Here is a 72089-nt window from a genome sequence, read left to right on the forward strand (position 1 = left end):
CAATTACCAGACAGCATCATAACAGGTGGGACCGATGTAGGTCCGCTAAAAGACAGAATCAGGAGATAGTTTCGGAACTGAGCACCCAGCTAAAAGGGATGCGCAAATTCGTAAAAGACAATCAGGAACAAAAAGACACACAAAGGGAGCTTGAAATATTCCCTGATGTCCCAGCAGCGGGGAGTCGCGTCCTAATAAAAACACTACCTGTTAAGCCAGGATTTGCCCCAAAATGGAATGGGCCATATGAAGTCATAATTAGTGGGGACACCTGTGCCTGTATTGACATAAGAGGGAAGGGAACCTGGAAACACTGGACCCAGCTCAAATCGTATAAACCTGAACATGAAGGAACTAATCCGATTGCTTTCCCCCAAACACAGGAGGAGACCGCGAGCGAACGACCAGTGTACTCGGAAAGTGCAGAACAGTTCTGCAACCAAGCATACAGACAGATTATAAACTATAGTGTTAGAATTGATACTTGCTCGTTGTAAAAATGTGTGTAACCACGGGTGTGATTATGATACTTTGCGTTGTCGCGACTGTAAATTTGACTGGGCTGGAGGATAATCTATTTTACAAAGCCCACATAAACTTACACGGGAATCGAACTGTATGCTACCCATTAGCACAGTCGGTAGAAGCCCTATTTGTAGCCACCCCTGGGTGGATCCCGAGCAATTTATATGTAGTTGATTCATCAGGTGCACCCTGTAAGGGAGAAATCGGAAAGTATAAAAAGGGGATACAGGGGAGATGTGTGAAACTTGTAAATCCCACCAACTCTGGGGGCGGGGAGCTCCAAAAGGAGGAAGGGAAAGCTGGTCAAGATACAGCAAGCTATCCGCTTTGTTTCACAGGGCAGGGATGGGGATGTGCCTATGCCCTGGTCCCCACAAATAATTCCTGCATACAGACGCAGTGCATCCGCCAGCATTGTCGGGTTAATAAAGGACAGTTTACTTGCACCTGCAATGAACTAAAATGCCTGAACATAACCGCAGGAAGACAGCTCATGTGTGGGCAGTGCAATGGGACTCACGTAAGCTCAGCCACATGGACATACCCGTTTGATACTCACCAGGTGGTGGAATCCAACGGGGAGTCAGGGGAACCGAAAAATTGGGAATACAGGCAGACTCATAATCAGGACACTACATGCTACCGGGCAAAGGAGGGATATGTCTTCCTCTTCAATGGAACGTACGCGACAGAAACACTACATCTCCCAGGCCTTTTTGCAGTGGGAACCATAGGACCACTCACCGTACCATGCCCTCAGAAGGGACATATTCGGAGAAGAATAGTGACCCGGGCTATCAGCAAGGAATTCTGCGCTGATTGGGAAACCCCGGGCACATTAGGATCATCCCTGGGGTATGGGTTCCTCGGGACTCTATCTCTGGGGGGAGCAGCAGGAGTGATTAGTGCTAAGAACAGAAATGTAATTGTTTGTGGATTAACAATCTTGGGAAACAGTACCTCAAAAGCGCTAGAGGCTGTCAACCAAGAAATGGCTGAACTCAGATTATATGCACAACAGACAGACACGGTATGCAGTAGACTACCAGTTAGCCCAACAAGGGGGAGTGTGCACAATCATAGGAGATAAATGTATAACCCATGTCATAGACGAATCCTATAATATTACAGAGGCCATTCACAATATCAGGGAACAGCTGGATAACTTCAGACAGGGACCCACAAAAGGAAGTAGCTGACTAGAGTGGCTAGTGGGAAATATCTGGGGACCCTATTTAATACACGGACTGGTCATGTTCATATCGGTCACACTGGTGTGCTGCCTTAGCTTTGGGTGTCTAAAAATCTGCTGTAGTACCGTAACAAAGGTTGTGTCAGGAGCCAGCGTCACCCTTAACGAAACCACGATATTCCCCGAAGACTCCAGGAGATGCGGAGAAAGACGGGAAGTTGTGGACCTGTACCTATGAGAGGTACCGTGGTGTTGGTCTACGGGGCTGTTGGGGCGACAACTGCCTGGACCAAAAGGAGGGATTGGAGTGGGAAATGGTTCAGAAGGGCACTTGGCACAGAAGCTGGCTGCCTGACACACAAGATGGAGACACAGAGAATAAAGCAGACATAGCTGATGCCTGGAGCCCAGCGGGGTGCCAGTAGCACAGGTAGGAACAGATCCAGGACAAAGGGAGCCAGACAGGAAGATTAAGAAATACATAAATGCAGGACACCACTTGAATAAAGCTGACTTCAGCCAAGGTGTACACAATGATATGCTAATACGAATGTCTTGGGCCATTTCCTAAAACAAAGGGACAATCGATACTACTTTCCTGCTGCTGCCTGTAACCTGTAAAACCTCTTTGACTGTGGCCATGTGTAAATGGCAAAACGCTTACAAATAGCGATGTACAATCTATAAAATGTTTAAAGATAACAAGGTGATAATTGTTTTGTATCTGGGCCCATTGTGAACTCAAAGTATAAAATGAATGACTGCCATTCAAACCGGGAGAAAGGCTGGCTACTGTACCGCGGGGTACGTACGCTTTCTCCCACAGCTTCGTGTAACAATAAAACTGCACTTATTTGAACAGAGCAAGTCTGACTCTTGAAGTGGTTGATTTTTCCCACAACAGCACCATAGTTAAATCTATGATTCTATGAATAGATAGGATATATAATGTTTATAAAAAAGAATGATAACTTTATTGAAAGGGGAAGCACTTTGCATATACCTGACAGAAGACAGAAGAGTTTTGTTTAAACACAAACAATAACCCCAATTTGATCTGTTCCACAACAGATCCTCCAAAATTGGTACACATTAATTTTTTAAAAATTCATTTATGGGATGTGGGAGTCGCTGGCTAGACCAGCATTTATTGTCCATCCCTAGTTGCCCCTCAGAAGGTTGCGGTGAGGATCTGGAGGCAGTTTAGGCAGGATTTTAGTTTGGGTAAATACGATGTTGTCAGACAAGAATTGAAGTGCATAAGTTGGGAACATAGGCTGGCAGGGAAGGACACAAGTGAAATGTGGAACTTGTTCAAGGAACAGGTGCTACGTGTCCTTGATATGTATGTCCCTGTCAGGCAGGGAAGAGATGGTCGAGTGAGGGAACCATGGTTGACAAGAGAGGTTGAATGTCTTGTTAAGAGGAAAAAGGTGACTTATGTAAGGCTGAGGAAACAAGGTTCAGACAGGGCATTGGAGGGATACAAGATAGCCAGGAGGGAACTGAAGAAAGGGATTAGGAGAGCTAAGAGAGGGCATGAACAATCTTTGGCGGGTAGGATCAAGGAAAACCCCAAGGCCTTTTACGCATATGTGAGAAATATGAGAATGACTAGAGCGAGGGTAGGTCCAATCAAGGACAGTAGCGGGAGATTGTGTATTGAGTCTGAAGAGATAGGAGAGGTCTTGAATGAGTACTTTTCTTCTGTATTTACAAATGAGAGGGGCGATATTGTTGGAGAGGACAGTGTGAAACAGATTGGTAAGCTCGAGGAAATACTTGTTAGGAAGGAAGATGTGTTGGGCATTTTGAAAAACTTGAGGATAGACAAGTCCCCCGGGCCTGACGGGATATATCCAAGGATTCTATGGGAAGCAAGAGATGAAATTGCAGAGCCGTTGGCAATTATCTTTTCATCCTCACTGTCAACAGGGGTGGTACCAGGGGATTGGAGAGTGGCGAATGTCGTGCCCCTGTTCAAAAAAGGAACTAGGGATAACCCTGGGAATTACAGGCCAGTTAGTCTTACTTCGGTGGTAGGCAAAGTAATGGAAAGGGTACTGAAGGATAGGATTTCTGAGCATCTGGAAAGACACTGCTTGATTAGGGATAGTCAGCATGGATTTGTGAGGGGTAGGTCTTGCCTAACAAATCTTATTGAATTCTTTGAGGAAGTGACCAAGCATGTGGATGAAGGTAAAGCAGTGGATGTAGTGTACATGGATTTTAGTAAGGCATTTGATAAAGTTCCCCATGGTAGGCTTATGCAGAAAGTAAGGAGGCATGGGATAGTGGGAAATTTGGCCAGTTGGATAACAAACTGGCTAACCGATAGAAGTCAGAGAGTGGTGGTGGATGGCAAATATTCAGCCTGGATCCCAGTTACCAGTGGCGTACCGCAGGGATCAGTTCTGGGTCCTCTGCTGTTTGTGATTTTCATTAATGACTTGGATGAGGGAGTTGAAGGGTGGGTCAGTAAATTTGCAGACGATACAAAGATTGGTGGAGTTGTGGATAGTAAGGAGGGCTGTTGTCGGCTGCAAAGAGACATAGATAGGATGCAGAGCTGGGCTGAGAAGTGGCAGATGGAGTTTAACCCTGAAAAGTGTGAGGTTGTCCATTTTGGAAGGACAAATATGAATGCGGAATACAGGGTTAACGGTAGAGTTCTTGGCAATGTGGAGGAGCAGAGAGATCTTGGGGTCTATGTTCATACATCTTTGAAAGTTGCCACTCAAGTGGATGGAGCTGTGAAGAAGGCCTATGGTGTGCTCGCGTTCATTAACAGAGGGATTGAATTTAAGAGCCGTGAGGTGATGATGCAGCTGTACAAAACTTTGGTAAGGCCACATTTGGAGTACTGTGTACAGTTCTGGTCGCCTCATTTTAGGAAGGATGTGGAAGCTCTGGAAAAGGTGCAAAGAAGATTTACCAGGATGTTGCCTGGAATGGAGAGTAGGTCTTACGAGGAAAGGTTGAGGGTGCTAGGCCTTTTCTCATTAGAGCGGAGAAGGATGAGGGGCGACTTGATAGAGGTTTATAAGATGATCAGGGGAATAGATAGAGTAGACAGTCAGAGACTTTTTCCCCGGGTGGAACACACCATTACAAGGGGACGTAAATTTAAGGTGAAAGGTGGAAGATATAGGAGGGATATCAGAGGTAGGTTCTTTACCCAGAGAGTAGTGGGGGCATGGAATGCACTGCCTGTGGAAGTAGTTGAGTCGGAAACATTAGGGACCTTCAAGCAGCTATTGGATAGGTACATGGATTACGGTAAAATGATATAGTGTAGATTTATTTGTTCTTAAGGGCAGCACGGTAGCATTGTGCATAGCACAATTGCTTCACAGCTCCATGGTCCCAGGTTCGATTCCGGATTGGGTCATTGTCTGTGCGGAGTCTGCACGTCCTCCCCGTGTCTGCGTGGGTTTCCTCCGGGTGCTCCGGTTTCCTCCCACAGTCCAAAGATGTGCGGTTTAGGTGAATTGGCCAATGATAAATTGCCCTTAATGTCCAAATTGCCCTTGGTGTTGGGTGGAGGTGTTGAGTTTGGGTAGGGTGCTCTTTCCAAGAGCCGGTGCAGACTCAAAGGGCCGAATGGCCTCCTTCTGCACTGTAAATTCAATGATAATCTATGATTAATCTAGGACAAAGGTTCGGCACAACATCGTGGGCCGAAGGGCCTGTTCTGTGCTGTATTTTCTATGTTCTATGTTTTCTATGTTCTATGGAGCGAGGTTGGGGTGACATGTGAGAGTACCTTTAAGAAATAGGTGTTTATAAATGGGTGTGTATATAAGTATCTGTAGTGAGAGTACCTTTAAGAAATGGGTGTTTATTACTGCAGTGATGTCAGAGAGTGGGTGGAGCTGGGCTGTCTGTCAGCTTTTTACTTTTGTTTTAGGCTGTTTGCTCCAGGGTGTGTTTTAGTTTTGTTTTCAGAGCTGGATAGCTGCAGTCACAGCCAGAAGGTGTATTGGAGTCTCTCTCTGTAATCTGAAGACTGTATATCGATCCTGGTGATTTAAACTAATAACAGTAGTGACTTTAACCTGATATGCTTTCGGAGATGGGAAGAGAGGGGGGATAATGAAGGATCCATTTCTGGGAGGGCGATTTGCAAGTCTGGGGGAGCAGGGCGAGATGTTTGGGTTGGCGCGGGGCCAATGTTTCAGGTATATGCAGGTGCGGGACTTCGTGAGGAAGGTCTTCCCAACCTTACCGATAGTGCTGTGTCCTCGTGGCTGGAGGCGGTGCAGTCAGCATGAGGATTGGCGAGGGGGTTATCTTGGCGATTTACGGGAGTATTTTGGAGGAGGACGGGGTGTCCATGGAGAATTTGGATTGGATTTGTTTATTGTCACGTGTACTGAGGTACAGTGAAAAGTATTGTTCTGCGTGCAGCTCAGACAGATCATTCCGTACATGAAAAGAAAATACATAATAGGGCAAACATAAAATACACAATGTAAATACATAGACACAGGCATCGGGTGAAGCATCCAGGAGTGCCGTACTACTCAGTAGACAAGATGTGTGAAGAGTGATCAGTCCATAAGAGGGTCTGTCGAAGTATTGCAAGGGTGACACAGGAGCTCTTTGATCGAGTTTTATTGACATGTGCACATGGAGGGCAAAACCAATGGGATTCACTGGTATTGTTCTGAATTATCTTAGTAAGCAGAAACATTTATAGCTTGATTTAACCAATAGAATTAACAGATACATTTTAAGCCTTTAATTGATTGTCGCATACGCCAATAATATCACAGCTAAACTATCATTTTTGACCAATGAAAGGACAGTAATTCTAGCCAATAGAAAGCGATAGAAAACAGGGCAGTTGGACCAACAGAAACACAAGCTCCTTCTATCCTCCTCTTGCATACATATCTTCCCTTTGACCTGAAAATGATGGTACATAACTTCCAACATTCTGTCTCTACAGACTTGTGCCATTACTAAGAACCAGTTTATTGCTGGATTTCATTCTAGCTCATGACCTCTGTACAGGAGCTGTATAATCATGACCCTTGTACAGTCTCAGTTATATTAATGGATTCCACAGGTCATTTAGGAGTCTGGTAACAGTGGGGAAGAAGCTGTTTTTGAATCTGTTAGTGCGTGTTCTCAGAATGTTGTATTCCTGCCCGAGGGAAGAAGTTGGAAGAGTGAGTAAGCCGGGTGGGAGGGGCCTTTTTTTTAATAAATGGTTTTTATTGGGTTTTTGAACATAGTATATTTAGTTATGTACAGAGATTGAAATATATATAACAAAAAACAAAACTGGTAGGATATTGTACACCAGCTCAAAAACAGCAACTCTGTACAGTTAGCAATATTACGTTTCACAAATATGTAGTCACATGTTTGTTGGGTGGCGGGGGAAACTGGGGAGGTATATATACATTTAGGTGCCGGAGAAACAATTACTGTAGTTATGTCCATTACAGAGAGGGCAATACAAGAATGGATCTGGGGTTGGTGTTGTCGCTTGCTTCTCCCGGACAGTTTTCGTTGCCGTTGTCGTCTCGCGTTCACCTCTGCTTCGGCCGTTCGTCCCGTCTTTCGCCCGTATTTTCTTGCTCTCTGTTACTGTATTTGCCGAGTTTGTTGTCGTTTCCCGTGCCCTCCTTCCGGCTTTCATTCCCTCGCCTCCCCACCCCCCTCTCTGGTTCCTCTCTATTGCTCCCTGTCTTCTCCTTCTTCCCTCTTCCCCACCTCCTTCTGCCCCCCCCCCCCCCCTGTTCCCCTCCCCCTTCTCCTGTGGTTCACCTTTCTTTTCTCTTAGGTTTAGCTGTCGTCCCCCCTCCCCCCACCGGATGTTTCCCTCCAGCTCACGCCTTGGCCACTTTCCCCTGATTCTTGGCTACCTGGCTATTCTTCTGCTTGTTCGTTGGCCACAAACAGGTCCTGGAACAGTTGGGTGAATGGCTCCCACGTTCTGTGGAAGCCGTTGTCCAACCCTCGGATGGCGAATTTAATTTTCTCCATTTGGAGAAATTCTGATAGGTTGGACAGCCAGTCTGCCGCTTTGGGTGGTGCTGCTGACCGCCAGCCGAACAGGATTCTACAGCGGGCGATCAGGGAGGCAAAGGCAAGAGCGTCCGCCCTCCTCCCCATAAATAGGTCTGGCTGGTCTGATACCCCGAAGACCGCCACTTTCGGGCACGGCTCCACCCTCACCCCCACCACTTTGGACGTTGCCTCAAAGAAGGCTGTGGTGGGAGGGGTCATTGATTATGCTGCCTGCTTTCCTCTGGCAGCGGGAGGTGTAGGTAGGGTCAATGGATGGGAGGCGGGTTTATGTTACGGACTGGGCTGTGTTCACGACTCTCTGTAGTTTCTTACTGTCTTGGGTCGAGCAGTTGCCATACCAGGCTGTGATGCAGCCCGATAGGATGCTTTCTATGGTGCATCTGTAAAAGTTGGTAAGGGTCGATGTGGACATGCAAATTTTCTTTCTTCCCTGAGGAAGTATAGGTGCTGTTGTGCTTTCTTGGTCATAGCGTCAATGTCCATGGGTAGACCAGGACAGATCTTTGGTGATTTGCAAATCGACGAATTTGAAGCTGTCAACCATCTCCACCTGGGTTGCGTTGAGGGGGTTAAGGCGGAGTGGGAGGAAGAGTTGGGGGCGGAGTTGGAGGAGGGATTGTGGTGTGGGGGGCTGTGGAGAGTAAATGCTTCGACTTTGTGCGCGAGGCTTGGACTGATAATAATAATAAACTTTATTGTCACAAGTAGGCTTACATTAACACTGCAATTAAGTTACTGTAAAATTCCCCTCGTCGCCACATTCCGGCGCCTGTTCGGGTACACTGAGGGAGAATTCAGAATGTCCAAATTACCTAACAGCACGTCTTTCAGGACTTGTGGGAGGAAACCGGAGCACCTGGAGGAGATCCACACAGACACGGGGAGAACATGCAGACTCCACACAGACAGTGACCCAAGCCGGGAATCGAACCTGGGACCCTGGCACTGTGAGGCAGCAGTGCTAACTATACAGCTGATTGTAGTGTACAGGGAGCACCTTACAAAGTTTAGGATGATCCAGCTGTTCGAGGGGGTGGAGGATGTCTGTGAGCGATGTGGGAGGGGCCCTGTGAACCATGAGCATATGTTTTGGGCTTGCCCAAAGCTAGAAAGGTTTTGGAGGACATGGTTCAGCACCATTTCGGGGGCTCTACATGTGGATGTAGCCATATTTGATGTGTCGGACCAGCTGGAGCTGAAGGCGGGTGCGGGGGGGCAGATGTTTTGGCGTTCGCTTCATTGATTGCTCGCAGGTGGGACTTGTTGGGGTGGAAATCAGCTTCTCCACCCTGTGCCTTGGTGTGGCGGGGGGACCTGCTGGAGGTTTTGGCCCTGGATAAAGTGAAATTTGTTCGAAGGCGGTGGGGGGGGGGGGGGGGGGGGGGGTGGGGGGGGGGGGTGGGGGTGGGGTGGGGGGGGGGGGGGAGTGATGGGTTCTGAAATAATTGGGGTTTGTTTATTTTGCCTTTTGTGGAGTTGTTTACCGTTGGCTGTTGAGGGAGGAACTGGGGGAGGGGGTTGATGTGTTGGGTGCTCTGGATCCATGGAACACATACAGACTACCAACACTTAAAATAGTACAACACTATTTTATTAAGCTAGAAACTGTTGAACATACTTTCACTGTGGGTTAACACGATGTTAGATTAAACTAAAGACCTATGCCTGTCCTAACCAGTCAATGTACTCAGCACATGGTGAAGATCTGTGCTGTAAGCTGTAAGCTCTGTCCTTCTGAGAGGCTGCATCCCGAATGAGCGGGAAAACTGATGCCCTCTGTCTTTATAGTGAGTTTGCTCTAACTGGTGATTGGCTGCGGTGTTGTGTGTGTTGATTGGTCTTGCTGTGTGTCCATCAGTGTGTGTGTCTGAACCATGATATACTGGTGTATATTATGACATCCCCCTTTTATAAAAAAATGTATGTTTGTAGCAATAAATAATGTGTGGTGAGAATGTTCCTAACTACGTGTGGGGTGCGAAGACATATTTACAGGACTATGTACATGAGAACTAAACTATTTACATGGGAAGGTGCCTGGTGCAGAGAAGCAGTATGCAACAAGAGTAACGAGATCAACACTATATATAAACCAGGGAAACGATCAAACAAAGCAACAAAACAATTCAGAGAGTCCATAAATTCGAAAAGTTCATAAATGTAGTCTCTGAAGTGGGCGACGAATTCTGGTTGACCGCCTCAAGGGTGGGTCGAGAGCCGCCGGTTCAGGAACAGGCAGGACTGCGTCAAAGTCAGGGGGAGGCAGAGTGACAGGGAGCTCTGCATAGTCCATGGCAGGGTCAGCAGGAGGGCGAGGCGACACTGGAGGATCACGTGGCGGGCGTGGAACAAGACAAAGGGCACGTCGATTGCGGCGCAGAATACAGCCATCCGGTAGACGAATGCGGTTGCAGACCAGCCACCATCCGGAAGATGGACGCGGATGTTGTCATCTGAAGCCAGAGCAGGGAGATCAGCTGCACGGGAGTCATGAGCCGCCTTGTGCTGTGCACGAGACAGCTGCATCCGGCGAAGGACCGGAAGGTGGTCGAGGCCTGGGACATGGATGGACGGCACCGTCATCCTCAGGGTGCGATTCATGAGTAATTGGGCTGGCGACAGGCCAGTGGACAGTGTGACGGAGCGATAGGCCAGCAAGGCAAGGTAGAAATCAGACCCAACATCGGCAGCCTTGCATAGGAGCCATTTGACGATATAGAACATAGAACATTACAGCACAGTACAGGCCCTTCGGCCCTCGATGTTGTGCCAACCTGTGAAACCACTCTAAAGCCCATCTACACTATTCCCTTATCGTCCATATGTCTATCCAATGACCATTTGAATGCCCTTAGTGTTGGCGAGTCCACTACTGTTGCAGGCAGGGCATTCCACGCCCTTACTACTATATGAGTAAAGAACCTACCTCTGACATCTATCCTATATCTATCTCCCCTCAATTTAAAGGTATGTCCCCTCGTGCTAGACATCACCATCCGAGGAAAAAGGCTCTCACTGTCCACCCCATCAAATCCTCTGATCATCTTGTATGCCTCAATTAAGTCACCTCTTAACCTTCTTCTCTCTAACGAAAACAGCCTCAAGTCCCTCAGCCTTTCCTCATAAGATCTTCCCTCCATACCAGGCAACATTCTGGTAAATCTCCTCTGCACCCTTTCCAATGCTTCCACATCCTTCCTATAATGCGGCGACCAGAATTGCACACAATACTCCAAATGCGGCCGCACCAGAGTTTTGTACAGCTGCAACATGACCCCATGGCTCCGAAACTCAATCCCTCTACCAGTAAAAGCTAACACACCGTACGCCTTCTTAACAACCCTCTCAACCTGGGTGGCAACTTTCCGGGATCTATGTACATGGACACCGAGATCTCTCTGCTCATCCACACTGCCAAGAATCTTACCATTAGCCCAGTACTCTGTCTTCCTGTTATTCCTTCCAAAATGAATCACCTCACACTTTTCTACATTAAACTCCATTTGCCACCTCTTAGCCCAGCTCTGCAGTTTATCTATGTCCCTCTGTAACTTGCAACATCCTTCCGCACTGTTCACAACTCCACCGACTTTAGTGTCATCTGCAAATATACTCACCCATCCTTCTACGCCCTCCTCCAGGTCATTTATAAAAATGACAAACAGCAGTGGCCCCAAAACAGATCCTTGTGGTACACCACTAGTAACTGGACTCCAGTCTGAACATTTCCCATCAACCACCACCCTTTGTGTTCTTCCAGCTAGCCAATTTCTGATCCAAACTGCTAAATGATCCTGAATCCCATGCCTCCGTATTTTCTGCAGTAGCCTACCATGGGGAACCTTATCAAACGCTTTACTGAAATCCATATACACCACAACAACTGCTTTACCCTCATCCACCTGTTTGGTCACCTTCTCAAAGAGCTCAATAAGGTTTGTGAGGCACGACCTACCCTTCACAAAACCGTGTTGACTATCTCTAATCAAATTATTCCTTTCCAGATGATTATACATCCTATCTCTTATAAACCTTTCCAAGATTTTGCCCACAACAGAAGTAAGGCTCACTGGCCTATAGTTACCGGGGTTGTCTCTACTCCCCTTCTTGAACAAGGGGACAACATTTGCTATCCTCCAGTCTTCTGGCATTATTCCTGTGGACAAAGATGAATTAAAGATCAAAGCCAAAGGCTCAGCAATTTCCTCCCTAGCTTCCCAGAGAATCCTAGGATAAATCCCATCCGGCCCAGGGGACTTATCTATTTTCACACTTTCCAGAATTGCTAACACCTCCTCCTTATGAACCTCAAGCCCTTCTAGTCTAGTAGCCTGAATCTCAGTATTCTCCTCGACAACATTGTCTTTTTCCTGTGTGAAAACTGACGAAAAATATTCATTTAGCACCTCTCCTATCTCCTCGGACTCGACACACAACTTCCCACTACTGTCCTTGACTGGCCCTACTCTTACCCTAGTCATTCATTTATTCCTGACATATCTATAGAAAGCTTTAGGGTTATCCTTGATCCTACCTGCCAAAGACTTCTCATGTCCCCTCCTGGCTCTTCTTAGCTCTCTCTTTAGGTCCTTCCTAGCTAACTTGTAACTCTCGAGCGCCCTAACTGAACCTTCATGTCTCATCTTTACATAAGCCTCCTTCTTCCTCTTGACAAGTATTTCGACTGCTTTAGTAAACCACGGTTCCCTTGCTCGACCACTTCCTCCCTGCCAGACAGGTACATACTGATCAAGGATACGCAGTAGCTGTTCCTTGAACAAGCTCCACATTTCCATTGTGCCCAACCCCTGCAGTTTTCCTCTCCATCCGATGCATCCTAAGTCTTGCCTCATCGCATCATAATTGCCTTTCCCCCAGATATAACTCTTGCCCTCCGGTATATACCTATCCCTTTCCATCACTAAAGTAAACGCAATGGAATTGTGGTCACTATCACCAAAGTGCTCACCTACCTCCAAATCTAACACCTGTCCTGGTTCATTACCCAGTACCAAATCCAATACGGCCTCGCCTCTCGTTGGCCTATCTACATACTGTGTCAGGAAACCCTCCTGTACACATTGGACAAAAACAGACCCATCTAAAGTACTCGAACAATAGTGTTTCCAGTCAATATTCGGAAAGCTAAAGTCCCCCATAACAACTACCCTGTTGCTTTCTCTCCTATCCAGAATCATCTTCATCTTCATATGTACTCCCTTCTCTGCTTTGCCATTGAATTGAGGGTACAGGGGACTGGACATCACATGGGCAAAATTGTACTGCCTGGCAAAGTTGGATCATTCTTGGCTGGCGAAGGAGGGGCCATTGTCCGACATAACCGTGAGCGGGATGCCGTGTCGAACAAAGGTTTCTTTACATGCACGAATGACTGCAGACGAGGTGAGGTCGTGCAACCGTATAACCTCCGGGTAATTCGAAAAGTAGTCCACGATCAGGACATAGTCTCTACCCAGCACGTGGAACAGGTCGATGCCCACCTTGGTCCATGGTGACGTGACCAACTCATGGGGCTGCAGGGTCTCACGTGGTTGGGCCGGCTGGAAGCGCTGACAAGTGGGGCAGTTGAGCACTGTGTTGGCTATGTCCTCATTAATGCCGGGCCAGTACACTGCCTCTCGGGCCCGTCAGCGGCACTTTTACACGCCAAGGTGGCCCTCGTGTAGTTGTTCCAGGAATAGCTGGCGCATGCTATGCGGGATGACAATGCGGTCCAGTTTTAGAAGAACCCCGTCTACTACCGCCAGATCATCTCTGACATTATAGAATTGAGGGCATTGGCCCTTGAGCCACCCGTCCGTTAGATGGCGCATGACACGCTGTAGCAAAGGGTCAGCCACCATCTCGCGGCGAATTTGGATGAGGCGTTCATCCGAGGCAGGTAGATTAGAGGCCGCAAATGCCACATGGGCATCAACCTGGCAGACAAATCCTGCCGGGTCACATGGGAGTGTTGACTGACCTGGATGGAGCGTCAGTAATGATGAAGTCCTTGCCTGGGGTGTATACCAGCTGAAAGTCGTATCGCCGGAGCTTGAGAAGAATACGTTGGAGGCGAGGCATCATGTCGTTCATGTTTTTCTGTATTATATTGACCAGCGGGCGATGGTCGGTCTCTGCGGTGAATTGAGGAAGTCCGTAGACATAATCGTGAAATTTAACACCGGTCAGAAGGCCCAGGCACTCCTTTTCCATCTGCGCGTAGCACTGCTCCGTGGGGGTCATCGCACGTGATGCATATGCAAAGGGGGTATTGAACGTGCAGAGTTTCCTGCTGGAATCATCGAGCTGGATTTGCCAGAATCCTTTTGCAGCGTCGAGTTTGGTAAAGAGCTTGGCGTGAGCCATCTCACATGTGAGCTCTTCGCGCTTGGGAATTGGATAATGCTCTCTCATAATATTGCGATTTAGATCCTTGGGATCCACGCAAAGTCTCAATTCGCCGGAAGGCTTTTTTACACGTACCATGGAACTGACCCAGTCGGTCGGTTCCGTGACTTTGGAAATCACTCCTTGGTCCTGGAGGTCTTGGAGCTGCTGCTTGAGGCGGTCCTAAAGGGGTGCTGGGACCCTGCGAGGTGCGTGCACCACAGGCGTGGCATTCGGTTTTAATAAACTCCTGTAGGTGTACGGGAGCGTGTCCATGCCCTCGAAGACGTCGTGGTACTGGTTGATAATGGCGTCGAGCTGCGCCCTGAAGTCTGTGTCCGAAAGGCAGACGTGTCATCAGGAGAGAGAGAGTGAACTCTCTGAACTAGGTTCAACAGCTTGCACGCCTGCACGACAAGCAGGGAGGCTTTCGAGGAGCCCACGATTTCAAAGGGAAGGATGGCTTTTCGTGACCTGTGCGTCACTTCAAGTTGGCATGAGCCGCTGGCAGCAATGGCATTGTCAGTATAATCTAATAGCTGGCAGGCTGATGGCAGGATGGCTGGTTTGACACGAAGGCTTTGGAGGTCAATGAGATTGGCGGAGGCACCGGTGTCCAGGCGGAATCGTATGTGGGACCGGTTGACCGTAAGGGTGGCACACTACTCATCGTCTGGATCGATGCTGTATACCGGTAGAGGCTGGATTCTTTGCTTCGGGACACACTGTTTTTTGTAATGATGCCGACTCAAAAAGGCGCCTTCGGGTCCTCAGTGTCAATATTGGGTAGCAGGTCCGAATCGGGCTCGGTGACTGTGTTGAATCCCAAATTTCTTTATCCGTCAGTCTGGCCTCAATAAAAGTCGAGATGGATTTGCAAGTATAACATTAGTTATTTTATTCAGCTTGCAAGCTAAACTTAGTCCACAGTGATACAGATAACATGTTGCTCTCTGCAGCTCCGGGACTAAGTGAATGTCCCAGACAAAGAGATCAGTACTGATACATTCAAATGGCATCAAGTTTCACATACTCGACACCCATAGGTCATCCTATGTCCCTCCTGACTTGTTTGATCTATTCTGATTGGCTCACTTCCAATCCCTTTCTCCGGCCCCTATCAATTCAGCATCACTCTCATAGACACACCTCTTCCTGCTTTTTTCCATGCGGTCTAAGATCCTTTGTCTCTACTTGCCAGAATCAAAGTGGCTTATTTATACATTACATTAACTAATATCTCTAAAGTAACTATTTTATATCACATTCGTCATTCCCTCCTTTTATCATTCCATGATAACCGGACTATCCAATCCATAGCTACGGTTCCCCATCTAAAAAGATCCGTCGCTGCATTTCCAATTCCTGTCTTAGCCCCCCTTCATCTGCTTCACCCTCATGGATTTTAACAGTTAAATTTTTTGGGGCGGTGATCTGATCCAGTGCACCCCGCATTCTACCCATCACACATTTAAGGATGGCCAGGCCCACAAAGATGCAGCCGATAGCTACCACTAGATACATGGCCATATTTATCAATCAGTCCTTCCAACCTCCAAATCCCCAGTTACCCCAAGAGCCAGGATCCTGCATCCCGTCCAAGTGATCCCGTATGCGATCCATAAATTTAGTGATGTTAGCGGTCAAGTCTTGAACTCCCATGATACACTTGCCCTGCACTATGGCGCATACCCCACCCTCACGGGCCAGAAGATAGTCAAGAGCATACCGGTTCTGCATTGCAAACAACCGTAGCTGAGACAACTCCTTGGTTATTGCCCCGAGGGCTCCCAAGGTTTACTACCCGGGTTTTCCTCAGTTTGGCCTTTAATTAACTTAAGTGTATCTCCCGGTAACCTACGTTCTAGCTGTACTTCCCTTCTCATACGCCCCATCCTCTCTCTAGTCCCTTTCACTTTCTCATAGCCTCTTCCTACGCTCTTCTGACAGCCTGATTTTACCTTTATTGCACCACTCTTAACACATCCAAAATCGAATTTACATGTATTCCAAAAACAAGGCAATGTCCATATAATGTTCCCTTCCCATCGCCGGGACCGGTGCAACTACTTCATGACTCCTGCATTCTCCTTAACTTTGATGACCTTCCATGAGTCGATACCATGTCCTCGTATATGGGGGCAGCGAAGAACATCACCTTTGCAGAGGTGATGTATCCTTGTAGATTGGTTGGGGCTACACAGATACATAATATTCCCCTTTTCCATGCCCATCGCCAATAACACGCCAAGCGGAGTGAGGCCAAATATCATACAGACGATGCGTAGCCACTCCATCATGCTCCACACCTGTAAAATAGCACTGGAGAAGGGAGGCAGGTTAGTATCCGACCTTTTACAGTAGTGGAGATGGACTCAATTTACAGTGATGTAGGTGGACCCAAGCACTTCGCCCCTCCACTTTAACTGCTGTGGGGGTGGTAAGGAGAACTTGGAAGGGCCCGTCCCATCGCGGCTCTGATCCCTTCCTAGTCCAATTTTTGACCATGACATAACTACTGGGCTGGACTGAAAGTGAGCTAGGTACTGGGGCGATGGCCGGTGAGCCGCGCAGACCTGGCCATGGAACTCCTTGAGCACTTGCGTGAGGGCTAGAACATAGGTGGTCATCTCTTCAGTCATCTGATGAAACTGAACCAGTCTGGGAACCTGCAGGCTCCAGGGAGTTCTAAGAGGCCTGCCATAAAGAATCTCGGCGGGAGAGAGCCGGGCCGGTCCCGCAGGTGTAACCCGCAGCTGGAAGAGGGCAACGGGGAGCAACTTAAGCCATGTCAGTCCCGTGTCTGCTCTTAATTTAGCCAATTTAGTTTTGAGGGTCTGATTGTGTCTCTCAACCAACCCGGCCGCCTGCGATCTGTAAGCACAGTGTAACTGCTGGCGTATGCCCAACTGGGAGCAAAACTCCTTGTTAATTTGTCCAATAAAATGAGGCCCATTATCAGAACTTAACTGAGCTGGTATACCGTACCGGGGAATGATTTCCCTCATCAAGACTTTAACCACAGTAGCAGCTTTATTATCGATAGTCGGATACGCCTCGACCCATCTGCTGAACACATCCACAATGACCAAAACATATTTATAACATTGACACCTTTCCAACTCAATTTAATCCATTTGGAGCGTCTCAAAGGGACCACTGGGCAACGGGGTTTGCCCCTTCCCACAAGGGATACCTTTTCCGGTGTTATATTGCTGACAAATCAAACACCGATTACTGATACTTTGGGCCAACCCCTGCATTTTAGGGTGTCACCAAGTGTCCAGCAACAAATCACTAGTCCCTCGAGCCCCACAATGAGTTGCAAAGTGTACACATTCAATGACCCATAAAGCCAGCACATCAGACATACAAGTCTGATGTGCAGGCGTGTTCCATAAAGAGGAAACAGAATCATATGTACAACCTAACCGTTTCCACATTTGTTTATCACTCTCAGGAGCGTCCTCCTGTAACCTTATGACGTCTTGGATGGTTGGCATTGACTTGTCAGAAGCAGACATATTTATAGTAGATCGTTTAGTCTGACTTAACATCTTAGGCACCATCACTTGCTGAATTTGCGCGGCTGTTCGCGCTGCACAATCTGCTCGTTCATTACCAACGTCAACTGGGGTTGCACCATTCGTGTGGGCAGTGCATTTAATAACGGAAATCTGCGCTGGCAGAAGGAGGGCCTGCAGTAAGTCATTAACTAAACCCCGGTGGGATATTTCTGTGCCTGCCGAGGTAAGGAATCCCCTATTCTTCCAGAGTTGTCCGAAGTCATGAACTACCCCGAAAGCATATCGGGAGTCAGTGTAGATATTTACCCGGCGATCTCCCCCAAGTATACAGGCACTGGTGAGGGCAAAAAGTTTGGCTTGTTGTGCTGAGTAAGGGGTCTGGAAAGCTGCCGCTTCTAGAATCAGACCATCCTGATCTACGATTGCATAACCGGACAGTCTCCGGCCAGTGGGGCTTACTAATGCACTGCCATCAACATACATAATCATGTCAGGTTGTTCTAACGGAATATCACTCAGATCGTCCCTTATTGTTGTAGTTTCCTGAATCAAGGCTAAACAGTCGTGACCAGGCGCGTCCTCATTGACAGGGGGACCGCTAAGAAAACAGGCTGGATTGATAGTGGTACAGTATTTAAATGTCAGACGTGGATTGTTCAAAAGGTATATTTCATACCTATTCTGACGAGCTGCGGTAAGATGCTGAGTCTGCAGTTGCCCCAATAGTGCGATTACCGAGTGGGAGCTATACACCGTAATATCCTGTTGGAGAGTGATGTTGGCAGCAGCCTGCAAACTATTGTATATCGCTGCCAAGATCTGGGTGCAAACAGGGTGGCCCAACGCCACTGGGTCGAGTTTCGAAGAGTAATATGCTACGGGCCGGTGCTTGTCCCCATGTTGCTGGGTGAGTACCGCTGTTGAACATCCTTCCAGAACAGTACAGTATATCTGGAATGGTCGGTCGTATAGGGGCCTACCGAGGGCCGGTGCTTGTAGCAAGGCCTGCTTCAGGCAACGGAAGGCCTCGAGTGCCTCGGTGGTGAGAATAAAGTTTCCCTCTTTACTAGTGTAAGGCGTCAGCAGCTTTGTATAGACAGCGATGTTTGGTATCCACTGCCGACAATAATTCATCATACCCAGCCAATGACGAACCTCCTTGGCTATTGTAGGGGCGGGGAATTGGCATATTGGTTCAATCCTACTGGGTTCGAGACTTCTTTCTGTGGCTGTAAGTAAAACTCCTAAGAACTTAACTTTTCTCTGAGCCACCAAGACCTTTGCTTGTGAAACAACATAACCCAACGAGGATAGGTGGTTCAATAATTGGATCACATCATCCCTATTACTGGGCTCGTCAGGACTTGCCACCAATATGTCATCTACATACTGCACCAGAGTGGAACCATGCTCCAATGTCAAGGCCTGGAGTTGGGTCTGCAGACATCAGGAGAAGAGTGTAGGTGAATTGACGAACCCCTGTGGCAGTCGGGTCCAGGTATACTGCTGTCCATTGTAAGTGAAGGCAAACAAATATTGACTTTCAGTCGCAAGTGGGAGGGCAAAGAAGGCGTGCTGAAGGTCAATTACGGCGAAGGCCCGGGCTTGAGCTGGAATTTGAGCCAGTATGTGGGCAGGGTTAGGGACGAGAGCATGCAACGGCTGTGCGATGGCATTAATTGAACGTAAATCCTGTACTAATCGGTACTGGTCTGGTTTGGCTGGTTTAGGCACAGCAAGTATGGGGGTGTTACATTCTGATTGGCAAGGGACCAAAATACCCTGTTTCAACAGTTCTTGAATTAATTTATCTATTGATGGAGCAGCTTGAGATTCCAGGGGGTATTGTCGAATGGAAGGTAGCTTTACATGATCCTTAATCATCACCTTAATAGGTGTAACATTTGTCCTTCCCACTTGTGATGGGTATTCCGCCCAGACCTGTGGATTGACATATTCCAACACATCATGTCCCCTGTGATGCTGCAGTCGAGTGTTAATTGTTTCAGGTACCTCAAAATTTTTTATGGTAGTGCCGTCCGGCATGACTTGAAGTGCGTACTCTGTTGGATCCGAATGATCCACTGCCCTCCTGACCATTCGCCCCATATCCCTGGCATGGTACTGGTCATGGACCTGACGTGTAATATGAGGGCTTACCGAAGCTGACTGTGGCCATAAATGTGGTGATATTGTAACAAAATCGGCTGTACCTTCTTTTCCCGTGACGGTGGCTGTAACCTCGACTGGCCATTCGGTCTCAAGTAATGGCCGGTATTTGTCCTCCAACTCCCTGTTTCGCCCAGTTCTGTCATAGGCTAGGGTAACGTGATGCAGTGACTGTTCAACGTCTAACGTCCACCACTGGGGGGTGATAGAAATATAGCACTGTTGTCTCATCCACCATGATGTAACCGTTACCCCCTCATCTCCGCATTCTAGCTGTAGCTGGAAGATACACAGTAAATCTCGGGCCAACAAGTTACAGTCCAATCCAGTAGTCACTACAAACTGATGCTCTGCAGACTTATTCTCGTAAGTGACTGTCACAGGTTCAGAAATAGGATACTCACACACCTGACAATTGCTGCGTGTGGTCGGATAATGGTAATTTAAGTGCTGATTGCACAGAAGACATGGCTGCCCCGGTGTCGATTACAAATGAGTGATGTTGATCTCCTATCTGCAGAGAGATAATAGGTTCCCTGTCCGATTGGAGAGTCCTTATGGCTAAATTAGCTAGTCAATCCTGTGTTGGGAAAGGGTTTTCCTGGGAGAAGTCAGTGTATCTCGTCTGTCCTCCCCTTGGTGGGTACCCTCTCCTTTGGGTCGGATAATCTCCTTCAACTGCCTGTCTTTTAAAGGGGCATTCCTGTTGCCAGTGATCTACACGGCCGCAATTAAAACATGCATTGCTCCCTCTATTTCTGCCCCGTCCTCTTCTTCCAGTAGACCAATGGCCCCTCAGAGGGGGCTGCGGTTGTAGAGCTGTTGATTCGTTCGGTGGGCCATAAAAAGGGGGTGAGGGTCCCTTTGGGTGGGTTTGGTATCCTCCTCCTCGCTGATCCACCCACCCAAAGTCACAATATTGGGGCTCCTGCTGATAAACTACCATTTCTGCCGCTTGTTGGGATCGCCAATCATCCTTTTTCATTACATACTCAGTCTTAACCTTTGTAACTGAGCCTCCTTCTTGGCCTACACCCTCCTTCCAATAAAATCTGACTGCCCTTGCCATCTGGGAAGGGTCGTTCTCTGTCCAATTCATGTTATTACATTTCACAGCAGTAACCACAGAAGGTGGTAAGCAATGCATTAACATAGCACAATATTGAGGGGAATTCTGACCATTTTGATACAGCAAATCGCCTGACTGCCCCCGGTAGATTTCATTAAAACGCTCCAGAAATTCCTCTGGCTCTTCAGTCTTCTTAGGTTTTAGGTCTAAGATAACAGAAAGATTTATGGGCCTTTGAAATGTGCTATTCAACGCATTCAAGATCTGTGTCCTTCTATCGTCGTCTAACGCATAGGCCTGCTGAAGTGCGGCATGACTTGCATAATTCAGGTGGTTAAGATAATTGCGGTACTCTGCTGGTGTTAAAATCTGCTGGACTAGGGCCCAGAGGTCCCTTAAATCAGCTTGATAAATTGAGATGGTAGTCCTCAAGGAATCCATGAAGGCAGCAGGAGATTTTTTTCTATCTGGGATTGTAGACATAATAGCCATCATCTCACTGGGTGTCCATGGGAAGGAAACGTCTATCGTGGGGTTCGCTCCCGCAGTCACTGCGTCGGGGTTTCGCATCTTCCTAATCGGTAACTGTCTCCGAATGTCACCAGGGGGCACTCTAGCTATTTCCCCTGGTTGTTCCAAGACTTCAACGTCTCTCCCTGTCACTAGGGGGAGTTCTTTCTCTTCAAAAGAAGTTGTTTCAGCTTCTTTTGTTCCCAAATCTTGTGGTTTCTCCTTAGTTTGGAGAGACTTAGGTGATATGCTTAATTGTTTCTGGTGAGGGTCAAGCCCCTCTCTCGCTGTCCGAGATCTTGTCCTAGAGCTAACTGGGCTTGTGGGACAGAGTTCCTTTTGCTCTTCTGGTCGTGAAGTTGGTAAATCCGGACCCACACTATCACCCACACTATCATCCAAAAGGGCTTGAGTTTCTGGCATATTTGGAATCTGGGGAGCAATGACTGGGTATATATTATTGTACTCTGGTGGTTCTGGAATGAGCGCAGACCATGCTATGGGTGCAGACGGAACTTTTACTGACTTTTCCAAATTATTGAATTTTTCTTTTTCTGTCAATTCAAGGCCAGCCATTGAACTACGTAGCTCATCTCTTGTTTGACCCGCGTCTTTCCTGTCTCTACTTGCGCTTTTTTTTTTAAACTTAAAAATGTTTGAAAATTCAAATTGAATTACTGCAACTTGCAAGCTTAGCTCTGATCTCAACTCAGAACCAAATTTACAATTTGCTTAACACAAACTTGTATAAAATTTACAACTTAATTATTTCTTTATCTTAACAATTTTTCTTTTAACAAGTTTTTTTTTTCCTTTTACATTCACATAAGTGTTGGCAAAATCAACTATCATCTCCAGATTTACACTTTTTTTTTTTTAAATGCTGTCCGTGACCTCCTTTAAGTTTCTATTAATCTCCTGATAAAATGAGATAAACATTATTTCAAGTAAGTAAAACTTAAGATTCTGGCAATTTCAATCAATTGCTTTCGAAAATAATAACTTTTATCAAAGAGGTGGAGAAACCCACTGGTTTCCTTTAATTAATTCAAAACGTAACTTTGCTGGTGTTCACTGACTCAAAGGAAAGGTATCCGATTACACTACAGGCTGCTGCTGTTATCTCAAAGCCTGAGTGAGAAGCACTGTCTGTCTTTTGATTTTGCCTGCTGCTGTTAACCCTTTGAGAGACTTCTGCTTCAACCAATATGCAGCATTCCCCACAATCTCAACTAGTCCTCGGAACTGCGTTTTTCGCCAATACAGTCCAAGGAGACAATTTTAGCTTAATCAACTATATATTTAAAACACTCACACATAGAGTTGAACCATCTTCAGATTTAAAAACAGTTATACTGGACTGAGCCTTCACTACTGAAGTCCCATCAGCCCCTGAACCCATATAATAGACTGAACCTTCACTACTGAAGTCCCATCAGCCTCTGAACCCTTATACTTGGAATTGAATCATCATTTGAGATGTCACATCAACCCAAAACCCTAACCCAAGCCGAATCAACAATATGAAATCCCCTCAATTAAATTGCTAATCCCCAGACTGACCTGTGATTTCGGCGAGGCGGTCTTTCTGTGCCAACCGCGAGTGACCAGACGAATCAGACGATAAGAAGAGGGGAACAATCAATGCGCGGTCATTTTCCAGTTCTACATTGAGGGCCCCTTGTTCCCCATCCTCCTGTTCATAATCAGTCTAATTCTGATTTCGCAGTTGGACCAGGATCGCCCTGAGAAATCCCGGTTTTCGGCACCAAATGTTGAATCCCAAATTTCTTTATCCGTCAGTCTGGCCTCAATAAAAGTCGAGTTGGATTTGCAAGTATAACATTAGTTATTCTATTCAGCTTGCAAGCTAAACTTAGTCCACAGTGATACAGATAACATGGTGCTCTCTGCAGCTCCGGGACTAAGTGAATGTCCCAGACAAAGAGATCAGTACTGATACATTCAAATGGCATCAAGTTTCATATACTCGACACCCATAGGTCATCCTATGTCCCTCCTGACTTGTTTGATCTATTCTGATTGGCTCACTTCCAATCCCTTTCTCCGGCCCCTATCAATTCAGCATCACTCTCATAGACACACCTCTTCCTGCTTTTTTCCATGCGGTCTAAGATCCTTTGTCTCTACTTGCCAGAATCAAAGTGGCTTATTTCTACATTACATTAACTAATATCTCTAAAGTAACTATTTTATATCACATTCGTCAACTGTGGATTGAATGGCCCGGACATTCCTGCGAGGCTGGCTGGAGCGACAAGAGTTGGCAGGCTTAGCTGATCTGCATAATGCAGCATAGTGGCCAAGTTTGCCACATCTCAGGCATCGTCAGGATTTGGCAGGACATTGCCGCTTTAAATAGGCAGAGCCACAGTTGCCGCACGTTGTAGCGTCAGTACGCTCGCTGCGCCACCACGCATGCGCAGCGCGGCTGTACGTGGTGCACGCCTGCGTAGTATGTTCGTCGCCGTCGCTATCCCCTCGTTCGGTGCACACAAGCGTGGGAGTCCGCGAAAAGCGCGCGAAATGGCCGCCCTCATCCAGGCTGAGGCCCTGGAGCTGCTCGATTGCCCGGATCCATTCTGCCTCGTGGGGACGTTGCCGCGCCGTTTCAGCCGCTTGGATGTGGGAATACCGACTAGTGGCGTTTTCGTGTAGCACGCAGGTCTCGATGGCAATCGCTCGGGTGAGCTGCTTTCCCTTGAGGAGCTGCTGGCATAGGGGGTCCGACTGAACACTGAAAACGATCTGGTCGCGTATCATGGAGTCGGAGGTGGACCCATAATTACAGGACTGCGCAAGGATGTGGAGGTGGGTGCGAAAGGACTGGAAAGGTTCATCCTTACCCTGCAAACGCTGTTGTAATACATAGCGCTCGAAACTTTCATTCACCTCGATGTCGCAGTGACTGTCAAACTTAAGGAGGACTGTCTTGAATTTTGATTTACCTTCACCATCAGCAAAGGTGAGAGAATTGAAAATGTGGATGGCATGGTCCCCGCCGTGGATAGGAAGAGAGCGATCTTCCTGGTGTCTGAGGCAGCTTCCCGGTCTGTGGCTTCAAGGTAGAGCTGGAAGGGTTGTTTGAATATCTTCCAGTTGGCCCCGAGGTTACCGGTGATGCGGAGCGGCGGCGGCGGGCGTACGCTATCCATTTTGCAGGATGGCTGTATGCAGGTGGAAGGCAGATCACTTGCAGGTAGGTGTAAGAAGTTCTAACATCCCTCAACTACTGGTACCATGATGTGTTGGGTGCTCTGGATCCGTGGAACACATACAGACTACCAACACTTAAAATAGTGCAACACTATTTTATTAAGCTAGAAGCTGTTGAACATACTTTCACTGTGGGTTAACACGATGTTAGATTAAACTAAAGACCTATGCCTGTCCTAACCAGTCTATGCACTCAGCACATGGTGAAGATCTGTGCTATAAGCTCTGTCCTTCTGAGAGGCTGCATCCCGAATGAGCGGGAAAACTGATGCCCTCTGTCTTTATAGTGAGTGTGCTCTAACTGGTGATTGGCTGCGGTGTTGTGTGTGTTGATCGGTTTTGCTGTGTGTCCATCAGTGTGTGTCTGCACCATGATATACTGGTGTATATTATGACAGGGGTGAGGCAGCTTGGTGGGTTAGGGGATGTGTGGGGTTGTTGTAAATTGTAAAAATGTGGTGAGTCGCCTTCTTGAACCTCTGCAGTCCATGACATGTAGGTACACCCACTGTGCTGTTCAGGAGGGACTAAAGTAAAACAAAGTCGCCATAGTCCCAGATGACCAGAGGCTACTTTCCCCTTTGAGGGGGAGAGCAGGAGAGCTGACTGATGGTGATTTTTTGTTTTTCAATTTAGAGTACCCAATTCATTTTTTCCAATTAAGGGGCAATTTAGTGTGGCCAATCCACCTACCCTGCACATCTTTGGATTGTGGGGGCGAAACCCATGCAAACACGGGGAGAATGTGCAAACTCCACACGGACAGTGACCCAGGGCTGGGATCGAACCTGGGACCTCGGCGCCGTCAGACTGCAGTGCTAACCACTGTGCCACCGTGCTGCCCTGACTGGTGGTGATTTAACCTGAGGTTCAGGCGAGGGGCGAGGTTGAGAAGGCGGGGCCTTCATGATTAACCTCAGCCGGAACGGGGATTGAACCCACGCTGCTGGCCTCGCTCCGCACCGTGAACCACCCGTCCAGTGAGCTAAACCGGCCCCCTACCCACATTACCGCCACGTCAGTACATACATTACCAAATTGCTGAGTGGTCCCAATGGGTGGGCACCATGATCAGTCCCTCCATTCCTGGCCCTTCCTATTCGTCGTCCATGGTTGACTATTCCACCTTGGCTGCAACTTGAGCCTAAGGAACAATGGCTCTTTATGCTGGATTGTTGGCACTGCTCTAATCTCTTGAAGCCTGTGATACCGTTCTCCCCAAAAGAAAACTGAGCCTCTATCAGTTCTTCACAGAGTGCAGGGACCTCAAGGTTCTAAGCAGTCTTTGCAGCTAACATAGCTCCTCATGTTGTTCCTCATCTGCCACCAATCAGATGTTACGTCCATCAATTAAACTTCATCTTCTCATGCTTTGGATGACCACAACTGATAACATTTTATTTTTATTTTTTTAAGTTAGAGTGCCCAATTCATGTTCTTGTCCCAATTAAGGGGCAATTTAGCGTGGCCAATCCACCTACCCTGCACATCTTTGGGTTGTGGGGGTGAAACCCACGCAGACACGGGGAGAATGTGCAAACTCCACACGGACAGTGACCCAGAGCCGGGATCGAACCCGGGGTCCTCAGCGCCGTGAGGCAGCAGTGCTAACCACTTAGCCTAAATAACATGTGCGGCCGAAACAATTAACAGCCGTGCAAGCACAGTAAGATCTAGAAAAACAGGTCACTATTGATTATTATTAATTAATCAAAGCACACTCATAGCTGGGTTAAGTGTCTGACAAGTGAGAAAATACAAAATATTTAAAAATCAGAGCAGAAATAAAAGGCAAAATACAAAATTGCAGAAACTCTGCAAGCTTCAGGCCTACTTTAATGTTGCAGAGTTTCAGTGAGGGAGTTGCTCAAAATGGCTGCCATTCAGACAGGTCCCTGAGGGGTTCCTCTCTATGTCTGTCTATCCGTGGCCATCTGCTGCCATCTGTTGTTCTTTCTCTGCTCTAAATCCTCACTACTGCTGATTAAGATGCTCTCATTCTAACTGTGGGTGTATTTTAACCCAAACTTTGTGTTAACTGTGTCATGATATGCAAACATGCAACCAATGAACACTCAGAATAGGACACAACCAATGGGCAGTCAGGACACTCAGAGGTGGCATCACCACAAGGGGCATGACATAAACACTACAAAAGGGATGAGGCACTCACACTGTTATAACCTGCCTGCTTACTACTGGCTGGGGACTAATGGAAATCCCACAATCCTTTGGGAGTATGAGCTTCCCCAATGAGGGGGGGGGGGGGGGGGGGGAGAAATCATTAGGAGATTCCCTGCATAAATAAAGCTGGCCAGTTTGGAACCGGCTAGAGGAGAGTGAGCAGCAAGGGAGTTGCTGCTGTTGTATATATATGTTATTGTAAATAAATGTTATTTTTTTCTATCCTTCAACTCGTGCTGGATTCTTCGTGGCCCTCACAAAACTGGCGACGAGGGTTAAAGTGAATAGCTGTCTACACTGCTGAAGCCACCTCCCTGGATTTTTGTTGGATATAAGTTGGAAGTTGTTTTCTATTATACCATGCCTCTGTATGGACGTTTGGATGCTTTTGACGCTGCGCTGGAAAGCTGGAACCAGTACGCACAATGGATGCATTATTATTTCCGGGCAAACAACATCACCGAAAACGAGCGCCAGGTGGTCATATTGCTCACTGCCTGCGGCCCGCATACATTTGGGGTGATTAGGTGCCTTATGTACCTAGCTGGGTGGACACCAAAACGTTTGATGAACTTGTGAACATAGTGGGGCAACATTTTAACCCAACCCCGTCCACGATTGTCCAGCGTTACCGGTTTAATATCGTTGAGAGGACCCCAGGAGAATCCCTTGCCGATTCTCTATCCAGGCTATGCAGGATTCCGGTTGCGGCTATGCGGAACTAAGACGCACATTCGGCGGCTCCCGCAAAAACTGACTTTTGGGCTCTTTTCAGGGCCCCCAACGGCACTTTTTCGATTCCCGGTGTGGGAAGGCGATTACAACAGTTCCCCGATAGTATATGGCTTTTACCAGGAGCGGGGCGACTAAAATGGTGGTGGTGGACCCGAAGAAGGTGCAAGGGAAGAAGAACAAAATGGCGGCGGGCGGAGACCAGGCAGCATGGAGGCAGTGGGCGGAGGAGCAGCAGGAGGGTATCCAGCGCTGCTTCAGAGAGATTAAAGCGAACCTGCTTGAGCCGATGAAGGCTTCAATTGATAAGCTGCTGGAGACACAGACGGCCCAGGGGTTGGCGATCCGCGAGGCCCGACAAAAGATCTCCGACAACGAGGACGAGATCTTAGGCCTGGCGGTAAAGGTGGAGGCGCACGAGGCGCGCCACAAGAAATGGCAGGAGCGGTTCGAGGAGATGGAGAATCGGTCGAGGCGGAAGAATCTGCGGATTCTGGGCCTCCCCGAGGGGCCGGACGTGGGGGCCTATGTGGTCACCATGTTAAACTCGCTGATGGGAGCGGGGTCCTTCCAGGGGCCTCTGGAGCTGGAAGGGGCCCATAGAGTGTTGGCGAGGAGGCACAAGGCTAACGAGCCTCCGCGGGCGGTGCTGGTGCGGTTCCATCGGTTCGTCGATCGGGAGTGTGTGCTCAGGTGGGCCAAGAAGGAGAGGAGCAGCAGGTGGGAGAACGCGGAGGTTCGAATATACCAGGATTGGAGTGCGGAGGTGGCGAAGAGGAGGGCCGGGTACAATCGAGCGAAGGCGTGCTGCACAGGAAGGGGGTGAAGTTTGGCATGTTGCAGCCGGCGCGACTGTGGGTCACCTACAAGGACCGGCACCATTATGTTGAGTCTCCGGAGGACGCGTGGGCCTTTGTTCAGGCCGAGAAGTTGCACACAGATTGAGGGTCAGGATGGGCGTTTGGGGACTGCGGTTGATATGTTACTTTTTGAGGGGGGGTCCTTTGCTCTTTTTTTTTTCTTTCTGGTTCGGTGAGGGTGGTTAGGGTGGGTCGGGTACTGTTTTGGTTGGGCTGGTCGTGGGGGCTCTTGGAGGGGGGTAAGCAAATGGAACAGGGGTAGATGGCCGGCGGTGAGATGGGGCCCTGCGGGGGAGTGGGAGGCCCGAGTCGGGGGTGAGGGGACTGGGCCTGTAAAAGGAGCTGCGTCAGAGGTGGCGGGGCCTGGAAGGTGGAAAGCGCGGGCTTTTTCCCGCGCTGAAGACTGGAGGGGGCGGGGGCGGAGAAGCGAGGGTTGTTTCCCGCGCTTAGGATGGAAGGGGGAGGGGGAGAGCCTATGGATGGGGAACGGAAGAGGAGGGTGTGTCACACAATGGGAGGAGTCGAAGGAGAGGCGGGAGTGGCCGGGGTCAGCAGGAGTCAGCTGACTTGCGGAAGTGTAATGTGGGGAGTAAAACAGTTAGGATGAGTCCTAGCCGGGGGGTGGGAGGGGAATCAAGTTGCTGCTGCTATGGTCAAGGGGGAGCTGGAGCGAGTGGGGGGGGGTTGAGACGGGGGTCTGCCGCTGTGGGGAACGGGCCGGGCGTGGGGTGCGGGCGCGTGGCTGGCTGAGGAGGGGTTATGGCTAGTCGTCAGGGGAGGGGGGGCGGGTAACCCCCTGAACCGGCTGATAACCTGGAATGTAAGGGGACTGAACGGGCCGGTCAAGCGGGCCCCGTGTTCGCGCACCTGAAGGGGCTGAAGGCGGATGTGGTCATGCTCCAGGAGACACACCTGAAGGTGGCAGACCAGGTAAGATTGAGGAAAGGGTGGGTAGGCCAGGTGTTTCATTCAGGGCTGGATGCCAAAAATCGAGGGTGGCGATCTTGGTGGGAAAGAAGGTGTCGTTCGAGGCGTCGAGCATTGTGGCAGACAATGGCGGTAGGTACGTAATGGTAAGTGGTAAGCTGCAGGGGGAGAGGGTGGTGCTGGTCAATGTGTACGCCCCGAACTGGGATGATGCGGGTTTTATGCGGCGCATGTTGGGTCGGATCCCAGACTTGGAAGTGGGGGGCCTGATAATGGGGGGAGACTTTAACACGGTGCTGGATCCGGCACTGGATCGCTCCAGGTCTAGGACGGGTAGGAAGCCGGCGGCGGCTAGAGTGCTGAGGGGGTTTGTGGACCAGATGGGAGGGGTGGACCCTTGGAGATTTGCAAGGCCGGGGGCTAGGGAATTTTCATTCTTCTCACATGTCCATAAGGCTTATTCCCGAATCGACTTTTGTATTTTGAGCAGGGCGCTGATAGCGAGAGTAGAGGATACCGAGTATTCGGCGATCGCCATTTCGGACCACGCCCCGCATTGGGTGGACTTAGAGCTGGGGGAGGAGAGGGAACAGCGCCTGTTGTGGTGTTTGGATGTGGGGCTGTTGGCGGACGAGGAGGTGAGCGAGCGGGTCCGAGGAAGTATAGAGAGATACCTGGAGGCCAACGACAACGGGGAGGTCCGAGTGGGGATGGTATGGGAGGCACTGAAGGCGGTGGTGAGGGGAGAGCTGATCTCCATTAGGGCCCACAAGGAGCGGAGGGAGTGGGGAGAGAGGGAGAGGCGATTTACGAGTATGGGGAAAAGGCAAGCCGGATGCTGGCGCTTCAGCTTCGGAAGCGGGACGCAGCTAGGGAGATCGGGAGAGTTAAGGACAGGGGAGGGAGTGTGGTGCGGAGTGGGGTTGGCATCAATGGGGTCTTCAGGGACGTCTATGAGGAATTGTACCGGTCCGAGCCTCCACGGAGGAGGGAGGGATGGGCCGCTTCCTGGACCAATTGAGGTTTCCGAAGGTGGAAGAGGGACTGGTGGCGGGACTGGGGGCCCCGATTGGGCTGGAGGAGCTGGCCAAAGGGATAGGGAGCATGCAGGCGGGGAAGGCACCGGGGCCGGACAGTTTCCCGGTCGAATTCTACAAAAAAATAATGGACCTGCTGGGCCTGTTGCTAGTTAGGACCTTCAATGAGACAAAGGAGGGGGGGGGGGGGCCTTGCCCCCGACGATGTCCCGGGCATTGATCTCCTTGATCCTGAAGCGGGACAAGGATCCCCTGCAGTGTGGGTCTTACAGACCGATTTCCTTGCTAAATGTAGATGCCAAGGTGCTGGCGAAGGTCTTAGCCACGAGGATTGAGGATTGTGTGCTGCAGATCATCCATGAAGACCAGACGGGGTTTGTGAAGGGGAGACAGTTGAACGCGAATGTGCGGAGACTTTTGAACGTTACCATGATGCCGGGGAGGGAGGGGGAGGCGGAGATAGTGGTGGCGATGGACGCTGAGAAAGCCTTCGATAGGGGAGAGTGGGGGTACCTGTGGGAGGTGCTGAAGAGGTTTGGGTTTGGGGAGGGGTTTGTCAGGTGGGTTAGGCTATTGTATGAGGTCCCAATGGCGAGTGTGGTCACAAATAGGAGGAGGTCCGAGTACTTTCGGTTGCACCGAGGGACGAGACAGGGGTGTCCCCTGTCCCCCCTGCTCTTCGCACTGGCGATTGAACCCCTGGCTATGGCACTGAGAGAGTCGAGGAACTGGAGGGGGTTGGAGCGGGGTGGGGAGGAGCATAGGGTGTCGCTCTATGCGGACGACCTGCTGCTATATGTGGCGGACCCGGTGGGGAGAATGCCGGAGGTAATGAGGATCCTGAAGGAATTCGGGGATTTTTGGGGGTACAAGCTCACCATGGGGAAGAGCGAGCTGTTCGTGGTTCACCCAGGGGACCAGGAGAGGGGGATTGGTGAGCTCCCACTAAAAAGGGCGGAGAGGATCTTCAGGTATTTGGGGGTCCAGGATGCCAGGAGCTGGGGGGCCCTGCATAGGCTTAATTTCCCAAGGCTGGTGGAGCAAATGGAGGAGGAGTTCAAGAGGTGGGACGCGTTGCCGCTGTCCTTGGCGGGTAGGGTGCAGTCAGTCAAAATAACGGTGCTCCTAAGGTTTTTGTTCCTGTTCCAGTGCCTCCCCGTGTTTATCCCGAAGGCCTTCTTTAGGCGGGTCAACAGGAGTATAATGGGGTTTGTGTGGGCGCGAGGGACTCCGAGGGTGAGAAGGGTGTTCCTGGAGCGGAGTAGAGATAGGGGGGGGCTGGCGCTGCCCAACCTCTGTGGGTACTACTGGGCCACCAATACGACGTTGGTGCACAAGTGGGTGATAGAGGGGGAGGGAGCTGCATGGAAGAGGCTGGAGACAGCGTCTTTTGTGGGTATGAGTCTGGGGGCGCTGGCAACGGCGCCGCTGCCGTTCCCTCCAAGGAGGTATACCACGAGCCCGGTGGTGGCGGCTGCCCTCAAAATCTGGGGGCAGTGGAGGCGGCACAAGGGGCAAGTTGGGGCCTCGGTGTGGACCCCAATACGGGGGAACCACTGGTTCGTCCCAGGGAGAACAGATGGAGGGCTTTCGGGGTGGCACAGGGCAGGGATACGAAAGTTGGGGGACCTGTTTGTGGACGGGAAGTTCGCGAGCCTGGGTCAGATGGAGAAGTACGGGCTCCCCCCCGGGGAACACCTTCAGGTACTTACAGGTAAGGGCGTTTGCCAGGCAGCAGGTGGTGGAATTCCCGCGGCTGCTGCCACACACAGTACAGGACAGGGTGCTCTCGGGGGGGTGGGTGGGAGTGGGGAAGATCTTGGAAACTCACCAGGTGATGCAGGAGGAGGAGGAGGCCTCGGTGATGGAGGTGAAAGGTAAGTGGGAGGAGGAATTGGGAGAGGAGATCGAAGAGGGGACGTGGGCAGACGCCCTAGGGAGGGTGAACTCTCCCTCATCGTGCGCGAGGCTCAGCCTCATACAGTTTAAGGTGCTGCACAGGGCACAAATGACCGGGACAAGGATGAGCTGGTTTTTTGAGGGTGAGGACAGGTGTGTTAGGTGCTCAGGGAGCCCAGCAAATCACACCCATATGTTCTGGGCATGCCCAGCGCTGGAGGAATTTTGGAGGGGCATAGCGAGGACGGTGTCGAGGGTGGTAGGATCCAGGGTCAAATCGGGCTGGGGGCTCGCAATATTTTGGGTCGCAGAGGAGCCGGGAGTGCAGGAGGCGAAAGAGGCCGGAATTCTGGCCTTTGCGCCCCTGGTAGCCCGGCGAAGGATTCTTCTTCAGTGAAAGGATGCGAGGCCCCCAAGCGTGGAATTCTGGATCAACGATATGGCGGCGTTTATTAAGTTGGAGAGGGTGAAATTCGCCTTGAGAAGATCGGTACAAGGGTTCTTTAGGTGATGGCAACAGTTCTTAGACTTTCTGGCAGAACGATAGACTTTGGTCAACGGCAGCAGCAACTCGGGGAGGGGGGGGGGGGGGGTTATTTTATTTTTGTTTTTGTTATTTACACTGGAGGTTCTGAGGGGGGTGTATATACCTGCTGTGTTAAGTCGGGGTGTTAATGTTAAATTATTATTTCTGTACAGGGGGGAGAGGGGTAGGGAGGGTTGCTTTTTTCTTAGTCTGTGTTTTGTACTTAACCCTGTTGGGTTCCTTTTTCATTTTGTTATTGATATTTTATGAAAACCTCAATAAAAATAATTTTTTTTAAAAAAGGATTGCAGAGTACTGTGACTATGGTGAGACCTTGTCAGAAATGTTACGCGACCGTTTGGTTTGCGGTATTAACAATGCGGCCACCCAGAGAAAGTTGTTAGCTGAACCAACATTGACTTTACAGCAGGCCATTCAAATAGTGTTGTCCCGAGAGAGCGCAGAACGAGGAGTGCAGGAATACAGGGAATGGAGGTGCATGCCTTGGGGCGCAACTCCTTCCGTCCGAAAGCGTCCCCCCGCACCCCTGCGGTACTTTGGGCGAGGCGACATCCGGATCAACGCCAGTGGCCGTCAAACATTCCTCCCCAAAGGGAGCCTTCTCCAGAACCAATGGATGAGGAGCCATGTCCGTGTCAGACTTGTGGGCGCCGACCCCGTCGCGGATGACAGTCCTGGGGACGCCAGAGGCGCCGGCGTTCTGACAGAAACTGGAGCCAGCCCAGGGGCCGTACCTTCCATTTGGATGAACCTGCAGTGACTGCATCCCCAGGACATGGAGACGGAGGACGACTGCCTGCAGCTGCACTGTTTGGCAGCTCCCGTGTGGCCCCCATTAAGGTGACAGTACGGGTCAATGGTCGCCCACTTGAGATGGAGTTGGACACTGCCGCAGCGGTCTCCGTGATCGCCCAGAGGACAATCGACCGCAACAAGCAGGGTATACAGACCCTTACATTAACTGACACACAGGCCAGGTTGGCCACCTGTACGGGGGAACCATTAGACATTGCAGGAACTACGATGACCCCTGTTGTTTATGGACGCCAGGAGGGGTGTTTCCCACTTATCGTGGTGCGCAGCCACGGGCCCAGCCTGTTGGGTCGGGACTGGTTGCGCCATTTGCGGCTGCAGTGGCAGCACATCCTCCAAACAGGTTCTGGAGGGTTGACTGAGGTGCGAGGACGATACCCAGATGTATTCCAGCCCGGTTTGGGGAAAATAAAAGGGGCCGTAGCCCGTATCCAAGTCGAACCAGGAGCCACGCCGCACTATTTCCGGGCGCGCCCGGTGCCTTACATAAGAACATAAGAACTAGGAGCAGGAGTTGGCCATCTGGCCCCTCGAGCCTGCTCCGCCATTCAATGAGATCATGGCTGATCTTTTGTGGACTCAGCTCCACTTTCCGGCCCGAACACCATAACCCTTAATCCCTTTATTCTTCAAAAAACTATCTATCTTTATCTTAAAAACATTTGATGAAGGAGCCTCTACTGCTTCACTGGGCAAGGAATTCCATAGATTCACAACCCTTTGGGTGAAGAAGTTCCTCCTAAACTCAGTCCTAAATTTACTTCCCCTTATTTTGAGGCTATGCCCCCTTTTCACCCGCCAGTGGAAACAACCTGCCCGCATCTATCCTATCTATTCCCTTCATAAATTTTATATGTTTCTATAAGATCCACCCTCATCCTTCTAAATTCCAACAAGTACAGTCCCAGTCTATTCAACCTCTCCTCATAATCCAACCCCCTCAACTCTGGGATGAACCTAGTGAATCTCCTCTGCCCACCCTCCAGCGCCAGTACGTCCTATCTTTTGGGCTTGTTGACCCACGACGACCCCTCAAGGCCTTTTTTGGTTACTTGTGATGCCACCGTGTGGATGACGGAATGGAGCCAACGCATCACGGAATTTGCCCAAGGAGGAGTGAAATTAAGATCATATTGAGAATGACGGGCTGGCTGTCGTTTCCGCTGTGAAGAAATCCCACCAATACGTGAATGGCCGTTGTTTCACGATCGTTACCGACCACAAGCCATTGCTCAGGTTGTTAAAAGAGGACAAGGCAATTCTGCCGATGGTATCTGCCTGAATACAGCATTGGGCGGTCCTGTTAGCAGCATACAAGTATATGCGTATCGCCTGGGCACGCAGATCGCAAACGCAGACGCTGTGAGCCAACTCCCATTGTTGATACCCCCCCCCCAATCACCACTGGTGATGGTTGACATCATATCAACTTTAAATTTTATGGTTACCTTGCCAGTCACAATTGTGCAAGTTTGCAATTGGACGCAGAAGGACCCGGCCTTGGTGAAGTTCCGCCATGTCTCCCTGCATGGGAGTCGACAAGGGAAACTGTCTACAGAACCGTGGGTTTACAATGCCAAGCACTGAGAGCTCAGCGTGGAGGACGCCATCTTCCTGTGGGGAGCTCCCATTCCGATTCCGAGTCAGGGCAGGAAGTCTAGACTGAAAGTCCTACACAATTCACACTCGGGGGTGTCAAACATGAAGATGTTCGCCGGGAGCTACGTATGGTGGCCAGGTTTGGATGGCGACATCGAGCGGTTGGTCCAGCAATGCACCATGTGCCAGGAACATCAGAAACTCCCACCAGTCGCACCCTCCACCATTGGGAATGGACAGGCTGGCCTTGGGGGTGCCTGCAGGAGAGCTTTGCCGGATCCTTTCAATGTTTGATGTTCTTGCTGATAGTGGCACCATTCCAAATGGTTAGACGTCCATTGGATGCCGTCCACCATTTTGAAGGCTACCATCGAGAAGCTACGCCTCTCAATCAGTGCCCATGGCACCCCGGAGGTATTGTTCACGGATACTAGCGAGGAGTTTGGGCACTTCACAAAGTCAAACGGGGTGAAACGCGTCCGGATCACCCCCTACCCCCTCTATGAAACGGTCTGGCTGAACGAGCTGTGCAGACATTCACAAGGAAACAGGCCATGGGAGACAAGGTTGGTGCGTTTTTTGTTCAGCTACCATACCACGCCACACATAACAACCAGAGTGGCACCGGTGGAAGTGCTGATGGGCCAGAGGTCCAGAACCCACCGTAGTCTAACGTCCCCTGATATTAGCGGGAAAGTAGAACGGAGATAAGGGGCGGGATTCTCCGACACCCTGCCGGGTTGGAGAATCGCCGGGGGTCGGCGTGAATCCCGCCCCCCCAAAATTCTCCTGCCTCCCTGGCGCTGTGAAGCAACAGTGCTAACCACTGTGCTACAGTGCCGTGGGACAGAAGCTTTCGACCGGGGGACATGGTATACGTCCGGACCTTCGGAGACAGTGCCTGGTGGATACCAGGGATTGTGGTGAACCGAACGGGACCCGTAGCGTACACTGTAAAAACACGGGAGGGGCAGTGCAAAAGCTTGTGGACCACCTCCCACCTCCGAAGCCAAGAACCAAGATCAGGGCCGGCCCCACTGGAGAGAGGAGCCGTTTTTTGGTCCGGCCGGCCCAGTACAGGGTGGATTGGCCATGATCAATGCGTGGGCTTACAGGGATAGGGCGGGATGTGGGCCCAGGTTGAGTGCAGACTCAATGGACAGAATGGCCTCCTCCGGCACTGTAGGGATTCTATATTCTGGGAGATGAACTCCCCCTTCAACTGCCCCACCCCCCAGACTCCTGCCATTGGTCTCCCAATATGTCAAATATTGAGGGGACCTGCCTTCCCAAGGCGTTTCGATGTGTAAAAGCAAAAGGCTGCGGATGCTGGAAACAGAAGCCAGATTTCTCCGGCTATTGTTGTTCCCGGCAGCGTGGGGTGGCTAAATTGGAAATCCCATTGACCAGCAGTGGGAAGAGAGAATTCCGTTGCCAGCGACCGGTGCGCCTGAAGAATAAACGCAGCCAAAAGAAAAGGATTAGACGAGTGAGGCAAACCTTCCTCGAGGACAGCGAGAACAGAATGAACCTCATCACCCACACCATCCACCCCCCACCCCTTTCTGACTCTTCTCATCTCCCTGCCTCCAAGATACAGAAACTGTGCACAAATCCCACAGAATCCCTACAGTGCAAAAGGAGGCCATTCGGCCCCTTGACTCTGTACCAACCCTCCAAAAGAGCAGCCCCCCCACCCTATCCCCGTAACCCCACCTAACCTGCATATCTTTTTTAAAAAATTCCGAGTACCCAATTATTTTTTATTCCAATTAAAAGGAAATTTAGATCGCTTCTCGGCCTTTTGGTTAAGATCAAGTGTCTGTAGATTGAGCCTTTGGTTCAGATCTGGTGTGTCTCTCTTGTGGGGACCATGAATTGGATTCAATTTGAATTGGTTTTTTGGAGCGGGCGAGGAGCTGGATTCTGGGCCCTGGCTTGGTAGCTCAGAAAAGGAAAAATGTTTAAAATTTTTTTTTTTTTAAAAGGGCAATTTAGCATGTCCAATCCACCGAGCCTGCACATCTTTGAGTTGTGGGGGTGAAACGCACGCAGACACGGGGAGAACGTGCAAACTCCACACGGACAGTGACCCAGGGCCGGGATTCGAACCCAGGTCCTCGGCGGCGTGAGGCAGCAGTGCTAGCCACTGCGCCACCGTGATGCCCTGGTGGGAGGGGTCTCTGATAATGCTGCCGACCTTCCTGAGGCAGCGGGAGGTGTATACAGAATCAATGTGCGGGCGGCAAAATTGTGTGATGCGTTGGGCTGAGTTCACCACACTCTGCAGTTTCTTGCGATCTTGGACCGAGCAGTTGCCACACCAGGCTGTGATGCAGCCCGATAGGATGCTCTCCAAATCACATCTGTAGAAGTTTGTGAGAGTTGATGCAGACATGCCAAATTTCTTTAGCTTCTGTAGGAAGTAGAGACGTTGTTGAGCTTTCTTGACTGTTGCATCAACGTAAATGGACCAGGGCAGACTGTTGGTGATGGTGACCCCCAGGAACTTAAAGCTATCGACCATCTTTTTCTTCTATAAATTTAGAGTATCCAATTAATTTTTTCCAATTAAAGGCAATTTAGTGTGGACAATTCACCTATCTGCACATCTTTGGGTTGTGGGGGGCAGCACGGTGGTGCAGTGGGTTAGCCCTGCTGCCTCATGGCGCCGAGGTCCCAGGTTCGATCCCGGCTCTGGGTTACTGTCCGTGTGGAGTTTGCACATTCTCCCCGTGTTTGCGTGGGTCTCGCCCCCACAACCCAAAAATGTGCAGGCTAGGTGGATTGGCCATGCTAAATTGCCCCTTAATTGGAAAAATGAATTGGGTACTCTAAATTTATAAAAATAAAAATAAAAATCTTTGGGTTGTGGGGGCAAAATCCACGCAAACACGGGGAGAATGTGCAAACTCCACATGGAAGGTGACCCAGAGCCGGGATCAAACCTGGGACCTCAGCACCATGAAGCAGCAATGCTGACCACTGTGCCACCGTGCCGCCCTCTATCGATCATCTTTACTTCGGAGCCATTGATGCAGACGGGAGTGTGTGTCGTGCTACGCTTCCTGAAGTCGATGATCAGTTGCTTGGTCTTTCCGACATTTAGAGAGAGGTTGTTTTCGGTACACCATGCAACCATCGCTGGCAGCCATCATCCATCCACCAGTGAACACCGCCGGTAGCCATCAGGGCTGCGTCACCAAAGACAGGGCCCCACATCAACTTCTTCCATCTGCCACAAATCGACGAGGATTAAAACCTTTAAATTGAAACAACATAGGACATAGAATCCCCACAGTGCAGTGAAAGGCCATATGGCCCACTGAGCCTGGGGACCCTCCAAAAGAGCACCCTACCCAAGCCCACTCCGCCACGCAATCTGCCCTATCCCCGCAATCTAACCTGCACATCCTTGGACACTAAGGGGAAATATATCATAGAATTTACAGTGCAGAAGGAGGCCATTCGGCCTATCGAGTCTGCAGCGACCCTTGGAAAGAGCTCCCCACTCAATCCCACAACTCCACCCCATTAACCCCACACAGCCCTTTTGGACACAAAGGACAATTTAGCATGGCCAATCCACCTAACCTGTACATCTTTGGATGGTGGGAGGAAACTGGAGCACCCGGAGGAAACCCACGCACACACGGGGAGGATGTGCAGGCTCCGCATTTACAGTGACCCAAGCCGGGAATCGAACCTGGGACCCTGGAGCTGTGAAGCGGTCTAACCACTGTGCTACCGTGCCGCCAATCCACCTAATTCGACTTGACAGCGCCGTAGCACAAGTGAATAGCACTGTGGCTTCACAGCGTCAGAGTCCCAGGTTCGATTCCCGGCTGGGTCACTGTCTGTGCGGAGTCTGCACGTTCTCCCCATGTCTGCGTGGGTTTCCTCCGGGTGCTCCGGTTTCCTCCCACAGTCCAAGGACGTGCAGGTCAGGTGGATTAGCCATGATAAATTTCCCTAAATGACCAAAAAGGTTAGGAGGGGTTATTGGGTTACGGGGATAGGGTGGAAGTGAGGGCTTAAGTGGGTCGATGCAGACTCGATGGGCCGAATGTCCTCCTTCTGCACTGTATGCTCTATGATAAAGCTGACCAACAACTCTTGGTACATTTCACTAACTGTGCAGGCCAAGAAAAGATGTGCAGAAGGATAAAAATGAAGATTGAAGGACAGGCAAAAACCCAGTCGCTCCCATCATGTGCCGGCCCTTCGGTTATGAATTTTGAAAAAGCTGGTCACCCTAATGACTGAGGTAGTGCTGCACTGTCACAGGTACCGTCTTTTGGATGAGGTGTTCAACCTGCCCTCTCAGATTCCATGGTTCTCAGTCAGAAAGGAAGCAGAGGTGTTTCCCCCAGAGTCCTGGCCAACATTCATCCCTCAATTCACATGACAAAAAAAGAACTTACCCTCTCATTATCACAGTGCTGCTTGAGGGAGCTAACTGGAGCGTAGCAAGGCTGCTGCATTTCCCACATTCTAACCATGACAGTGTCAGAAAGTACTCCATTGACTTTAAAGCACTCTGGGACTGCCAGTGGTGGTGAAAGGCGCTATCAAAATGCAACTGTTCCCTTCATTGGCTCATCGGACTCGCCTCAGGTTGGGGGGGGGGAAGAGGCCAACCAGCAACAGACCCGCCCCCAAACCCACTCCACCAATCATAACGCCGCGACGGGCATGACTGGTAGGACGAGCAACCAATAGGAAGTAAGGCGTCCCTCATGTGCGAGCCAATCGGCGCGGCACCGCTGGGTTCGAGGACGGTGATTGGCAAATGGCTGTCGGATATGCAAATAGGAAAATGAAACCCGAAGGGATGGGCGGAGGACTTCCTAATTGATCTGAAAGATACATTGCAAATCCTGAAAGTTCTGAGTAGTGGAACATGTTTTATATCAAATGATTAAGTTTCGCTACCTGGTCAACACACAGTCAGTTGGATGTGAAAGTGGTCGGACGCATGAGACACGAGACGAAGCCCCAATCAGCTCACTTTTTTTTCAGCTGGAAATACTCAGAATTTTTGGAACCGGGAGCCATTTAGGGCTCCCTTTTACTTAATAGTTAATGAAAGTGTTTAACGTCTCGATGTTTCTATCAATAGTTTCAAGTTGCTGGACTGATCTAAAATTATTGGATGGTTGGGTTAGAAGCTTTTCTCCTATGCCCTGGCACTATTTTTTATTTTTCATCTGATGTGGAGAACTGAATCCATCCCATTGCCCTGCACCTTTAAAAAAATATAAATTTAGAGTACCCAATTATTTTTTTTCAATTAATGTGCAATTTAGCGTGACCAATCCACCGACCCTGCACATCTTTTTGGAGGTGACCCATGCAAACGCCGGGGAGAATGTGCAAACTCCACAGGAACAGTGACCCAGAGCCGGGATCGAACCCGGGTCCTCAGAGAGATCTAGGTGCACAGGTCACTGAAAGGGGCAACGCGGGTGGAGAAGGTAGTCAAGAAGGCATACGGCAAGCTTGCCTTCATTGGCCGGGGCATTGAGTATAAGAATTGGCAAGTCACGTTGCAGCAGTATAGAACCTTAGATAGGCCACACTTGGAGTATCGTGTTCAATTCTGGTCGCCACACTACCAGAAGGATGTGGAGGCTTTGGAGAGGGTGCAGAAGAGATTTACCAGGATGTTTCCTGGTATGGAGAACATTAGCCATGAGGAGCGGTTGAATAAACTCGGTTTGTTCTCACTGGAACGACGGAGGTTGAGGGGCGACCTGATAGAGGTCTACAAAATTATATGGGGCGTAGACGGAGTGGATAGTCAGAGGCTTTTCCCCAGAGTAGAGGGGTCAATTACTAGGGGGCATAGGTTTAAGGTGCGAGGGGCAAGGTTTAGAGTAGATGTACGAGGCAAGTTTTTTACACAGAGGGTAGTGGGTGCCTGGAACTCGCTGCCGGAGGAGGTGGTGGAAGCAGGGACGATAGTGACATTTAAGGGGCATCTTGACAAATACATGAATAGGATGGGAATAGAGGGATACGGACCCAGGAAGTGTAGAAGATTGTAGTTTAATCGGGCTCTGTTCCTGGGGAATGAAGAAGGTGAGTAGAGCTTGCTTCAGCGGGGGAGAGGAATTGGCAAAAAGTGACCATGGGATCAAATTGAAATTGTGACAGGGCTGGACAATCTGCTTCGCTGGCTGGAGGGGAGACGGAGTCTAGAACAAGGGATAGGCATTTAGGACTGAAACGAGGAGACATTTCTTCATTCAGAGGGTGGTGAACCTGCGGAATTCTCTAGCACAGAAGGAAGGCCTAGTTACTGAGTATATTTAAGAAGGGGGGGCCAGTTTAGCTGGTTCGTGGATGCAGATGAGGCCAACATCACGGGTTCAATTCCCGTACCGGGTGAGGTTATTCACGAAGGCCCCGCCTTCTCAACCTCACCCCTCGCCTGAGCTGTGGTGATCCTCAGGTTAAATCACCACCAGTCAGCTCTCCCCCTCAAAGGGGTCTATGGTCATCTGGGACAATTAACCTATGCACATCTTTGGGTTGTGGGGGTGAGACCCACGCAAACACAGGGAGAATGTGCAAACTCCACACAGACAGTGACCCAGAGCCGGGATCGAACCTGGGACCTCAGCCCGTGAGACAGCAGCACTAACCACTGCGCCAATGGCTTAAACAACATAACGGGCTACAAAGCAAAGCCGAGTCGAATCTCTAGCAACCGAACACTCCTCCCGATGAACTCAATGGATTCCATGCTCATTTCGAGCAGGAACCCAGGAAACCGTTGTCACCTGCCCCAATAACCTCGGACACACCCATACCTACCGTCACAGCCTCAGAAGTTAGATTGGCCTTCTTGAAACGAGCAACGGGTTCTGACGGGGTCCCTGGTCATGCACTCAGATCCTGCGCAGGCCAACTGGCGGATGTGTTCGCAGACATCTTCAACCCCTTCTTTGTCCGTTCCAAGGTTCCCACCTGCGTCAAGAAGACCACCATCATACCGGTGCCAACGAAGAACCAGGCACCGCGCCTCAACGACTACCGCCCTGACATCTATTAAGTGCTTTGAGAGGTTAGTCTAGAGACACATCAACTCCAACCTTCCAGATTGCTTTGATCCACTGCAATTCGCCTACCGCCACAACCGATCCACAGCAGACGCCATCTCCCAGGCCCGACACTCATCCCTGGAGAATCTCGACAACAAGGGCTCCTCTGGCAGACTTCTGTTCAGTGACTACAGCTCTGCCTTCAACACCTAATCCCAGGCAAGCTCATATCAAAACTCCAAAACCTAGGATTCAGCTCCTCCTTATGCAACTGGATCCTCGACTTTCTGACCCGTAGGCCACAATCAGTAAGGATAAACAACGGGCAGCATGTGGTGCAGCGGTTAGCACTGGGACTGCGGCGCTGAGGACCCCGGTTCAATCCCGGCCCCGGGTCACTGCCCGTGCGGAGTTTGCACATTCTCCCCATGTCTGCCTGGGTTTCACCCCCACAACCCAAAGATGTGCAGCGTAGGTGGATTGGCCACGCTAAATTGCCCCTTAATTGGGACAAGAAAATGAATTGGGCACTCTAAATTAAAAAAATAAAAATAAAATGTTATCAGTTGTGGTCACCTGAAGCATCAGAAGATGAAGTTTAATTGATGGACGTAACATCTGATTGGTGGCAGATGAGGAACAACATGAGGAGCTATGTTAGCTGCAAAGACTGCTTAGAACCTTGAGGCCCCTGCACTCTGTGAAGAACTGATAGAGGCTCAGTTTTCTTTTGGGGAGAACGGTATCACAGGCTTCAAGAGATTAGAGCGGAGCCAACAATCCAGCATAAAGAGCCATTGTTCCTTAGGCTCAAGTTGCAGCCAAGGTGGAATAGTCAACCAGTTCCTTCTTGCAGATCATTAATGTACATTGTGTAAGTTGTGGTCCCAGCACAGACCCCTGAGGCACACCACTAGTCACCGGCCGCCACCCTGAAACAGACCCCTTTAACCCCACTCTCTGTCTTCTGCCAGTCAGCCAATCCTCTATCCATGCCAGGATCTTACCTTTAACACCATGGGCTCTTAACTTATTTAACAGTCTCCTATGCGGCACCTTGTCAAAGGCTTTCTGGAAACTTGTGGTGGCAGTCATGGAGGAGTAGGTCGCACATTTGATAGCTCCCGCCTGTGACGGACTTTTGGACCTTTTTCCCCTGATTCCTTCTGGATTTTGTGGGATAAATCAGTGAAGAGTGAGACAGTGCGGAGAAATCCCCCTCCGGTGTATGGAGAATTGGACCAGAAGTGGCCGGGTGAGACGACAAAGTCCTATAAGGAAGACGCGAGCAGAGCCAGTAACGCAGGAAAGCGTGGCGGAGAGCAACAGGGGTCGACGGGGCAGCTGGTGAAGTTTTTCGACGATTGCTTCACCAAGCTGAAGAAGGACATGCTGGACCCGATTAAGGCTTCGATTGATCAAGTTGAGCAGAACCAAGAGACCCACGAAAGAGTGATCCAGGAGGTGGAGAAAAAGGTGTCCGAGCACGAGGAGTACATAACCGTGCTGGAGACCAAGGTGGAGGTGATGAACAACCGCCAGAAAAGAATGCAGGAGAAGCTGGAGGACCTGGAGAACAGGTCCTGGACGCAGAACCTTGGAATTGTCGACCTCCCTGAAGGCAGTGAGGGATCGGATGCGAGGACTCATGTGACGGACATGTTGGAGAAGTTGATGGGGACTGAGGCGTTCCCTCGGCCCCTGGAAGTGGATAGACCACACAGAGCCCTCGCGAAGAAGCCCCGAGCGAACGAGACACCGAGGGCGATGGTGGTACGCTTTCACCGATTCCTGGACAAGGAACGCGTTCTGCGGTGGGCCAAGAAGGAACGGAGCAGCAAGTGTAGAGAATTGTGAGCTGCACATTTATCAGGACCTGGGAGCGGATCTGGCCAAGAGGCGAGCTGGGTTCAATCGGGCAAAAACGGCCCTCTTTCAGAAGGGGGTGAAGTTTGGGATGCTGTACCCAGCCCGTCTGTGGGTCACGCATGAGGAACGGGACTTCTACTTCGAAACACCAGACAAAGTATGGACTTCTATTAAAGGAAAGAGGCTGGAGGCGAATTAAAAGACACTGAAGCCTTGGAGAGGACTGTGGTGGCAATTTGTGTGCTGGGCTGTATAAGTATAAGTAGTGCTATGTGTAATAAGGGGCTGTTTGGATGGCTAAAGTTAAATGTGTCTGACAGGGAGCTGGTTAGAGGAGGGATGGTCTTTGGGGCTGTTTCTGTTTTTGGGTGGGTTTTTTTCTAAAGTGGCTGTTTCTTCGCTGTTTTTTCTGATGTTTGTTTACTGGGGAATGTGATAAAAGAACAAAGAACAAAGAAAAGTACAGCATAGGAACAGGCCCTTCGGCCCTCCAAGTCTGTGCCAACCATGCTGCCCGACTAAACTACAATCTTCTACACTTCCTGGGTCCGTATCCCTCTATTCACATCCTGTTCATGTATTTGTCAAGATGCCCCTTAAATGTCACTATCGGCCCTGCTTCCACCACCTCCTCCGGTAGCGAGTTCCAGGCACCCACTACCCTCTGTGTAAAAAACTTGCCTCGTACATCTACTCGAAACCTTGCCCCTCGCCCCTTAAACCTATGCCCCCTAGTAATTGACCCCTCTACCCTGGGGAAAAGCCTCTGACTATCCACTCTGTCTATGCCCCATATAATTTTGTAGACCTCTATCAGGTCGCCCCTCAACCTCCGTCCTTCCAGTGAGAACAAACGGAGTTTGTTCAACCGCTCCTCATCGCTAATGCCCTCCATACCAGGCAACATCCTGGTAAATCTCTTCTGCCCCCTCTCTAAAGCCTCCACATCCTTCTGGTAGGGTGGCGATCAGAATTGAACACTATACTCCAAGTGTGGCCTAACTAAGGTTCTATACAGCTGCAACATGACTTGCCAATTCTTATACTCAATGCCCCGGCCAATGAAGGCAAGCATGCCATATGCCTTCTTGACTACCTTCTCCACCTGTGTTGCCCCTTTCAGTGACCTGTGGACTGTACACCTAGATCACTCTGACTTTCAATACTCTTGAGGGTTCTACCATTCACTGTATATTCCCTACCTGCATTAGACCTTCCAAAATGCATTACCTCACATTTATCCGGATTTAACTCCATCTGCCATCTCTCTGCCCAAGTCTCCAAACAATCTAAATCCTGCGGTATCCTCTGACAGTCCTCATCGCTATCCGCAATTTACCAACATTTGTGTCATCTGCATACTTACTAATCAGACCAGTTACATTTTCCTCCAAATCATTTATATATACTCAAACAGCAAAGGTCCCAGCACTGATCCCTGCGGAACACCACTAATCACAGCCCTCCAATTAGAAAAGCATCCTTCCATTGCTACTCTCTGTCTTCTATGACCTAGCCAGTTCTGTATCCACCTTGCCAGCTCACCCCTGATCCCGTGTGACTTCACCTTTTGTACTAGTCTACCATGAGGGACCTTGTCAAAGGCCTTACTGAAGTCCATATAGACAACATCCACTGCCCTACCGGCATCAATCATCTTTGTGACCTCTTCGAAAAACTCTATCAAGTTAGTGAGACACGACCGCCCCTTCACAAAACCATGCTGCCTCTCACTAATACGTCCATTTGCTTCCAAATGGGAGTAGATCCTGTCTCGAAGAATTCTCTCCAGTAATTTCCCTACCACTGACGTAAGGCTCACCGGCCTGTAGTTCCCTGGATTATCCTTGCTACCCTTCTTAAATAGAGGAACAACATTGGCTATTCTCCAGTCCTCCGAGACATCACCTGAAGAGAGTGAGGATCCAAAGATTTCTGTCAAGGCCTCAGCAATTTCCTCTCCAGCCTCCTTCAGTGTTCTGGGGTAGATCCCATCAGGCCCTGGGGACTTATCTACCGTAATATTTTTCAAGACGCCCAACACCGCATCTTTTTGGATCTCAATGTGACCCAGGCTATCTACACACCCTTCTCCAGACTCAACTTCCACCAATTCCTTCTCTTTGGTGAATACTGATGCAAAGTATTCATTTAGTACCTCGCCCATTTCCTCTTGCTCCACACATAGATTCCCTTGCCTATCCTTCAGTGGGCCAACCCTTTCCCTGGCTACCCTCTTACTTTTTATGTACGTGTAAAAAGCCTTGGGATTTTCCTTAACCCTATTTGCCAATGACTTTTCGTGACCCCTTCTAGCCCTCCTGACTCCTTGCTTAAGTTCCGTCCTACTTTCCTTATATTCCACACAGGCTTCGTCTGTTCCCAGCCTTTTAGCCCTGACAAATGCCTCCTTTTTCTTTTTGACGAGGCCTATAATATCTGTCGTTATCCAAGGTTCCCGAAAATTGCCGTATTTATCCTTCTTCCTCACAGGAACATGCCGGCCCTGAATTCCTTTCAACTGACACTTGAAAGCCTCCCACATGTCAGATGTTGATTTGCCCTCAAACATCCGCCCCCAATCTAGGTTCTTCAGTTCCCGCCTAATATTGTTATAATTAGCATTCCCCCAATTTAGCATATTCACCCTAGGACCACTCTTATCCTTGTCCACCAGCACTTTAAAACTTACTGAACTGTGGTCACTGTTCCCGAAATGCTCCCCTACTGAAACTTCTACCACCTGGCCAGGCTCATTCCCCAATACCAGGTCCAGCACAGCTCCTTCCCTAGTTGGACTGTCTACATATTGTTTTAAGAAGCCCTCCTGGATGCTCCTTACAAGCTCTGCCCCGTCTAAGCCCCTAGCACTAAGTGAGTCCCAGTCAATATTGGGGAAATTGAAGTCTCCCATCACAACAACCCTGTTGTTTTTACTCTTCTCCAAAATCTGTCTACCTATCTGCTCCTCTATCTCCCGCTGGCTGTTGGGAGGCCTGTAGTAAACCCCCAACATTGTGACTGCACCCTTCTTATTCCTGATCTCTACCCATATAGCCTCGCTGCCCTCTGAGGTGTCCTCCCGTAGTACAGCTGTGATATTCTCCCTAACCAGTAGCGCAACTCCGCCACCCCTTTTACATCCCCCTCTATCCCACCTGAAACATCTAAATCCTGGAACGTTTAGCTGTCAATCCTGCCCTTCCCTCAACCAGGTCTCTGTAATGGCAACAACATCATAGTTCCAAGTACTAATCCAAGCTCTAAGTTCATCTGCCTTACCCGTAATACTTCTTGTATTAAAACATATGCACTTCAGGCCACCAGACCCGCTGTGTTCAGCAACTTCTCCCTGTCTGCTCTGCCTCAGAGCCATACTGGCCCTATTCCCTAGTTCTCCCTCAATGCTCTCACCTTCTGACCTATAGCTCCCGTGCCCACACCCCTGCCATACTAGTTTAAACCCTCCCGTGTGACACTAGCAAACCTCGCGGCCAGGATATTCATGCCTCTCCAGTTTAGATGCAACCCGTCCTTATATAGGTCACACCTGTCCCGGAAACCATCCCTCCTACACCAGCTGTTTAGCCACGTGTTTAGCTGCTCTATCTTCCTATTTCTATCCTGACGGGCACGTGGCACAGGGAGTAATCCCGAGATTACAACCCTAGAGGTCCTGTCTTTTAACTTTCTGCCTAGCTCCCTGAACTCCTGCTGCAGGACCTCATGCCCCTTCCTGTCTATGTCGTTAGTACCAATATGTGCAACGACCTCTGCCTGTTTGCCCTCCCCCTTCAGGATGCCCTCTACCCGTTCGGAGACATCCTGGACCCTGGCACCAAGGAGGCAACATACCATCCTGGAGTCTCATTCACGTCCACAGAAATGCCTATCTGTGCCCCTGACTATAGAGTCCCCTATGACTATTGCTCTTCTGCGCTTTGACCCTCCCTTCTGAACATCAGAGCCAGCCATGGTGCCACTGCTCTGGCTGCTGCTGTTTTGCTTTTAATATGTTTGTCCAAGTTGGGGGAGAGGGGAGAGAACAATGGGGAGACAGCCTGTTTGGTGCCAGGGGCGGGCACTATCAAGGCAGCATGGGTCAGCTGACTCACGGAAGCACAGTGGGGGGCGAGCAGCAGGTGTTAAGTTGGAGCTTGACTTGGGGGGTTGGGTTTCTAGTGCTGTTGCTAGGGGGGGAGGGAGAGGGGGGGGGAGCTGTTTTCCTGACAGGGGAGGAACTGTTACTAGGGGACAAATAGGAGGTCGGGAATGGCGAATGCCAGAGGGGGAGCTCGAGGAGGCAGAGGGCGCGAGCCTAAAAAGGCTGATGGGTCGGCGGGCGGGGGGAAGCCCCCCAACCAGGCTGATTACATGGAACGTCAGAGGGTTGAATGGGCCGGTCAAGAGGGCTCACGTGTTTGCGCATTTGAGGGGGCTGAAGGCGGACGTGGAAATGCTACAAGAGACGCACCTAAAGGTTACAGACCAGACGAGATTGAGAAAGGGGTGGGTTGGCCAAGAATTCCACTCAGGGCTGGACTCAAAGATCAGGAGGGTAGCGATCTTGATCAATAAACGAGTGGCATTCGAGGCAGGGAGAATCGTGTCAGACACGGGGGGTACATAATGGTGAGTGGGAGGCTGGAGGGGGTGCGGGTGGTACTCGTGAACATATAGGCTGCGAATTGGGACGATGTGGAATTTATGAGGCGGGTTTTAGGTAAGATCCCAGACTTAGAGTCACATAACTGATCATGGGAGGGGATTTCAACACAGTCATTGATCCGGAATTGGACCGGTCAAATTCCAGGACAGGGAGGAGGCCGGCTGCGGCAAAGGAATTGAAGGGTTTATGGAACAGATGGGGGGAGTAGACCCATGGAGGTTTGCACGGCCAAGGGCAAAGGAGTTTTCTTTTTTCTCACATGTCCACAAGGTATACTCTTGCATCGACTTTTTTGTTCTGGGCAGGGCGCTCATACCGGGGGTGGTGGATACTGAGTACTCGGCAATCGCAGTGTCGGATCATGCCCCACATTGGGTGGATCTACGGGTTAGTGTGGAGAGAGGGCAACGCCCGCTGTGGAGACAGGATGTGGGGTTGCTAGCGGACGAAGTGATCTGTGGGCGGGTTAACAAGTCCATCCAGAACTACCTGGAAACAAATGATATGGGGGTGGTCTCCGCAGCGACGGTTTGGGAAGCTCTGAAGGCAGTAGTCAGAGGGGAATTAATCTCGATACGGGCCCATAGAGAAAAGGCAGAACGGGCTGAGAGGGATAGGTTAGTGTAGGAGATACTCCAGGTGGACAGGAGATACTCAGAGGCACGGACGCGGGGCTACTGAGGGAGCGGCGGAGGTTACAGGCGGAGTTTGGGCTGTTGACTACAGGGAAAGTGGTGGAACAGTTGAGGAAGGCAAGGGGGGCGATTTATGAGTATGGGGAAAAGGCAAGCAGCATGTTGGCGCACCAGCTGAGGAAAGGGGAGGCGGCCAGGGAGATAGGTAAAGTAAAGAGTAGAGGCGGGAATACTGTCCTGGACCCAGCGGGGGTGAACGAGGTGTTTAAGGACTTCCATAGTAAATTATATGAGTCGGAACCCCCGGCTGGGGTGGAGGGGGTGAGGCAGTTTTTGGATCAGTTGAGGTTTCCGAGGATAGCTGAGGATCTGGTGGAAGGGCTGAGAGGATCTGAGATTGAGGAAATAATCGAGGGGCTGGAGGGCATGCAGTCGGGCAAGGCCCCGGGGCCTGACGCTACCCGGTGAAATTCTATAAGAGGTTTTCAGAGATATTGAGCCCACTGCTGGTGAGGACATTTAATGAAGCAAGAGAGAAGGGAGTCCTCCCCACAACAATGTCGCAGGCCTGGATTTCATTGATCCTGAAACGGGAGAAGGATCCGGAGCAATGCAGGTCAGACAGGCCAATTTCTCGACTGAATGTGGATGCCAAACCGTTGGCTAAGTTACTGGCCACAAGAATAGAGAACTGTGTCCCGGGGGTGACAGGGGAAGACCAGACGGGATTTGTAAAGGGCAGGGAACTCAAGGCCAATGTTCGAAGGCTTTTGAATGTTATTATGATGCCCTCAGAAGGAGAGGAGGTGGAGGTGGTGGTAGCGATGGATGGGGAGAAGGCTTTCAATCGGGTGGAGTGGAATTACCTGTGGGAGGCGCTGGGAAGGTTTGGGTTTGGTGAGGGCTTTATTGATTGGGTGCGGTTGCTCTATCAGGCACCAGTAGCGAGTGTGCGCCGAACCAGCTGAGGTCGGGGTATTTTAAGCTACACCAAGGGACGAGGCAAGGGTGCCCACTCTCCCTGTTACTGTTTGCCCTGGCCAGAGAACCATTGGCCATGGCGTTAAGAGCCTCTAGGAACTGGAAAAGGCTGGTTTGGGGGTGTGGAGCATCAGGTCTCGCTTTCCGCAGCTGACCTGCTCTTGTATATTTCAGACACGGTTGGAGGGGATGGGGGAAGTAATGCGAATCCTGGGGGAATTTGGCAATTTTTCGGGCTATAAATTGAACATGGGAGAAAGCGAGATGTTCGCGATCCAGGCAAGAGGGCAGGAGAAGAGACTGGGAGAGCTGCCGCTTAGAATGGTAGGAAAGATCTTTCGGTATCTGGGAATCCAGGTGGCCCTGGAATGGGAGGCACTGCACAAGTTAAACCTATCCCGGCTGGTAGATCAAATGGAAGGGGCGTTTAAGAGCTGGGACATGCTCCCGCTATCACTGGCGGGGAGGGTACAGACCGTGAAGATGACGGTCCTCCCCAGATTTCTGTTTGTCTTTCAGTACCTCCCCATCTTCATCCCAAAGGCCTTTTTCAAGCGGGTGAATAAGGTTATTTTGGGCTTTGTGTGGGCGGGTAAAACCCCGCGAGTGAAGAAAGTGTTGCTGGAGCGCAGTCGGGGGAGGGTGGGTTGGCGCTGCCGAACATCTGCAATTATTACCGGGTGGCTAATATAGCCATGGTCAGGAAGTGGGCAGTGGGGGAGGGGTCGGCATGGGAGCGGATGGAGGCGGCATCATGCAAAGACACCAGTTTGGGAGCACTGATAACGGCACCTCTTTCGTTCTCGCCGGCCCGATACTCCACAAGTCCGGTGGTGGTGGCAGCTCTGAGAATCTGGGGCAATGGAGGAGATATGAGAGAGTGGAGGGAGCATCGGTTTGGACCTGATTTATAATAATCATCTGTTCGTACCGGGTAGGCTGGATGGTGGGTTCCGGAGATGGCAGAGGGCAGGAATTAGAAGGATGGGGAATCTATTTATAGATGGGAGCTCTCCCAGCTTGAAAGCTTTGGAGGATAAATTTGAATTGCCAGCAGGGAATGGGTTCAGGGTATTTGCAGGTGCGAGACTTCCTGAGAAAACAGGTTCCGGCCTTTCCGCTGCTGCCGCCACGGGGGATACAGGATAGAGTAGTTTCCAGTACCTGGGTGGGGGAGGGGAAGGTTTCAGATATTTACCAGGAGCGTTCGGAGGCGGAGGAAACTCCGGTGGAGGAGCTTAAGGGCAAGTGGGAGGACGAGCTAGGAGGAGAGATAGAGGCGGGTCTATGGGCGGATGCCCTAAGCAGGGTTAATACCTCCTCATCGTGCGCCAGGCTTAGCCTGATACAATTTAAGGTAGTCCACCAGGCACACATGACAGTGGCTAGGATGAGCATGTTTTTCGGGGTAGAGGACAGGTGTGCGAGGTGCGCGGGAAGCCCAGCAAATCATGTCCACATGTTCTGGGCATGCCCGAAGCGTAGAGGGTGTTGGCAGGGTTTTGCTGAGGCAATGTCCACGGTGCTAAAAACACGGGTGGTTCCGAGGCCGGAGATGGCGATCTTTGGAGTGTCGGAAGAGCTGGGAGTTCAGGGGGCGAAAGAGGCTGACGTCTTAGCCTTTGCCTCCCTGGTAGCCCGGAGACGGATCTGGTTACTGTGGAGGGACTCGAAGTCCCCGAGTGTAGAGACCTGGGTCAGTGACATGGCTGGGTTTCTCAGTCTCGAGAAGATAAAGTTCGCCTTCGGAGGGTCAATGGTCGGGTTCACCCGGAGGTCGCAGCCGTTTGTCGACTTTCTCGGGGAAAATTAAAATGTCAGCGGATGCAGTATTCCAAGGTGCGGGGGGGGGGGGGGGGGGGGGGAGAGAGAGAGGGCCGGATTGTTGTTTTATGGTTGGGGTGTGTGAAGATTGGGATGGGGGTGGAAATGTTTTTTATACCATGTTTATATCATTGTTATTATTATAAAAACTTTCAAATACCGTAATAAAAATATTTTTTTTTAAAAGACTTATGGAAATCGAAATACATCACGTCCACTGGTTCTCCTTTGTCTAACTTCCTTGTTACCTCCTCAAAGAACTCTAACAGATTTGTCAGACACGACCTCCCTTTGATAAAGCTGTGCTGACTCAGTCCTATTTTACCATGCACTTCCAAGTACTCCACGATCTCTTCTTTAATAACAAACTCTAAAATCTTACCAATGACAGAAGTCAGGCTAACCGGCCTATAATTTCCCGTCTTCTGCCTCCCTCCCTTCTTAAACATTGGTGTTACATTAGCCACTTTTCAGTCCTCTGGGACCCTTCCTGCCTCCAGTGATTCCTGAATGATCATCACTAATGCCTCCACAATTTCCTCAGCTATCTCTTTTAGGACCCTGGGGTGCAGTCCATCCGGTCCAGGTGACTTATCCACCTTCAGACCTTTCAGTTTCCCCAGAACCTTCTCCTTAGTGATGATCACTGCACTCACCTCTGCCCCCTGATTCTCCTGGAGCTCTTTCTTTTTTTAAAACGTTTTTATTCAAGGTTTTTCGATAATTTTTGCAAAACACTCCAAAAAGGAAAATAATACCAAGAAAACAGGGCAATATGCCAACAGAACAAAACAACTTAACCCTCTAAACGATTAACAATTTAACACCCCCTCTCAAAGCAAAATGGGGCATGCACCCCTTACAAAAAGAAAGAGAAATCAGCCTGCCCCCCCCCCCCCCCCCCCCCCCCCGCCCCCGGGTTGCTGCTGCCGACCTCCACCTAACGCTCCGCGAGAAAGTCAAGGAACGGTTGCCACCGCCCGGAGAACCCCTGCAAGGACCCTCGCAAGGCAAACTTTATCTTCTCCAACCTAAGAAACCCCGCCATGTCGTTGCTCCAAGCCTCTACGCTTGGGGGCTTTACGTCCCTCCACATTAACAAGAGCATTCTCTGGGCTACCAAGGAGGCAAAGGCCAGAACTCCGGCCTCTTTCGACTCCTGCACTCCCGGATCGTCCGATACCCGAAATATCGCTGTCCCCCAGCTCGATTTTACGCGAGTGTCCAAGACCTTGGACATAGCCTTTGCAAAGCCCTTCCAAAATTCTGTAAGCACCGGGCATGTCCAGAACATGTGAGAGTGGTTTGCTGGGCTCCCCGAACACCTCACACACCTGTCCTCTACCCCGAAAAACGTACTCATCCTCGCCCCCATCATATGCGCCCTGTGCACCACCTTAAACTGGATCAGGCTCAGACTGGCGCAAGATGAGGAGGAATTGACCCTGCCCAGGGCGTCAGCCCATAGGCCCTCATCCAGTTCCACACCTAGCTCCTCCTCCCACTTGCCCTACAGCTCCTCCACCGAGGCTTCCTCCGCCTCCTGCAGCTCCTGGTATATCTCCAATATCTTACCCTCTCCGACCCACACGCCCGAAACCACCCTGTATCCTCCGGGCAGGCAGCAGCGGGAATTCCCCTACCTGCTTTCTCACGAACGCCCGAACCTGCAAATACCTAAAGGCATTTCCCGGAGGTAACCCAAATTTCTCCTCCGGCGCCCTCAGACTGGAAAAAGTCCCATCGATGAATAAATCCCCCATCCTTTTAATTCCCGCCTGGTGCCAGCTTAGGAACCCACCATCTATCCCACCTGGAACGAACCTATGGGTGTCCTGTATTGGAGCCCAGACTGAGGCCTCTACCTACCCCCTATGCCGTCTCCACTGCCCCCAAATCCTCAGTGTCGCCGCCACCACCGGGCTCATGGTATTCCGCGTCGGCGGAAGCGGCAACGGTGCCGTCACCAGTGCCCCCAGGCTGGTACCTATACAGGACACCGCCTCTAGCCTTTTCCACGCTGCCCCCTCTCCCTCCATTACCCACTTCCGAATCATAGACACATTCGCTGCCCAGTAGTAGCTGCACAGGTTTGGCAGCGCCAACCACCCCCCCCAAAAAGAAGGCCTTGGGGATGAGAATGGGCAGGTACTGAAAGACGAACAGGAACCTAGGGAGGACCGTCATCTTAACGGATTGCACCCTACCCGCCAGGGAGAGTGGCAACATGTCCCACCTCCTGAAGTCCTCCTCCATCTGGTCCACCAGCCGTGCCAGATTGAGATTATGCAAGACCCCCCAACTCTTGGCCACCTGGATACCCAAATGCCGAAAACCCCTCTCCACCATCTTGAGCGGCAGCTCCTCCAACCTCTTTTCCTGGCCCCTCGCATGCGCCACAAACAGCTCGCTCTTCCCCACGTTGAGCTTATATCCCGAAAAGTCTCCAAACTCCCTGAGGGTCTGCATGACCTCCCCCATCCCCTCCACTGGATCCGCAATGTACATCCCCCCCCCCCCCCGAACCAACCCCCGCCAGTATCTGGACTCCCTCAACGCCATGGCCAGCGGCTCAATCGCCAGGGCAAAGAGCAGGGGGGACAAAGGGCATCCCTGCCTCGTTCCACGGTACAACCTAAAATACCCTGACCGCAGCCGGTTCGTTAATACACTCGCCACCGGGGCCTGGTACAGCAATTTATCCCACCCTATGAACTCCTCCCCGAACCCAAACTTGCCTAACACCTCCCACAGGTACTCCCACTCCACCCGGTCAAAGGCCTTCTCCGCGTCCATTGCCGCTACCACTTCTGCATTCCCCCCCCCCCCCCACCCATCCGAGAGCAACCCCTCATGTATCACTCCCGGGACACAATCCTCAATCCTAGTGGCCAAGATTTTTGCCAACAGCTTGCCATCCACATTGAGGAGCGAAATCGGCCTATAAGAGCCAAACTGCAGCGGGTCCTTATCCCGCTTGAGGATAAGCGAGATCAAAGCCTGCGACATCGTCGGGGGAAGAATTCCCTTTTCCTTCACCTCATTAAAGATTCTCAGCAACAACGGGCCCAACAGCTCCGAGAACTTCCTGTCGAACTCAACCAGGAACCCATCCGGCCCCGGGGCCTTGCCCGCCTGCATACTCCCCAACCTCTTAACTAGCTCCTCCATCTCGATCGGGGCCCCCAAACGCTCTACTCACCCCTCCACCCTTGGAAGCCTCAGTTGGCCCAGGAACTGCTGCATCCCCTCCCCCCCGCCCCCTCCGGGGGTTCTGACTTGTATAAGTTACCATAAAAGTCCCGAAAGACCTCGTTTATTTTAGCTGGACTCCGCACCGTGTTCCCCCCTCTATCTCTGACTCCCCTAATCCCCCTAGCCACCTCCCTCCTCCGCAGCTGATGCGCCAACATCCGAGTTGCCTTCTCCCCATACTCATCCACTGCTCCCTGTACCTTCCTCCACTGGGCCTCAGCCTTCCCCGTGGTCAGCAAGTCAAACTCCGTTTGGATGCTCCGGCGCTCCTTCAGCAGCCCCTCTTCGGAGGATTCCGCGTACCTCCTATCCACCCTCAGTATCTCCCCCAGAAATCTCTCCCTCTCCATCCTCTCCCTCTTCTCCCTGCGAGCCCTGATCGAAATTAGCTCCCCCCTGACCACCGCCTTCAGCACCTCCCAGACCACACTCACCGCCGCCTCCCCATTATCATTGGCCTCCACATATCTTTGGTCCCGAACCCGCCCACAAACCTCTTCCGCACCCCCGAACCCGTCCACAAACCTCCTGGTCCGCCAGCAGTCCCACATCCATTCGCCACAACGGGCGCTGGCCCCTCTTCTTCCTCAACTCCAGCTCCCCCCAGTGCGGGGCGTGATCCGAAATCGCAATGGCCGAATACTCCGCCCCCTCCACTCTCGGGATCAGCGCCCTGCTCACCACAAAAAAGTCTATTCGCGAGTAGGCCTTGTGCACATGGGAGAAGAAGGAGAACTCCCTCGCCCTTGGCCTGGCAAACCGACACGGATCCACTCCCCCCATCTGATCCATAAACCCCCTCAGGACCTTGGCCGCTGCCGGCCTCTTACCCAACCTCGACCTAGACCGATCTAGTGCCGGGCCCAGCACCGTGTTGAAGTCCCCCTCCCCATTATCAGATTACCCGCCTCCAGATCCGGGATCCGACTCAACATCCGCTTCATGAACCCTGCATCGTCCCAGTTTGGGGCAGAGACATTCACCAGCACCACCCGGGCCCCCTGCAGCCTGCCACTCACCATCACATATCGACCCCCTTTATCCGCCACAATACCCACCGCCTCAAATGCCACCCGCGCACTCACCAGGATTGCGACCCCCCTGTTTTTCCAAGTGTTTCCAAATGGAAGTAAATCCTGTCCAAAGAATCCTCTCCAATAATTTCCCTATCACTGACGTAAGCCTGTAATTTCCTGCATTTTCCTTGAACCCTTCATTTTGTTGTCTTTTTATTAACATTTTTTTGAAAAATAATTTAGAGTACCCAATTAATTTTTCCCAATTAACGGGCAATTTAGCATGTGGCGCAGTGGTTAGCACTGGGACAGCGGCGCTGAGGACCCCGATTTGAATCCCGGCCCTGGTCACTGTCCGTGTGGAGTTTGCCCATTATTCCCATATCTGCGACTGTTGCCCCCCACAACCCAAAGATGTGCAGGTTAGGTGGATTGGCCACATTAAATTGGTCCTTAATTGGAAAAAAAAATAATTGGGTACTCTAAATTTAAAAAAAAAGATATAATGGAAGAGTTCCTCCCGATTGGAGGGCAGTTAACGTAACCCCATTATTTATAAAGTAAGGTTGAGAGAAGACAGGGAATTAGAGTCCAGTCAGCCTGACATCGATAGTGGGGAAAATGCTAGAGTTCATTCTAAAAGAATTAATAGCAGAGCACTTGGAAAACAGTGGTGGGATCAGACATAAGAGATCCAAGATGGACCGTGTCCGAAGGGACACCATGTACAAACCTCTGGATAAGGGAGGGAAAAACATACCCAATGCCACCCTCATCCTGATGGCCACCTTTGTGTCCAGCTGCATCAAGCTGGGTGGGCCTTGTGCACATGGGAGAAGAAGGAGAACTCCCTCCCAGTATGCAAACACCAAGTGTCACTACATACTGAGGTTCTACCTGTCCCCGGTGTTACGAAGGATGGGCCTGGCCTCATTGCTGCGGAACGCTCCAAGTAATTGGACCGTACCGTACCACCTGTCCTTCGTGGAAAAGTTTTTGAAGAAAAACACCTTTGACCACAAGGCAATGAAGCAGTGGTCAGCACGTAATGTCCTCGAGGCCCTCAGGGAAAAGGAGACCGTGGAGGATGTTGTATGGTTCCCTGAGCAGACTGTCAGAGTCATCTGGCAGAACGCCTCATCACCAGAACTTTCAAACAAGCACCAAGACCTAGCTTGGCTGGTGGTGAGAAGAGCCCTCCCTGTCAGATTCTTCATGCACACCCGAAGGCTCTGCGCCAATGCACGATGCCCTCAGAGTGACTGTGGGGGAAATGAGACGGTCACACACCTCCTTGTAGAATGTGCCTTTGCAAAGAAGGTCTGGAGAGAGATGCAGTGGTATTTGTCAAGGTTTATCCCGAACAGATCTGTGACACAGGACTCTGTGCTCTACGGACTGTTTCCAGGGGGGGACACCGAGACAAATATCAACTGCTGCTGGAAGGTCATCAACTCGGTGAAAGACGCTCTTTGGTCTGCCCGAAACTTGCTGATCTTCCAGTGCAAAGAGCTGTCCTCGACCGAGTATTGCAGACTGGCATATTCCAAGGTCCAGGACTACGTGCTAAGGGACGCACTCAAGCTTGGGGCAGCTGCCACCAAGGCGCAATGGGGGAAGGCCAGTGTGTAATACCTTTGCGGTGGAGCTGGCGAGGAGGCGGGCTGCCTTCAACCGGGTGAAGAGGGCACTGTACATTGGTAAGGTGCAGTGCGGCATTGTATATCCAGCGAAGCTGAAGGTGACTTATAAGCTCAGGGACTTTTATTTTGGAACGGCGGAAACAGCGGAGGAGTTTGCGAAGGCAGAAGGACTGTGGCAGAACTGAGAAATTGAGGAATGGCCATGTGCCGATGTAACCTCATGACTGTATTTTCTTCTTTTTTGTTTCACTGCGTGCGGGTGTAGAGATTAAAGGAGTCAATGTTGTATATATTTGGACAAGGGAAATGATGGGACATTCACTCGAAATGAGGGCTCTTTGGGGTGTAGGTGGATATGCAGGGTGTGTGTGCTAAAAGGGGATCTTTGGGCTTTCCTAGGGCCGGGCAAGGGGGAAAGGTACCCGGACGGGGGCCTCCACGCTGGCCGGTTTAAGCCGGCCAGTGAACGGGAGTGAGGTGGGGGGAGGGGCTGCGGCCATCAGAGCCTGGCAGAACAGGGTCCGAGTGGTCTAGCCGGGGCGGAAAGTTGGGGGGAAGGAACCGAGGTTAGGGGGAGGAGTTTTCCAAGAGGCAGTGGTCGGGAGGAGTTGGAGAGGGTGGGGAGGGGGGGGGGTTTACAACTCTTGGGTATCATGTATGGTACTCTTTCAGAGGTTCGATGGCGTTGAGTGTAGGGGGGGAGGGGGAGTGGACTCTATAGGTCAATGGTGACCATGGGCGGTCCCGGACTCCTTTTTCTTTTTCTCCTTTGTTTTTTGTTGCCACCGTGGGAGGGTTTGTTTTATTGGATGCATATATTGACAGGTGGGCCGTTTTTTGGGGTGGTGGGAGGATGGGATCGTTGTTATTGTTAAGGGGATTGATTTTGTATTTGTTACCGATTACTGTCTGTGGGTGTAAATTTTGAAGGAAAATGGGAAAATGGAGAATAAAAACATTTTTTTTAAAAGAGAAAAAACGGGGAATTATAGACCAGTCAGCCTGACATCGATTGTGGAGAAAATGCTAGAGTCCATTATGAAAGATTTAATAGCAGAGCACTTGGAAAACATTTGTAGCCACCTAAAATGGCTGACTCCCGATTAGAATGGTCAAACCCCGATCTAAAATGGCGAACGAAAGAGGCTGATGGGAAAATCAGCCAACAGGACTCAAACGGACATCTGCAGGCAAAACAGTGTATTTGGCTCTGGGGAAATCAGCCCAGACCGATACCTGCAGCCATTAACAGCACATCAACCCAGCCACCTGCACACTAAGCAGCCATCCCCGGGAACAATTGCTACACATTAGCAACATAAAGCCGATCCAGACCTTTCGGCGCCAGCAGTGGCTGTGACAAAGGAAGGTAGACGACCACCCCCCGATCAAGGAATCGCCCCATTATTGGAGCATATTGAACCAAGTGATTGGGACCAAGTCCAATCACTTGGAACCAGGTACAAGGTCCGCCTCGAGAGGCGGGAAGCCCCTAGGGACTATAAAAATAGGGGCCAAGTTCAGATCGACCCTTCTTCTCCTGCTCGCAACCTTCGAGACCCTTCGACAAAGACAACTGTAAGTGTTACTCCAGCGATCGCTACCCGATAGGCGCTCCTGACTATCGACTCGTACCAGTCTTTTGAATCCCGCAGGCCAGAACCAATTCGATAGACCATTCGTTTCCCTGACCTGGTGGGCCATTTCCAAAGTTAAGTATTGGCCTTTAGTGGTAGGTAGTAGTCTAGAAGTAGGATTATTGTATAAGTATTTATTGCTGTATATAATAAATGATCGTTGATTTAACTTTTACTAAGCGGTGTGCTGCATTATTAATCATTACTTGGACTTGAACCACGTGGCGGTATCAGAAAGATACCTGGCGACTCGTGAGCAAAGGTGACAGAATTAGAGCTAATAAAACTAAGGCTAATAAGAGCAACATTTTGGCGACATCCTGACGGGACCCGATCTAGAAGTGGAAAACCACTCCGGGAGAACCCAAGAAATTTTGAATTAGAATCCAATTGGAAACAAAAAACCACAAGTGTTCAAGCAGTTCTGATTAATAGTCACAATTCGGAAGTGTGTGTATGCATGCGTAACTAACAGGGCTATAAGGTAAAACTGATAGATTTTTGTTGCGTCAAAACTGTCGGAAGTCTGCATTTTCAGAAATTAGCGCAAGCCGTACCCGCATCTACGACACCACCTTAGCCCCCTGTTCCAAATTTAAATGAAGCAAGCGGACAGGAAAGATGGCCATGCAGGCAATGCAATGCCTCATGAACCCCGAGGAATTTGCGGTCGCAGCGACCAGCAGCAGTAGAGTGGGACAGTGTCCCATTTGGGAAGAGTAAATCCGGAAATATCTCAAGGGCAAAGGATGATTTCTGTAGTAATGACGACTCAGGTCCCGGATGTATAGGGCATACTTGGTGGGAGAACATGAGTGAGATCCATAAAAAGAGCTTAGCAAAAGCTCGCAAGCCGATGGAAATTGTGTCCTGTCTGGCACAATTGCGAGGCACAGAGGAGGTCGTCAAGACGCTCCGCAAAGAAGTAGAGGGCATACATCGTATGAGTAAAGTCAATGTATGTGAAGTTGAGAAAGTGAATCTGGAATTAAGGAGGAAATTAGCAGCAAAGGACGAAGAGGTGGCTGACGCCAAACGGGGTCACCAGTCTTGTCTGGCGAATTTGCGTAGTTTCCAGTCCCAGTATGAAAAGGCTTACCAGGACACGCAGCGTGCAGTCCTGGTGAGGAAAGAAACAGAGAAGCAGGTGGAGACACTACAGAAACAATGTAGTGATCTCAAGGCAGCCTTGAGAGCGCTCCACGCTGCAACCACAGAACAAAGATAGAGCACCATAGACCATGCAAAGTTCCGGAAGCAGATTGCAGACCTGCAGTCACTGCTTTCTGTTCAGAAAGGATTTCAGGAAACCTTTGGGGAGAAGTTAGACCAGGAAGACGGCCCTGATTGGGAAGAATTACAGGAAACAGTGCAGAGATATGTTCAGGGAACATGTGCGCAGGGAAAGCCCCAAAGGAGAAAAGCACCCCCACCCCCCACACAGCAGGTACTTCAGGCTCCCATGAACCCTGTAACAACCCCCCGCACAGCCACATCGGACGAGGCGGAATTCCTATATTCCACCCCCCTCACAGTGACCCAATTACGGGACGCGTGTGCAAAAATCACGCCGTTCCTCCCTGCTTCAGACCCCCACCATTTCTTTGCCACCGTCAAACATCAGGCGACCATGTACGGCCTGGATGAGAGAGAGCAGGTAAAGCTCATGGTTCTACGTTTGGATCCATCAGTAGCAGCAGCCCTTCCCGACCCACAGAACGTAGGAGGAGGCACCCTTGCAGAAATGCATACCGCGATCCTGGATGCGATCGGGTATAACCGGGGTGACCCCGTAGATGGCCTCAATAGGTGTAGGCAGAAGAAGTCTGAACACCCCACAGCGTTCGCAGGACGCCTGTGGATTCATTTCGAAGCCGTTTTTGGAGACGTAGACCGTGCCCATTTGTCCCCAGACAATATGGCCAAATGGACCCGCACCCTTATCTCCCATGCCACAGAGGCAGGACAGAATGCCTGTAATAGTTATGATCCCTCGGAGGAGGCTCATAACGAGAAGTGGGTGGTTAAAAGATTGTCCCGCGTTTGGGAACAGTCTGTTCACAATAAACCCGCCGCTAAAAACCACCGAGGAAAAGCAGGCCGCCGCAGACATGCAGGTAGTAAAAGCCACACCTCACAACCCCGCCTGGGTAAATGAGGGAAAGAACAGCCCCCCACCCAAATCACAAGAATGTTACAACTGCGGACAGTTGGGACATTTTGCAAAAGAGTGCAATGGCCCCAAAATGCCCCAGAGAGCCCAACAGACAGGCACTCTGAGTAAGAAAAAGGCAGAGCCCATCCATAGCGTTAGCGCCCGTTCGGATCAGACGGACTTGACCAAAACAGACTGACGGTGTACGGGCTCCCCCAGTTGGGTCTGCGATACCCTTTGGGATAGGTCAGGACGACCCGTAGTCGCAGCGAAGATTCGGGGACAGCCCATCGAGTCTCTTTGGGTCACAGGAGGGTCCCGCACCACCTTAAATTCCTCCCCCCTTGGTAAGGACATGTGGCCCACTACAGCCACTATCACCCTCAGCGGCTTCACAGGCCACTCACAGCAGGGACACATCACAGCCCCTGTATCCATCCAAATCGGAACCATAACCACAAAACACCCCGTAGTTTTAGTAGACCTGCCCCACACAGCAGAACACATCCTGGGGATTGATTTTATGAATTCCCACCACCTATCCTTCGATCCAGTCAACCAGTGTGTCTGGAAGATGGCAAAATCCGCTAGAGCCCCCGCAATGCTCAACATAGGGGACTATATGAACAAAATTAGCGCAGTACATAGAACATAGAACATAGAAAATACAGCACAGAACAGGCCCTTCAGCCCACGATGTTGTGCCGAACCTTTGTCCTAGATTAATCATAGATTATCATTGAATTTACAGTGCAGAAGGAGGCCATTCGGCCCTTTGAGTCTGCACCGGCTCTTGGAAAGAGCACCCTACCCAAACTCAACACCTCCACCCAACACCAAGGGCAATTTTGGACATTAAGGGCAATTTATCATTGGCCAATTCACCTAACCCGCACATCTTTGGACTGTGGGAGGAAACCGGAGCACCCGGAGGAAACCCACGCAGACACGGGGAGGACGTGCAGACTCCGCACAGACAGTGACCCAAGCCGGAATCAAACCTGGGACCCTGGAGCTGTGAAGCAATTGTGCTATCCACAATGCTACCGTGCTGCCCTTGAGAACAAATAAATCTACACTATATCATTTTACCGTAATCCATGTACCTATCCAATAGCTGCTTGAAGGTCCCTAATGTTTCCGACTCAACTACTTCCACAGGCAGTGCATTCCATGCCCCCACTACTCTCCGGGTAAAGAACCTACCTCTGATATCCCTCCTATGTCTTCCACCTTTCACCTTAAATTTATGTCCCCTTGTAATGGTTTGTTCCACCCGGGGAAAAAGTCTCTGACAGTCTACTCTATCTATTCCCCTGATCATCTTATAAACCTCTATCAAGTCGCCCCTCATCCTTCTCCATTCTAATGAGAAAAGACCTAGCACCCTCAACCTTTCCTCGTAAGATCTACTCTCCATTCCAGGCAACATCCTGGTAAATCTTCTTTGCACCTTTTCCAAAGCTTCCACATCCTTCCTAAAATGAGGTGACCAGAACTGTACACAGTACTCCAAATGTGGCCTTACCAAAGTTTTGTACAGCTGCATCATCACCTCACGGCTCTTAAATTTAATCCCTCTGTTAATGAACGCGAGCACACCATAGGCCTTCTTCACAGCTCTATCCACTTGAGTGGCAACTTTCAAAGATGTATGAACATAGACCCCAAGATCTCTCTGCTCCTCCACATTGCCAAGAACTCTACCGTTAACCCTGTATTCCGCATTCATATTTGTCCTTCCAAAATGGACAACCTCACACTTTTCAGGGTTAAACTCCATCTGCCACTTCTCAGCCCAGCTCTGCATCCTATCTATGTCTCTTTGCAGCCGACAACAGCCCTCCTTACTATCCACAACTCCACCAATCTTCGTATCGTCTGCAAATTTACTGACCCACCCTTCAACTCCCTCATCCAAGTCATTAATGAAAATCACAAACAGCAGAGGACCCAGAACTGATCCCTGCAGTACGCCACTGGTAACTGGGATCCAGGCTGAATATTTGCCATCCACCACCACTCTGACTTCTATCGGTTAGCCAGTTCGTTATCCAACTGGCCAAATTTCCCACTATCCCATGCCTCCTTACTTTCTGCATAAGCCTACCATGGGGAACTTTATCAAATGCCTTACTAAAATCCATGTACACTACATCCACTGCTTTACCTTCATCCACATGCTTGGTCACCTCCTCAAAGAATTCAATAAGATTTGTAAGGCAAGACCTACCCCTCACAAATCCGTGCTGACTGTCCCTAATCAAGCAGTGTCTTTCCAGATGCTCAGAAATCCTATCCTTCAGTACCCTTTCCATTACTTTGCCTACCACCGAAGTAAGACTAACCGGCCTGTAATTCCCAGGGTTATCCCTAGTCCCTTTTTTGAACAGGGGCACGACATTCGCCACTCTCCAATCCACTGGTACCACCCCTGTTGACAGTGAGGACGAAAAGATCATTGCCAACGGCTCTGCAATTTCATCTCTTGCTTCCCATAGAATCCTTGGATATATCCCGTCAGGCCCGGGGGACTTGTCTAACCTCAAGTTTTTCAAAATGCCCAACACATCTTCCTTCCTAACAAGTATTTCCTCGAGCTTACCAATCTGTTTCACACTGTCCTCTCCAACAATATCGTCCCTCTCATTTGTAAATACAGAAGAAAAGTACTCGTTCAAGACCTCTCCTATCTCTTCAGACTCAATACACAATCTCCCGCTACTGTCCTTGATCGGACCTACCCTCGCTCTAGTCATTCTCATATTCCTCACATATGTGTAAAAGGCCTTGGGGTTTTCCTTGATCCTACCCGCCAAAGATTGTTCATGCCCTCTCTTAGCTCTCCTAATCCCTTTCTTCAGTTCCCTCCTGGCTATCTTGTATCCCTCCAATGCCCTGTCTGAACCTTGTTTCCTCAGCCTTACATAAGTCTCCTTTTTCCTCTTAACAAGACATTCAACCTCTCTTGTCAACCATGGTTCCCTCACTCGACCATCTCTTCCCTGCCTGACAGGGACATACATATCAAGGACACGTAGCACCTGTTCCTTGAACAAGTTCCACATTTCACTTGTGTCCTTCCCTGCCAGCCTATGTTCCCAACTTATACACTTCAATTCTTGTCTGACAACATCGTATTTACCCTTCCCCCAATTGTAAACCTTGCCCTGTTGCACGTACTTATCCCTCTCCATTACTAAAGTGAAAGTCACAGAATTGTGGTCACTATCGCCAAAATGCTCCCCCACTAACAAATCTATCACTTGCCCTGGTTCATTACCAAGTACTAAATCCAATATTGCCCCTCCTCTGGTCGGACAATCTACATACTGTGTTAGAAAAGCTTCCTGGACACACTGCACAAACACCACCCCATCCAAACTATTTGATCTAAAGAGTTTCCACTCAATATTTGGGAAGTTAAAGTCGCCCATGACTACTACCCTATGACTTCTGCACCTTTCCAAAATCTGTTTCCCAATCTGTTCCTCCACATCTCTGCTACTATTGGGGGGCCTATAGAAAACTCCTAACAAGGTGACTGCTCCTTTCCTATTTCTGACTTCAACCCATACTACCTCAATAGGGTGATACTCCTCAAACTGCCTTTCTGCAGCTGTTATACTATCTCTAATTAATAATGCCACCCCCCCCCACCTCTTTTACCACCCTCCCTAATCTTATTGAAACATCTATAACCAGGGACCTCCAACAACCATTTCTGCCCCTCTTCTATCCAAGTTTCCATGATGGCCACCACATCGTAGTCCCAAGTACCGATCCATGCCTTAAGTTCACCCACCTTATTCCTGATGCTTCTTGCGTTGAAGTATACACACTTCAACCCATCTCCGTGCCTGCAAGTACTCTCCTTTGTCAGTGTTCCCTTCCCCACTGCCTCATTACAAGCTTTGGCGTCCTGAATATCAGCTACCTTAGTTGCTGGACTACAAATCCGGTTCCCATTCCCCTGCCAAATTAGTTTAAACCCTCCCGAAGAGTACTAGAAAACCTCCCTCCCAGGATATTGGTGCCCCTCTGGTTCAGATGCAACCCGTCCTGCTTGTACAGGTCCCACCTTCCCCAGAATGCGCTCCAATTATCCAAATACCTGAAGCCCTCCCTCCTACACCATTCCTGCAGCCACGTGTTCAACTGTACTCTCTCCCTATTCCTAGCCTCGCTATCACGTGGCACCGGCAACAAACCAGAGATGACAACTCTGTCTGTCCTGGCTTTTAACTTCCAGCCTAACTCCCTAAACTTGTTTATTACCTCCACACCCCTTTTCCTACCTATGTCGTTGGTACCAATGTGCACCACGACTTCTGGCTGCTCCCCCTCCCCCTTAAGGATCCTGAAGACACAATCCGAGACATCCCTGGCCTTGGCACCCGGGAGGCAACATACCTTCCGGGAGTCTCGCTCGCGACCACAGAATCTCCTATCTATTCCCCCAACCATTGAATCTCCTACAACTATTGCTTTTCTATTCTCCCCCCTTCCCTTCTGAGCCCCAGAGCCAGACTCGGTGCCAGAGACCTGGCCGCTAGGGCCTTCCCCCGATAGGTCATCCCCCCCAACAGCATCCAAAACGGTATACTTGTTTTGAAGGGGAACGGCCACGAGGGATCCCTGCACTTTCTGCCTGTTTGTTTTTTTCCCCCTGACTGTAACCCAGCTATTCTTGTCCTGTACCTTGGGTGTGGTTACCTCCTTGTAACTCTTCTCAATCACCCCCTCTGCCTCCCAGATGATCCGAAGTTCATCCAGCTTCAGCTCCAGTTCCCTAACACGGTCTTTGAGGAGCTGAAGTTGGGTGCACTTCCCGCAGGTATAGTCAGTGGGGACACCGGTGGTATCCCTCACCACCCACATCCTACAGGAGGAGCATGTAACTGGCCTAGCCTCCATCCCCTCTTACCTGACAGAATATAGCTGCCCTGTGGACTAACTAGATCTCCGCCCTCCGACCCTGCTCCCAGTCAGCTACACTTTCTGTAAACTCCTGGCTCTCTTCGCACTCTTTGCGGAAATGTCAGAAACAAAATGAAAGGAGCACCTTACTCCCTCCTCACCTAACTCCCTCGGTCACCAAACTCTCACTATCGCACTCAAATGCACCAAATTCAGCACTCAGGGCAAACAAAGTCTGCACTGTCGGGGATCACTTTTATACTGTGAATCTAGCCTCTGAAAACTGGCCTAATCCAATTAACTAATTAACAAGCTCCAGCTGCAAGTGCCTCCAAGTAGAAGCCTGTTTAAAGCTTATTGAAAATTCACCTTCTTCTAAACCAAACAGCAACTTTTAAGTTAATTAACTAAATAAAAGAAAGACTAAACTTTAGATAAAAATGAAGCCTTATACTCCCTCGGTCACCAAACTCTCACTATCGCACTCAAATGCACCAAATTCAGCACTCAGTGCAAAACCTGTATAAAAGCAGTAGGCGAGTTTTGGTTCAACCCCACCATGCTTACCACGGACAGGCAGGTTAGGGCAGTCCTGCAAAAGAACAGGGCAGCATTCGCGACCCACAAGCATGACTGTGGACGGATGACTGGCTCCGTACAAGTAACAGGACTGGGCCCTAGACCCCAAAAACAGTACGGATTCCCCCTAGAAGCAGAGGGAGAAATCCTAAAAGTTATCGAGAGCTTATTAGAGCAGGGCGTACTAAGATCAGTAGCCTCTACTAATAATGCCCCGATTTGGCCAGTAAGAAAGCCCGAAGGATCATGGCGCCTGACCATTGATTATCGGGAACACAATAAAGTCACCCCAGCAGCAGCCCCCACCGTAGCAACAAGTCCCGAGACCATGCTCAAACAGGGACTCAATTCCCGCTACTTCATGGTTTTGGACATCAGTAATGGATTCTGGTCCATTCCATTGGCAAAGGCGTGCCAGTACAAATTTGCCTTCACCTTCAGAGCGCAGCAGTACACGTGGACATGCCTGCCACAAGGCTTCCACAACCGACAGCTGGCAAATGGACTAGTGACATTTTCTCGCCCCGAATGTCTGGTGCAATATGTGGACGATCTACTACTGCAGACAGACACTAAGGAAGAGCACATTGAGTTTCTGTCCGAACTCCTGGAATTGTTACATTCCATTGGCTGCAAAGTAAACCCCAAAAAGGCCCAGATATTGGAAGAAAAAGTGGTATATTTGGGTACTATTATCACACACGGCAAACGCGAGATCGAGCATAAAAGAATTGACTGGATCGCTAAATTGCCCCTTCCCCAGAACGTTTCAGACCTCCGGTCGTTTTTAGGACTGGTTGGCTACTGCCGAAACCACATTGACGGTTTCGCCAGCAAGGCAGCGCCCCTCTCAGACCTCCTAAAGAAAGGAGCCCCCTGGGAATGGGTATGCTGCGGAATCGCCCCCGCACTACAAGTTCCAGACCCGTTTTCCCCTTACGCAATAGAGGTAGCGACCACAGACCGCACCCTTTCAGCCGTGCTCCTGCAGGAACGGCACGACCAGCTAAGACCCGTAGCTTATGCTTCTCGATTTTTAGATGCTGTGGAGCAGGGATTTTCAGCCTGTGAGAGGCACCTGCTCGCAGTTTTCTGGGCACTCCAGTACTTTTCATACATTACCGGACTGAACCCCATCACCATTCTGACCGAATACACCCCCACCCAACTTTTACTGGACGGACGACTTAAGACGGTACCGTCAGCCAAATACGCGCAGCTAGGTGGACCCTTCTCTTGCAGGGATGGGACATCACAGTAAAACGGACAAAGACACACACATACTTAGCGGACAATTTGCAGTACCCCGGAACCCCCATGAGTGTGAGATCATCTCTCCACTCCACAATACAGGCCCCTTTATCACCAAAACACCCCCCAGAAAAATAGGAACTTCATCTCATAGCCCCCCGCACCCGGACACGTGTGAACCCATTAAGATTTATGTGGATGGATCTTCCACAGTCTTAGATCGACAACGCATAACAGGTTGCGGGATTTATGTTGAGGACGCGCAGGGACGCGCCCTCGAGGAAATAGCATTAAAACTCCCCGGACACTTAGGCGCGCAGGCAGCAGAGCTTGTGGCCATCGTGTACATAGTAGAGCACCCAGATTCCTTCCCCAGCCCAACAGACAAATACTCGGACAGCCTCTATGTCTGCAGCAGCCTCACAGAATTTCTGCCCTCTGGGAAACAAGAGGATTTGTTTCTGCGGATGGAAAACCCCTCCCCTCAGCCCCATTACTCCGCTATATTTTACAAAAAGCCCAGAACAGGACTTTTGGCATTATAAAAGTCCGCAGCCACCATCGTTCCTCCCCCCCTGGAATGTAAAAGCCGACGCACTGGCTAAAGCAGGATCCAGGCATGGGTATTTTTGGAAACCCCCCGAAAGCGCGCCAGTGAGTGCGCCAGTGAGTGCGCCAGTGAGTGCGCCAGTGAGTGCGCCAGTGAGCGCAGTTCAGGTCACGCAGACTAGGATCGAGGATCTAGTAAAGGCCCAGAAGCAGGACAGCGCTCTCACTGAGATTGCGAAAGGGAAGTTTCCAGCCTCATACGAGAGGTACAGAAATACGATAACCACACATGACGGTGTGGTGCTAAAGGACACCCTTTATGTAGTTCCTGAGCAGGATAGGAACCAATTAATTTGTTTATTCCATGATGGTCATGGACACCAGGGAATCGATCCCACTACAGCCCACCTTAAGCAGCTTTGTTGGTGGCCAAATCTCAAGGAAGGTGTATTGAGAATTGCCTTATCTGCGCACAGAACAACCCCGATAGATATGCCAAAAAGGCCCAACTCAGCCACACCCGACCCGTTAACGGCCCCTGGACTAACCTCCAGATTGATTTTATAGGTCCATTGCCCCCTTGCAGGAATGGCTACAAATATGTACTGGTGGTCATAGACACTTTTACAAAGTGGGTGGAAGCATTTCCAGCCCGCACCAACACAGCGAAAACCACAGCCAAGATCCTAACCCACCACATCTTTACAAGATGGGGACTCCCCCGCAGTATTGAATCGGACCAAGGTTCTCACTTTACGGGACGCGTCATACAGAACGTCCTCACGATATTTGGCATCACCCAAAAATTCCACATTGCGTACCACCCACAGTCGAGTGGTATAGTGGAGCGCATGAATCGGACCCTAAAAACCACCCTCCGAAAAATGGTCCAGCAGAACAACACTACTTGGGATTCAGTCCTCCCTTTTGCGCTGATGTTTTTGCGTAACACTGTTTCCACCTCCACAGGTTACACCCCACACACTCTCATGACCAGACGCCCCATGAAAGGGACAGAATACTTGTTAGATTTAGACCTGACCAGCCCTGAAGTAACGGCCCTCACCCACGAGAAAGTCGTGGAGCAATTAGTTGCTAATGTAAAAACAGCTCAGTTAGCAGCCGCAGTTAAATTGGGCACCAAAAAGAAACAGAGCAAGGCCTGTTTTGATAAGGCAGTGCATGCAATGGAGTATGATATAGGACAGCAAGTGATACTGCCTGTATATAACCCCAGCACATTCCTGTCACCAAAATACTCGGGTCCGTACTCCATTGCGGATAAAGTAAGCCCATCAGTCTACAAAATAAAATACCCAAATGGTAAGACTGCGTGGTTTCATATAAACCAGTTGAAGGTTTATGGAACTGTCGAACCACACACACCACGTCATGCTTGACGCAGCAGACCACACCCCGCCCACAGCCAACGGAACCCAACCAACCCCCACCATGTCCAGCCCAGCCACGGACTCGACCTCGACTCCACCCCCGAAATATACACTCCGCCCCGGAACGCCCACAGACTGCAGCAGCAGAGACAGCGACTGTGACTCGGACGACAGCCACAGCACGCCTCCCTACTATCCCCATGCAACCGGACCCACACCCAGCGACTCCGACTACGATCCCAGTGATCCCTTCCTGATCACTTTTCTAAATAAACCCCACCACCGACCACCGAACCACACGGACGACCCCGACTTTGACCCCACACAACTCGACACAACTCATTGGCACCGCGACAACTCCTACAGACTCGTCCACAACGACGAGAGCGACCCCACCTCACACCAAGCAGCCCTTTCAGCCCTAATCCACTCCAGAGTTTGGCATCCGGGAGAAGGTAACGACCTCGAGTCTGACTCCCAAACCGCCAACCCCTTTGCGACCCTGTTCGCAACCGAGAACTGAGGTGTCCACACGATGTTTAAAGGAAACGCTTGGGAGAAGTGTTGTCCTTCCTGGTGGAACCTGCAGGATGTTTTATGTTGTTCGTACGTTTGTTTTGTGTTGTTCGTCCGACAGGATAATTTGTTCCTGCGGAACTCTTGTTCAGCGGAACTAGCTTATCTGCAGATACCTGGTCAACAGACCACACGCTTGTTCAGAGGAACTAGCTTTTCAGCTGATACCTGTTCGGGTATCAGATGCCCGATCATAACTGCTCTTCTGGTTCAAGGGTAGAATCACTATAGCAGCCCCACCATGATGACTACATTTTTGCCCGTTCTTGTCGGTTGCTCAGGCAGTGGAGAAACGGCGTGAGACCCGCCCTGCCTGGGGACCTCCCCATTGGTCAAACACGCTCGGGTAGGGGAGATACGGCATTGGTAGCCGTCCTACCCGGGGACTCTATCCAAATCTTACCCGTCGCGGCCCATACGCACCTCATTTGACATTCTTGCATTTCAAAAAGTTTTATTTGTTTAGGTGACCTTTAGGTTGCTGCCACCTGCTATTTACATCCTGGAACATTTGGATGGTAAATCAGCACTGGTTCATGATTGGGAATTGTGCCGTGTCCTAACATTTGTTTTGAAAAAAAATGAGGGAGTCACACAGAGTGACCAATTATAAAGGGAATAATTGGCCCCGAAGGACAGACACACTAACATACCGGATATTAAACCAAGGTAGTTACAGATACTATGCCTGTTTTTACAGAACTCCAGAGGCTCCAGGACCGGAGAAAACAAAGAACACGAGAAGGAAAAGGAAAGAGGACAGCCAGGACAGCCATGAGGACTCACTTCATCGTGCTCAACATGCTTTTTGTGGACATTTGGTTGCGC

At 50.3% G+C, this 72089-nt stretch overlaps 1 long non-coding RNA gene across 1 annotated transcript; it reads right to left on the bottom strand.

The window, feature by feature from the left end:
• Positions 1 to 15025: 15025 nt before the first annotated feature.
• On the bottom strand, positions 15026 to 39861 carry LOC140403872 (uncharacterized). Its single transcript, XR_011938426.1, has 2 exons — positions 39687 to 39861; positions 15026 to 16474 (listed from the first exon to the last, which is right to left on the bottom strand). It is a non-coding gene; the product is annotated as an uncharacterized lncRNA (long non-coding RNA).
• Between the last annotated feature and the right edge of the window lie 32228 nt (positions 39862 to 72089).

Source organism: Scyliorhinus torazame, chromosome 29 (genome assembly GCF_047496885.1).
Source record: "Scyliorhinus torazame isolate Kashiwa2021f chromosome 29, sScyTor2.1, whole genome shotgun sequence".
Classification (NCBI taxonomy): domain Eukaryota; kingdom Metazoa; phylum Chordata; class Chondrichthyes; order Carcharhiniformes; family Scyliorhinidae; genus Scyliorhinus; species Scyliorhinus torazame.